This window comes from Silene latifolia, chromosome 10, assembly GCF_048544455.1.
Source record: "Silene latifolia isolate original U9 population chromosome 10, ASM4854445v1, whole genome shotgun sequence".
Lineage (NCBI taxonomy): Eukaryota > Viridiplantae > Streptophyta > Magnoliopsida > Caryophyllales > Caryophyllaceae > Silene > Silene latifolia.
In genome coordinates this window covers 31,575,967-31,648,055 of record NC_133535.1, presented here as the reverse complement: position 1 = coordinate 31,648,055, position 72,089 = coordinate 31,575,967, and the positions used below count along the sequence as shown (strand labels likewise).

The following is a 72,089-nucleotide window of genomic DNA, read 5'->3' as shown; positions in this document are numbered from 1 at the left end:
GAATAATTAAAGAAAATGCCAACGGTTTCATAACCATTTAACCTCTTTTATTTCATTTTCTAAATAGTACGACAAATAATAAAAATAGATAGGCTAGGATTCTAAAAATCCCTCCTTTTTATTACAACAATAATAAATAATAATCAAATAATAATAACTAAGACTTGGGCTATTCCTCCATCTTTCCCTTGCCCTTGTCAATCTTGTCATATTTCTTGTCACGACCTCGAGCCGGGCGCTCTTGCACCACTTCAGACCTAATCACCAACGGTCTTTCTCGAGGCCTGACCCTCCCGTTCTTGTCAACCACCATCTCTCGGGGGGAGTAGTCTTTGATTTCTTCGAAGGATGAATGACTTGAAAGCCGGCTTCTTCTTCTCCTTCGGTCAGATGCTTCTCTTTCTCTTTCTCTCCCTCGCGCACCTTGTAATCAACGGGCTCGCGCTTCCTCGATCTTCGCGCTCTTCCGAAGTTGCAGCCTTCCTCCACCTCGGATAAGAGTCCGACACCCACAAAGCATTGGCGGAGAAACTCGGGAACCACATGTTTCTTTGGGCCCATTTCATAGCCCACTCTCTTCGGCTCTCGGTAGTCAACGCCATGGCGTCTGCGGGGACGGTGTCAAGCCTAGGGATCATCTCGCTTCAACCCAACTTGCCTCATCAACCTCTCAGGGAAGATGCACACCGTAAACTCCAATCCAGGGATGCGCACGGACCTAGTGGGATCTAAAGAAGACACCCCAGTGACAGACTTGAGGTGCCACCACGGTACAACCCACCTGATCAAAGGGCCATCATCAGTCTTTAGCTTGTTCTTCCAATAGTCACAGACCCGAGTGAAATCCACCATGTACAACCTCGTCCTCATCGAAATCATACGAGCATGATAGGAAAGTGCATGAACTGGGGGCTCAAGCAATCGGAGCCGTTCCATGAGCCAAACCTACCAAGACAGGTATTAGACACCAAAGAAAAAAAAAAGGAAAAAAAAAACGAACGAAAAAAAAAAAAAAAAAAAAAAAAAAAAACGAAAAGAAAGAAGAAAGGAAGGTGTCTTTTACCTGTAGGATAACGGGACTTCCCAAGAACGGCAGATCGCGGTTGGATTTCCTATTATCCAAACCCAAAATGATCTCCCCTAAGCACAGACAAGCTGGGCTCCTGCGCAGCTCCATTTGCTCAATAAGGCTCAAAAGGCGAGGATCACCTCTCAAGACCTCACCAACATGTCCCTGAAAGACATACACATGCAACAAACAGAAGCCAAATGCTCTCCTTCTAGCGACATAAGAGACAGTAGGGTCGGCCCTGTTGATGAATCGGTCTATAAAATCCAACATCCGCACGCCTTTCGAAGTAACAAGGCGATCTACCTCGAGTCTAGTAGTCACCCAAGCAAATCTCTCGAACTTGCTTTTATACCCTTGAGCAAAGGTAGAAGGAATGGCAGGTAAGTGTTCGGGATCCCACCCGCCAAACAAAGAAAGCAATTTCCTCCAGGAAAAGGACAAATATCACCTCCTGGAAAGGCGAATACATGATAATTTGGATCCCAATAATCAAGGCAAGCATCCAAGAACGGTTTCACTACCTTGATGAGTTTCAAACTCAATAAAGACCCAAGATTATAAGCACCCATGTCATGCTTCTCAATGTTCGAAAACTCATTAGTCCATTCCTTCAAGCGAACCTCCAAAGTATTCATGATGATAATTTTCTCTTGAAAATTTATTTTAGGAGTTTTAGGAGAAGCGACGAAGAAAAGACGGAAGAATTATATGATTTAAAGCTTCGGCAGCGCTTCTATTTATGCTAATTTGCTGTTTCCAAAATCCGTCAGAACAAACCCATCTGGGAACAGGCGCGGCACCTGCTGCGCCTCTTCAAAGGGACGCAGCTCATGCTGCGCCTCTTCCCCAGGCTCACTCCTGTGATTTCCGCGTTTGGATCTTTCCTAATTCTATAACACGCGTGATTTCCTATTCCTATGGGATTTTATTTTGGTAAACTACGGAAGTTTACCATGTTTCAGGATTTCCTAATTTCGCGGGCACACATTTCGAGGCGACATTGACATTTTCGCCGTTTTATCACATTTGCGTATTTAATTGTCCATTTAATTCTTTTTGTTATTCAAACATTTATATATTTATTTCATTTTTCTTAATTTCTATTTCTACATTTTCTAACTTATAAATTTCTCCTTTTCTTTTTTTTTAGGGGGTAACCCTCCCTACCGTCCGGTCATTGCCGGCAAAATTTTTGCATTTTGGTCCTTTTGAGTCTCATTTTGCACTAGTTAAAGGCCTTATGTGTATATAAAATGTATGAATCGCGTGATTTTCCGTGTAAAACCTGTTCAAGAACTAACCTGCAGGTACAAACAAACAACCCAACATCAAAGGCACTCAGGCCGTCATATATACAACAAAAAGCAAATATACAAGCAAACTGGGGGCTCGCGCCCCGAACAAGTCCAGATGCACAAGCAAACTGGGGGCTTGCGCCCCGACCAAATCCAAAGACCAAGTAAACTGGGGGCTTGCGCCCCAAACCGAGTCCGAAAATGTTTCAAAATCAAAATATACAAATCTACAAAACTACACAAGCTACTGCTGGGCACCCTCCAACTCAGCAACTCTCGCCATCAGAGCGGCGATCTCGGCATCCCGAAACTCGAGCTCCCTCGACAAGCGAGCCGTCTCCTCCCGAGCCTGGGCCAACTCTCGTCCTGACTCGCTGTCACCCTGCAAACAGCAACGAATCGGCTCATGTCGATCAACTCAAGTGGAAAACCAAAAATCAAAAAAAAAGAAGATCGAAAAATGGGTATAAAGGTTCATACCTGACGACCTCGACCGCCGACGAGTGCCTCAATGGCCGTAGCTCGTAGCCGGTTGGCCACCCTCCATAGTGCCACGAACCGAGATGGCGCGACCTGCATTTCAAAAGGAAACTCTCAGCAAATTAAACAAATTCAGTCAAACGTGTTCTTACACGAAAACCATGCAAAATGGGAGCTCACCCTCCGAATCAGATGCTGCCAGTCATCAAGGCCAGCATCCGTCACAGCTACGTCAAAGTCACGCAACTCGGAGATCGTCGTCCTCCCAGTTAGCGTCGGTGTACTCGAGGGTCTCGGGGTACTCTGGGGGCTCGATGCCCGCCGCCTCAACCTCCTGAAAAGACAAATAGCTCTCATCAATCGACGATCTTTCGTCGCAAGTCTCGGAAATCAAATCAACAAGAAAACAAACAATACTCACCACCACCGGCCAATAGGCCAACCTCCCGTAAAGGAACGCCGAGTAGTCCTCGCCAAGCAGAAGAAGGTCGTCGCCACCGACACCGGCCAAGTCCGCCTCCCTCTCGGCCTCGAAGGCTCCTCGAACATCGTCCCAGGAGGATCGACGGGAACCGTCAACGCGCCCAGCACCGACGAGCTAACCGCTCGCCCGGATACCATACGGGACCCATCGACGTCCACAACAAAGCAGCCGACTCGAACTCCTAGGACGAAGGGTCTCAAAGAACAAAGGGAGGCGCTCCGGCGTACTCCGCCCAAGGTCCGGGCACCCCTGCGCGATGAAAGTATGAAGGCAAAGGTCATTCCTATGATCAAATTAAAGCAAAGGATAAAGATGTGAATGAATGCAAATGGGATACTCACGTCGCTCGGTGAAGGGCGTTCACGTCCCGCCGGTAGACGTTGTGAGAAGAACGCTTGCTCTTCGTCCGACACATGACCCAATCCCTCACCACGGGGTAGGCCCTCTCCCGCGGCTCCGTCCTCTTGGGCGCGAGGCTCGGAAAGTAGGAGTACACCCACGCCTATAAAACAGAATAGTCAATGACGATCTTTCGATCTTTGATAAAAGAAAGCGCAATCAAAAAAGAAGGTTCATACCTCCAACAAGTAGTCCAGTCCGACGGCGCCGGGAGAAGTCCCCTTCTCCATCGGCCGGGCGAACCATGGCCCTCATGAAGCGGATGAGGACCGCAAAACCAAGATGACCAGTCCCAACGCCCTAAGGAACTCGGGTCGAAAGAAAGGGGAGAAGCTTCGTCGTGACCTCTCACCCTTGTCTCCGAGGTAAATCGAAGACAAGAACCACAGAGCCACGCACGAGCCCCCGCTCGGCTGCACAGACAGGAGGAGGGTCCGTCTCCCTCCCATCGATCACCACCGATGCGGGGTCTTCCCGCAAAGTAATCTCGAACATAGGTACTGGGTACCAAACCCGGCACCGCAACAGCCTTCGGCGACAGGTTCCAGCCGATCAACCTCCTCGCCTCGGCCGAATCTGCCCTCATGCCAGCCTCCGGCCACACCATCTCCTCAGTCCCGCACGGCAGACCAGAAATCATGCCGTAGTCCTCCAAGGTGACTCCCACCTCACCGAAAGGCAGGTGAAACGTGGAAGTCGTATCCCAGAATCGATCCAAGAAAGCGCGGACCAAGCTAAGGTTGGCCCGCAACTTCCTCTTCACGATATCCCTCCAAACCTGAACCAGAGGACCAAACGCTCCACGCTCGATCATGGCCCTCTCCTCCTCCGACAGCCGCTCGTAATGCTCCATCGCCGTCGTATACCCCGAGAACGACCGGATGTTCCCGGCCTCCTATTATGATTTGAAACAAAGCTATCTTTAGTTTTGGATAAATTTAAAAGGAATTTGAACAGAGATGGAAAAGGATAGGTAATGAGTTAGGGAATTCCTATTTACCAAGCTCTTCACCGTCCTGTAGGACAAGTGACCCTCTGCAGCCCACACAAGGTGCCTACTCTCCCAAGTCTCAGCCCACGCCGGAGCACCTCTCAGCTGACGACCCCCTCGTCCGAGGTGGGCCCGTCTCGGAATCTCCTCCTCGTCAGCAGCCTCCTCCTCGGGGATCTCCTCTGCAGCAGCCATCACCGCGGCGGTGAAGGCCTGCTCTAAAGCTTCCTCAACAACAGCGGCGTTTATATCCATGGGATCTCTCCCGGAAGTAGAAGCATCGTCACCTGCAACGATTAAGGCAAATCCAGGCCGCATCACATGATGACAAGCCCTTGTTAAGTAGTTTTCGAGCCTTCAAGGCCCAGAAATCGCCCCTTTCTGGCCATCCTCGGCCATAGTCTCACCAATTCGATCACTCATGTGATGAATAGGGTCAAGTCAAGTCCAAGTCAAAGCCTAGTTCCGAATTCGAGTCGAAAATTCGGCAGCATTTCGCTATAATGGCGATTATGCCCTAAAAGGTGTCCTGCAAAAGTTGTCACAAACCAAACTTCCGAGATGACAGGAAGTTTACCCATCATCCAAGGGTCCCAAATGTCAAATTTCATCGCAAATGGGCAATCCTAAGGCCATTTTCGAAGCAATTTACGACCTAGCTGTGAAACCGTCTCAAAATTCGCTCAAGGGCTCAAAACTTGATGAAAATTCGAAGTAAATACATGGTTATGTTCCTAACATTGCCTACTACTCGTTTCTAGTATCAATTTGGCATGAAAAATTCATTTGGGGGAAAAGCCCCAAATTTTCGATCAAAAGGGTCGAAAACCCTAATGTTCGCAGCTCAAAATTCGACAAATATAGAAGATTAATGCAAGATTAAAGCACATACCTCGATTAGTCATATTTTAAGCAAGCTTTTGAATCCAACCTTGATAGAAATGGTGAAGATTTGAGAGAGAAATTGAAGGATTTGTGTTTCGAATGAAATGAAATAAAACCTTTCTGATTTCGCGTTTTTACGCGGAATTCCTTGAATTGGGAACAGACGCAGCAGGCGCTGCGCCTCTTCCAAGAGACGCAGCTCTTGCTGCGCCTCTTCCTTTGTTTCCCTCCTGATGGATTTTCAAAAATCCGTTATGAGTTCGTTACTCGTGGGCCCATCTTTGGTGCGCCTCTTCCTCGATGACATTTTATCACTTTGGTCCGTTTCGATGATTTCCCTTCGTTCTGGTCCGCATTTTATCCAAAGGCGACAAGTATTTCGCAAAGATATTGTCCAAATTCATTTTATCCCGCGCAGCAAAGATATTTGCATGATATTGCTCAACCATTCAGCGCAGTAGTATTTTGCAAAGATCTTGCTCACTCGAGACTTTCTTTCGTGACGATTCGAGATGTTCCTAGTCGTCAAATCATTTTATCCAAATAAGAGTAGTATTTTGCAAGATCGCTCGCTCAAGACTTTCCCCCGACGATCAAGATGTTCCTAGTCGTCGACATATTCCCCAACAAGAGTTCGCTTGAGACCGACGCAAGCAGATTCGACTTCCAAATTTCGCCAGAATTCGCTCGAGACCAACGCAAGCGGATTCCCCCAGCAGTTTCTACCAACGTCCTGCTGCTTTCAATGTTTCTTGTTTCCCCGCAGAGTTCGGCAGGGTGTCGTTCTCCAGAAGTTCCTATACCCAAACCTTAGTTACCTTTAGGTCAGAACTCATATTTGGCCTCCTTCCTGTCAATGCTTTAGGGTCCCACACCCTAGCACGTTCATATATTACCTTTAGGTCTTAACCTTAGCTCCTATGCACCTCCGAAAGCATCTCGAGGAAGAAGTCTCAGGTATGGTCCTTTCTTATGGCTGGCGAGCCTCCTTACGTGGTCTAATGGACTTTAAACGACCCTCCCCGATAGTCGACAGACTCTAAAATGTTCCCGACGACAGGTCCTTGGCTCAGACCCCTTGAGCCGCCTCGCGTCGCCATAGTCGTCAGGTTGTAATCTTCGATTGACCTGATGGCTATACTTTGACTTTCGCCTTGTCCAAGCCTCGGTCAAAGTGGGGGCTCAGAGACACCTCGTTTCGCACCCCTCGCAAACCACCCGGTGATGATTGGGCCGCATGTTTGATTCGCGGAACGATTAGTGACAGTTCGTAAGATTATCGTCAAGTGATTGCTCAAATATAAATGTCAACCTCTTAGTTGTCATCTACGTGCCGATACGGTCGTTTTGGCAGTAATTAGAGTACATTTGGAGTCCGGGTCAAAAACCGTCTCCATTTTTCGATATTTGTTAAATCTCGAGTCGGAATGTTCGGAATGTTCCGGATATTTCTATTCCATATTCATCAAATTTTATCTTTTGGCAAATAATATCCCGTAATATTCAAAAGATAATCGAATTAAATCCGTCCTACCATAACTTAAACACGGAAATCTTTCTTAAACGGGAGGAAACCCCCCGGGAACAGCGCGGCACTGCTTGCGCCTCTTCCAAGAGACGATGGCTGCTGCGCCTCTTCCCAGGCCCTTCTTTGCATGATTTACGTATCTTTTTTTATATCTTTCCGAGATTCACTTCCAAAGAGTCTCCGAAACCCTATTCCTTCACGTGATTAGTATAAATAGGAGCTTTCGTTCCTCATATTTCTCACGCGAGTGTCCGCCCTTCTCTTCTCCCTTTGCATTCTAGACTTTGTTCTTACTAATTGGCGCCTACGTGCTTGAACCTTCGACCACGTAAGCTCGGATCTTTCCGGTACCACCTCTCCGTTGCATGACCGACCAATTTGACCACTACACTCAATCAATCCAATTAATCAACTTGTTAAATCGTTTTCCTCTTAAGAGGGCACTCTTTCCTTGCATTCGCGTCGAGCATCACTAATCGATCTTCTTAGTTCTTCTCGTTCCGTCAACATGTAAGTCTGAGGGTGTAATCTCTCCTTTCTTTTATTGTATTTTTAATTATTGTATCACAATTGTAAGGTTTATGTCGAAAACACCGTTAAAACCGATTTCTAAAACCGTCTTTAAAACCTGTTTTGCGGATTTCCAGTAGATAGACAACGATCGAGAAAAGACGCAAAGAATCGCTGCGCCTCTTCGAAGGGCGCGCAAGCACCGCTGCGCCTCTTCATGAGGCGGCCGCAGTTCCTGCTTCTTTTCTTCTTCCTCCGTCCTCTGTAATTCGTATCAAATTTATTTCTTTTGTTTTGTTCGTCTGTTAATTCGTTCACATGATAGTTTAATAATTCATATGTATATTAACCATCATCATTAACATGTTTAAATCGTCATAAATCCGACTCAAATCCCAAATAATCAATATTTGCGGGTTTTTCGTCATTAATATTCAATTCGAGTTTTGGAGATTCAATTCATTCATGTTGAGTTTCTGGGATTCATCGTTGGTATATTTTCACCTGTTTGTTCATTAATCCGTCGTCATTCATCATGTTTAGTCTAATTCGTTTAGTTAGTTAGTTTGATTAATCGTTCATTAACATCGACCCTTCACATGTTTAATCCGTCTTGTTTCCGTCTCATCCATGTTTTACTGTTTTATGACCTCAATCATATGTAAATAATTCATTAATCACTTTCATCCGAGTCTAATATCGAAATCAATCCTTAAAATTAACAAATAACATTAACGGTTTGCAGTTCCGGCTTCACAGCCAGAACTCACCCTTGGAACAGACGCAGCAACTGCTGCGCCTCTTCCAAAGGGCGCAGTGCCTGCTGCGCCTGTTCCAGGGTGAATTCTGTCCCTGAACCCCTTTTTCTGCCTTGACCTAGTTTAATTAGCTACGTATTAATCAACTAATATCTGTATTATCACCTTCTGATCTGTCGTGTTTTGTCCTTTATTCTTTTATTCTTTTTTTTTATCAAATTATCCGTTTTAAAGGTATTTCCGACATAAACCGCCTAATCCAATGTAATTAATGTAATTTCCATTATTGTAATTTATTTCATTTATTTTATTGTTTGTATGCTTCCACATGTAATTGAACATTAAATCCAACTTCGACCCCAATTGTTTGCCTAATTAATTGTTCACCGACTTAGCTAATTTCACATGTTAGGATTAATCTATTGGATGTTGCATTGCATGCATATAGCCGACGATATATCAAGTACGAATAACTTCCCTAATCATTAGTAGAGGCCGCTATCGAGGCGGGCGGGATTAGGTGTTCGATCAAAAGAGCTTCCTAATACGTACCCTCACCCCTTACTCCAGATCTCCGTGAGCACCCGTGTTCATTGGCATCCACGAGAGTCATTCTAGACATAGAATGCTAAGGGTAACGATTGCTTAGTGTTCATGTCACTACTTTGTGTCTTGACATGACACGAGGTATTCGAACGGTTCCAATTTCCCATAAAAATTGGTGGCGACTCCATACAAAATGCAAACGCTTGTTTTCGAGCCCCTTCACTCCCAAGCGCCCCCGTGGGCGGCCCGCTGTCCACAGGTTGAGGCCGCGGAGGCTGATGCCGCTAAGCGGCTGGAGGAGCGTGACCACCTCCAGGCTGTCGTTAACTTCACTGCCAAGAAGAGGGACGAATGGAAGTCTATGTTCAACGCCCAGGGGAAGGTGGTTCGGAATACGAGGGCTATCATCGCCCAGAGGGAGTTGGACATTGAGAAGCTCCAAAGTGTCATTCTTCCTAACATGTGCGCCCAATACCGGGACCTGGCCGAAGAAGCCGCCAGGGAAGTGATAGGGGAGCTCTTTCTTGATGGCTCCTTTCCGTGGCAAAAATTTGACGAGCTGCTTGATGACAAGCTTGATGCTAAGGAGAAGGCCGCGGAGGCAAAGGCCGCTGAGGAGGCAAGGGTGAAGAAGGAGGAAGAGGAGGCCGCGGAGAAGGCGACCCATGCTGAGAAGGCGAAGGCGGCCAAGGAGGAAGCTGAGAGAATGAAGGCAGCTGAGGCTGCTGAGGCTGAAGCTGCCAAGACAGTTTCTGGGTCGCCTACCAAAGATGATGCTGCTGACGTCGCCGATGGCGAGCAGCAGCAGCAACAGGCATAGGGAGACGGGCGGTCGTCACCAGGTTCACCCGGCATCTCGGATAGCTTCAGCTGTTCGGGGGCCAATTATTAAGCCTTTCCTCCCTGCCATCTTTTGGCGCTTAAAATGATATGTCTGTAACCTTTTGTTCTTCTTTTCCTTGTTTTTTGTAAAACTTTGGTAGGTTGTGTTTTGGCTTATCCCTATGGGGACGGCCGTCGTCTGTATTCTCCTTACTTGTAATCATTTTCAATAAAGCTTGTTTATTGGCCCTCGGCTTGGCCGGGGCTTTGATCACAATTCTTCACTTGTCTTTTTACGTTATTAATTGAGCGCTTTTTCGTTTTTACCTTCGGCCTGGCCGAGGCAGTTAGAATGCGTATCTCAACTGTGCTTAACGTTTTTTTTAAACATGTGAACATGTTAGCGTATCGACCGTTGTGTCCCCTGCCAGGCCTTCGGTTGGCCGAGGCGGCTAGAGGTTACGGCTCGACAGCGTTCGTATCTGTAGACATATTGATCGCTTCCTCTGCCAGGCCTTCGGTTGGCCGAGGCGACTAGAATTGCGTCTCAACTGTACTTATACGTTCCTAAGGCATGTTGGTCGCTTTCGCGAGTATCAACTGCGCTGGTAGTGACTGCCGTGGCGTCTACTTCTTGGGGTGACTGCCCGGCTTGCACCGTGGCGTCTACCTCGATATGACTATGGGGGGGAGGGGGAATAAACACTTTGATGGAAAACTTGGATGATTCTTCATTAGATATAAACACGCGTTGGGGTGCCAACAACAGTTTTGGACACCTCCGCCGCTATACAAAGTATTTCCTGAGGTTGTCAGTGTTCCAATGGCTCATCAAAGGCACACCCTCCATGTCTGTCAGCCGGTATGTACCCGGCCTCATTTATTCAACCACTTTGTAAGGACCCTCCCAGTTGGCCGTCAATTTACCATGAATGTTTCCTTTGTTGGTGGCGGCCGACTTTCTTAGGACTAAATCCCCTACTTTTAAGTCCCTTTTTTGGACTCTTCGGTTGTAGGCTCTTCTCATTCGGTTTTGGTATACTGCCAAGTTGAGGCGTGCTGTATCTCGGCTTTCTTCGACCAGGTCTAGGGAGGTTCTCAGGCCTTCCTCATTTTCAACCGGGTTAAAGGTGGCCGTTCTGATTGTCGGCACCGCTGCTTCAATTAGCGGGGATCGTCTTGGACCGTAGACTAAGTGGAATGGACTGTACCCCGTTGCTTCTTTCTCCGTGGTTCGAAGGGACCACAGGACGCCGGGTAGTTCATCGGCCCATCTTCCCTTTAGGTCTTCAACTTTCTTCTTCAAACCGTTGAGGATTGTTTTATTGGTCGCCTCGCCTTTGTCCGTTGCTCGTGGGTGGCAGACGGAGGAGTATGAAAATTTGATACCAAGTTCTTCCAACCAGTTCATTATTGTGTCACTCCAAAACTCTCGGTCGTGGTCAAATACCATGACTTGGGGTAACCCAAAACGAGTTATGACATTTTCCCAGATTACCTTTCTTACGGCCGCCGTGGTCTTGGCAGGTACCGCGACAGCTTCGACCCATTTGGTGAAGTAGTCAACGGCGACAATCAAGTACTTTCTTCCTCCGGATGCCGTTGGAAATGGCCCTAGTAGATCCATCCCCCACTGTGCAAAAGGAAGGGGACTAAGTACCGGCTGCAGGTCTCGCGAAGGTGCATGTATCACCGGAGCATGCATTTGACAGTTGTTGCACTTTTTGGTTTTGGCACTGGAATCCTCAAGCATGGTGGGCCAGAAGTAGCCGGCTCGGAGAGCTTTGTGGGCTAGTGTTCTTGCCCCCATGTGATGACCACAGATGCCTTCGTGAATTTCTGTCAGTATTAGCTCCGCGTCGGCTGGGCCGACGCATTTCAAGAGTGGCCTTATCACGGACCTCCTGTATAATTCTCCTTCAAACACCAAGTACCTTGTTGCGATCCTTTTTATCTTCTGTGAGAGACTGCGGTCCTTCGGTAACTCATTCATCAGTTTGTACTTCATTATCGGAGTCATCCACGTTGTCTCGGCCTCTATGTCGCCCACCATGCCGACGGTCTCAGTAATGCTTTTGGCATTCCTGATGTCCACCAGCACGGTTCGACTGACATTCTTGATGGTTGAACTGGCAAGCTTTGAGAGAGCGTCGGCTCGGTTGTTCTCAGACCTGGGAATGCATTGTATCTGGAAAGATTTCAATTTTGAAGTGTCAGCTCTTACCCTTTCCAGGTATCTTACCATCCCGTCGTCTCGAGTCTCGTACTCTCCTCTGATTTGATTAGCCACTAAAAGTGAATCTGTTTTCAAAATGATGTGTTCCGTCCCGGCAGCTCTAGCTAACTCGACTCCAGTTATCACCGCCTCGTATTCGGATTCGTTGTTTGAGGCCGAGAAGGTAAATTTCAAGGCGTACTCAAACTCGTCCCCGTTTGGGCTGATAATAAGTATGCCGGCTCCTGAGCTGTTCGCCGTGGAGGACCCGTCGGTGTATAATTCCCATACTCCGGGGTTTGGCTCTTCTTGATATGTGCACTCGGCCAGGAAGTCTGCAAGTGCCTGTCCCTTTATCGAGGGCCTCGGCTTGTATTGAATGCCGGCCGGATAGCTCTCTCGCCCATTTGATGAGCCTGCCGGATTGCTCAAATTTTTCCAATGCTTTCTCCAATGGTTGGTCGGTTAAGACCGTCACGGGATGTGCGTCGAAGTAAGGTTTCAGTTTCCTTGCGGCAACGACGACAGCAAAGACTGCTTTTTCAATCAGTGGGTAATTTCTTTCGGCGGGCAACAATGTATGGCTGACAAAGTAGATTGGGTGTTCTTTGTTTGTCTTCTTCTCTCGATGATCACTAAGATCGACCGTGGCCGAGGTGATCGCTATGTATAGATATAGCGTCTCCCCAAAGATCGGCCTGGACGGGGTTGGGAGAGTTTGAAGATGAGCTTTCGGTTACGAAAGCGTGCTCTGTTCCTCCCCCACCAAGTCTTTATTTCCCTTCAACACTTTGAAGAATGGGGTGCTCTTGTCGGCTGACCGAGAGATGAAACAGGCGAGAGCCGCCATCCTCCCGGTCAACATCATAACCTCTTTTCGATTCCTCGGCTCCGGCAGGTCCAGTATTGCTTGGATTTTTTCTGGATTGACATCAATTCCCCTGGCGCTGACAAGCACGTCGAGGAACTTACCTGACCGGACACCGAAGTTTCATTTCATTGGGTTAAGTTTCATCTTGTATTTCCTTAGTGAACAAAATGTCTCGTGTAAATCGGCTAAGTGCTCGCTGTTAGACTTGCTTTTTACAATAGCATCGTCGACGTAAGCCTCAATGTTTCGCCCTTTCTGATTTTGGAACACTTTGTCCACCAGTCTTGTGTAAGTTGCGCCGGCGTTCTTCAAACCGAACGGCATCATTTTATACATGTATGTGCCGTTACCGGTGATGAATGCGCATTTGGGCATGTCTTCTTCGGCCATGAATACCGATGATACCACGAGAAGGCGTCCAACAAAGGCTCTCAAGATAGTGTAGCTGCCGTGGCGTCGATTAAACTATCTATTCGAGGCAAGGGATAGCAATCTTTGGGGCACGCTTTATTAAGATTGGTAAAATCTACACACATCCTCCACGCCCCCGATGATTTCTTCACCATTACAACATTAGCTAACCACTCAGGATAAGTACAAGGCATGATAAAGCCCGCCGCTAGTAATTTATCTACCTCGGCTTTGATGGCCTCGTCCTTCTCGGCTGAGGAGTTCCTCATCTTCTGCTTGACAGGGCGAGCGGTGGAGAGTACGTTCAGTTTGTGAACAATTACCTCCCGGCTCACGCCTGGCATCTCGGCTGCTGAGTAAGCGAAGACGTCTTTGTTCTTCCTCAGCAGGTCTAGGAGAGCAGCCTTGAATTTTGGCTCCAGGTTGACACCGACAGTTACGGTGCGTCCTGGGTTAATTTCCACTTCTTCGGTCTCGGCTCCTTCGACCATGCTGACAGTGGCATCCATGAGGTCGCCCTCCTGTTGTAAGGATGGGCTTTTCCCCTTCTCTGACTTCTTCGCCACTTTGAGGGACTGCATGTTGCACCCTCTGGCAGATATCTGGACGTTGACTACTTCGTCTTTTTCGTATTTTGAGACGAGCTTATGCGCTTCCCCCCGGTCCGAGATATACATTAGTGTCAGGGCCCGGATGGACATTACTGCATCGGCCTCGCTCAGAGTGACTCGGCCTATGAGAACGTTGTAGGCGGACGAGCCGTCAATTACCACGAACTCAGATAGGACATTCTTAGCCGCATTCCCCTCGCCGAACATCACCGGCGGTCGATTGACCCTGGGGGTACCAGGCCGGCCCCTAAAAATCGTACAATGGATTGGTGCGGGGGCTCAAGTCCTCAATCTTCGACCGAGATTGAGAAAGCACTCCCGAACATGATGTTCGTGTAGGCGCTGTGTCAATCGGCACCTCTTGACAGATGGTTGGCTATGTCCAAGTGGACTACAAGTGGGTCATTTGTGGGGCGATGACTCCCTCGTAGTCCTTCTTCCCAATAGTCATATCGGGGATGTTGGAAGCGGGGATCGCTGTTTTGGGCACAAAGTTGATGGCCTGATATAGCTCGTTCAGGTGCCGTTTGTGCCCATGAGCAGACCCACCGTTCTCGTTGCCCCCGATGACAACATGGATTACTCCTATCCGTTCAAAGACAGATTTTTTATTTGAGCCGCCGGTATTAGTCTTTTGGCCTCCGGCAACATATTTGCTGAGGCTCCCCTTCCGGATCAGCTCTTCAATGGCATTCTTCAGATGCCGGCAGTTGTCAGTCAAGTGACCGGTGTGGCCGTGGTACTCACAGTACTGGCTCGTGTCACCGTCCAACCTCACCTTGGGAGGCCTTTCCCACTTCTGACCCTCGTTCTTGCTCGGGGAGAAGACCTCGGCAGCAGATACGACCAGGGGGGTGTGACCATTGTACCGCTTTTGGTAGTACGGCCCCGAACTCCCCCCGGCGCCCGCCGAGTTCTGTTTCCTGGCGGACTTGTCAGACCGTGACCTATTATTGTCACGGCGTCCTTCATCCGGGTTGTCCTCCCAGCGGCTCTTACTCTCTGAGTGCCCGGCCTCGCTGTGGCCTACCCAGGTTTTGTGATAGTCCTCCACCTTTATGGCTTGGTCGGCCATCTTCCTGGCGGAGTCTAGGTTCAGGCCTCCGCACTTGATGAGCTCGTTTTTTAAGTCCCCTCTTGGGAGGCCTTTCATCAGTGCGAAGGCCGCCAGTTCGCTATTCAGCTCACGAATCTGCTGAACCTTGGCGTCGAACCTCTTCACATAACTTCAGAGAGACTCGCCTCCCTCCTGTTTGATAGTCAGGAGATCCGATGTCTCGACGGCCCTTCTCTTATTGCAAGAATACTGGGCCAAGAATATGTCCCTTATGTCGCCATAACAGTATATCGACCCATTGGGTAGCCCCTTGTACCAACTTTGTGCCATCCCGTGCAGGGTCGTTGGGAAGACTCGGCACCAAACCTCATCAGGCTGCTCCCATACCGACATGTAAGACTCGAAAGCCTCGGCATGGTCGGTTGGGTCGCTTTCTCCTTTGTATGATATGGGCGGCAACTTTAGTTTAGTCGGCACCGGGACATCTAGGACATAGGCGTTGTGGGGCTGTCTGACCACGTGTCGAATGACACGCGGCGATCGGCTCCTCGTATCCTTAGTCCGGCTCCTCTCCCCGTAGCAGGAAAGGCTTCTTCTCCGACTCTGGTGAGTCGGACTTCTTCTCCGACTCTGGTGAGTCGGACTTCTTCTCCGACTCTGGTGAGTCGGACTTCTTTCACTCCTCTGGGGCAGGCCTCGTTGGTGCTGCGGCGACACTGTCCTCCCGCGAGTGCGGGAGGGACTCAGGTTTACCACCGGCACTCTGGGCTCCCCCGGCGTCTTGACATGGTCAGCTTCCTCCAATGCTCCGTTCAAGTTTCTCGGAGTCACTTTTTGGACCCTGGTCTCCTGTGGGGGTGCCGCCGCTCTTGTCGTCGTGACAGTGTGAGTCGGCGTGCTACCCATTAGGTCCAGGAGTAGCTTTAGTTTAGCTGCATCAACCACATGTCCCATGACAGTGACTTGGTCGGTGGGCGGTGTGTTTGGTATTATTGGCATCCGTACGCCGGCTGAATTACTCGGCCGGTGGGGGATCGCCCAATCCCAGAATTGTGGATCGTATCATCTGGCAGAATTCGGTTTCGTCAGTCACAACTATTTCTTGTTGCTTTGACATTTTCTTAGCTTGTTGGGTGGGTTTTGTGTTTTTTTTTTGTAAGGGATTTGACTAGCTTCTAGTATCTTTCCCCACAGACGGCGCCAATTGTTTCGGGTGTAATTCCAGAGCAGTATTGTTTACCATGCAAGCTTGGTGAATGGATGTCCTTCCTTGCCTTGACTCTTCCTCTCGGTCTCTCCTGAAACGATGAACAAACTGAGGGCTCGGCTTTGCACCGAGCGTACTCACTCCGACGCTCAAGTCAGTGAACTTAAAGGGATTAAGTTGTATGTTACTTGACAAAGTATATTGTAGAGAGATAAGGAAGTTTATACCAGATGAATAGTGAGTTTTAGGTTAGAATGTGGATCCTTTTCTCGTTGAGAGAAGTGGAGTATTTATAGACTTTCACCTTTTGTCACGTAGTGGCCAAGTGGTTAGCAGGTGGAAAGAATGTTCTACCCTCGGCCGATGGACCCATGGCAGGCCGGTGGGCCCTGTTGACTCCGTGCCGAGGGGTCTTGGATGTGAGTACGCGGATGTGTCTCCCGGCCGACTGATTGCCAGTAGAGACCCAGTGACAGCCGACAGCCGCGTCGGCTAGGTGTCCAAGGTGTTGACTTCTTTGTGGATATCTTTGACCTTGCTCAATATGTTGACTCGGTCCAATGGTGCGAGAATATGCCCCATCAAATAATAATAATAATAATAATAATAATAATAATAATAATAATAATAATAATAATAATAATAATAATAATAATAATAATAATAATAATAATAATAATAATAATAATAATAATAATAATAATAATAATAATAATAATAATAATAATAATAATAATAATAAAATAATAATAATAATAATAATAATAATAATAATTAAGTTAAATAAAATAAAATAAAATAAAATTAAGTTCGGCTCCTATAAGTTCAGTTCAGAAAAGTTCGGATCTTATAAGTTCAGTTCAGTTCAGATCCTATAAGTTCAGTTCAATTCAGTTCAGATCCTATAAGTTCGATTCGATTCGAGATCCTATAAGTTCGAGATCGATTCGAGATCCTATAAGTTCGATTCGATTCGATTCGAGATCCTATAAGTTCAGTTCAGTTCAGATCAGATTCATTTCAGTCCAAAAGAACAGGGCCTTAATCTTGTGTATCGAATGAAGAATATCGTTGAAGCAATTAACACTCACCTTTTGGTTCCTCTATGTTTGAATTTGAAGTACGGGAATATTGCTAATGCAAGATTAAAAACACATCCATGAACCCTAATATTATATTTTCATGCGCGGATGTTACAATTTAGGAGTATGCCGGGATTCAAGAACTCTGAATTCGTTCCAACTTTGAATTGTTCTTTATGATGTTTCTTTCGAATTAATTAATAAAGAAATAAACATGTTAATTTTACTAAATGATAAACCCAAATAATTTTGAAAAAACATATTAATAATTGATAAACAAATAAACTATTTCAATAATTAATTGATCAATTATGATTCATTGTAAGTTTTTAGAGCAAAATTAGATTCGATTTTGGGTAAAAGATACATGTAAGAGTTAATTTGTTTAGATTTATGAAAAGGGTATGATGGAAAGTTAATGGAAAAATGTATGTGAAAGAGTGAAATCCGTATGTGAAAAAGTAATTTCGTTTTTTTTTTACGGGGAAATTCGCAGGCGTTAGTTTCAGTGCGTAATTGGTAAACTCCCGAATATGGGTTATTGTAATACCCGCCCTTTTTAGAGACTAGTTGACCAACGTTGACCGACCTTGGGAGCAGTAATAGTCCTTAGAAGTTCGTACCAAAGTTATCCTGTGTTTTGAGTTAGGGGTGGTACTCGATAGAGTAGAGGCCACTCGATCGAGTAGGGGCCACTCGATCGAGTAGCGTCTTTTCAGCGAGGGTTTATAATTGTGTTTTATTAAATCCGCAAATCATTTCCGCCTATTTCTCCTAAACCTAAATGTCGCCCTTTCCTCTTCCCTTCATCATATGTCCTCCATGGAAGCCCTTGAAGATCCTTATGCCTTAGGAATGCGTAGCTTAAGTCGGGTAGCGATCCTTTGCCAAGCTTTCCTCATGTAGGTATGTCGTCATCATCATCTATGTCTTGTGGTTTCAGTTGGGATTAGAATGGTAGTAATATATGTTTGTATTGTGTGTATAGGTGTTGCTTGTTTGCTGAGTATTGCGTGTGTGGGCATGGAATCGTTGCAGTCGCTTAAAGGTAGGTTCGCCTACTCAGTTTCTGTCGATGGTCTAGTGTGTCGGTTGTTGTGTCGTGGTTGTTGTGTTGTTGTTGTGTTTTTGTGGCAGAGTACATGCGGTAGTCGATTGGTGTATACAGTTTGTTGGTTGTTATTGTATTGCAGCTGTCTGTGATTGATTGTCTTTGGTTCTCGAGGTGCGTCATCGGCTGAGTGGAGTCACTTGCGGGAGTGGCTTCACGCCCTAGTTTCGCCCTCCGTGGAACCCGCCACGGGAGGAGATGTGCACATTAATGGGACAGGGTTATCGCTCGGTATGATGAGCGGGGCTTAGGTGGGAACGGCTGCGGTCTCCCACTGGCAGGGCTGGTCCAGTGGACAGTCGGTGACGGAGATTGATTGTTGTGGGCGTGATTGTGTGTGTGACTGGTTGTGTTTGTATTGTGTTGGTAATTGTTGTTGGTTACGTTATGTCTTGTCTCAGTTACTGACCTTGTGTGGTTGTCTTGTTTTATTATGTGTCTACCGTGATCCCTTATGGTGAGCAATGTAACACCCCCATACTCCAAGTGCCTTACCAGGTCCACTCAGGTATGAAGACATTACCATCTCGGTTACCCGAGGCAATGATAATCAAATAAACAATAAAGAAACAACGTTTAAATATAAATACTTAGTGAAGGGTTACAATTCTCAAAACCAAACCAAAAGTATAATACATGTTCTCAAACCGATCATTTCATCGTTCTAATCGAAATGTAAAGAAACTACTAAGCTACAGCGGAAGACTTCTATCATCATATCGTGGCAATCCCAGCTATCCCAGTACTCATCTCATACCTGCTCAATATCTGCTCACCATCCCCGAATGGATCACCGCAGGTTTACAAAACAACAACCGGGGTCAGTACTAATCACACAACTCAATATATATCAACAATAAGATAAATAGACAGCTTAACTGTCACACACACAACCACACTAATTCCAATCATCTCAATCATCGATCGTCCTTTGGACCAGCCACGCCGATGGGGGACCGCCGTACCCACCAAATCCCCGCTCCACATAGTGAGCGATAACCCTGTCCATTAATGTGCACATCCCTTCTGTGGCGGGTTCCACAGAAGGCGAAACTAGGGCGTGAAGCCACTCCAGCAAGTGACCCCACTCAGCCGAGGACACGCCTCGAGAACCATAGACAACAATCACAATCACAATCACAATCGTCACAATACAATTACTATATCAAACAGTCAATCTCAACACATCAACAATCATCCCATTATGGGACTAATACTGAGTAGGAAATCCTACCTGGAAAGCACACTATCAGACGGTCTCTCTACTCTTTGTATCAAAAAGCTTCCTCTATGAAACCTCCTCCTATCATACAACATACAAATGCTACCAAATCACATACTACTCAAAAACCCCCAAATCCCTATATTAGGGCTTAACCAAATCAAAGGAAAGAGAACAAAAAGGGTACATAGATCTTACCCTCGACGCAAGAATCTCAACGGTATATCAAACGATGAAAACTGACCTTCCAAACTCCGGGAATTGCTAACAATGCGATTAGGATTAAGAACGTACTTGCTTTCTCTCTTAAACAGAAAATTAGGTTTTGCAAAAGTGTTTAGAATAATGACGACGAAGGTTATATATCTTACTCGATCGAGTATCCTAGTTACTCGATCGAGTACCCAACAGGTCAGAAATTTTTCTAAAACGCAACTTACCCTTACTCGACAGAGTAAGGCCTACTCGATAGAGTACCCAAAGACTCATAAATACGGAGTATTACAGTCTTCCCTCCTTAAAAAGAACTTCGTCCCCGAAGTTCAAACCACTACTAAACAAAGGTACTCCCATAACACTCCCGACTCAACAACCAAAACAAAATTCAACATAAAACATGTTACTAACCCAACTCATCCCGACAAACATGCCGACACAACATACAAAGAGGGTGTAAAACTCTTAAAAACTGTTCGCGATCATCTCCTACCCCCCTAAAAGAAACAAGGTTACGTCCCCGTAACCACACATACCTGATCAAAAAGAAAAGGGTAACGCTCTTTCATAGCTTCCTCTGGCTCCCATGTAGCTTCCTCAGTCTCGTGGTTAGACCAAAGGATCTTAAGCAAAACTGTCTCGCCACTCCTAGTCTTCCTAACCTTTCGGTCAAGAATCTGCTTAGGCACCTCAAGATATGATAAGGACTCATCTAGCTCTAAGCTCTCTGCCTCTAACACATGTGACGGGTCACTCACATACTTCCACAAATTGCGATACATGAAACACATTATGCACTCTTTCTAACGCAAATTTGGTAAAGCCGACGATATGCAACTTCCCCAACCCGCTCTAAGATCTCATAAGGCCCAATAAACTTTCGACTTAGCTTGCCTTTCTTCCCAAATCTCATAACCCCACGCATAGGAGACACTTTCAACGGAACCTTGTCCCCAACTTGAAACTCTATGTCCCTGCGATGTAGATCTGCATAACTCTTTTGCCTATCCTGAGCTGCTCTCATCCGTTCCCTGATCATCTTAATCTGTTCCACCATCTCATGCGCCATCTCTGGTCCTAAAACTACTGCCTCAGCACTATCGTCCCAATAGATTGGACTCCTACATCTCCTCCCATACAAAGCCTCAAACGGTGCCATACCAATACTAGTGTGATAGCTGTTATTGTAAGAAAATTCTATCAAGTCCAACCTCTGTTCCCAGCTACCACCGAAATCCATCACACGGGCTCGCAACATATCCTCAAGAGTCTTGATTGTTCTCTCGATCTGTCGTCTGTCGCGCAGGATGAAATGTTGTACTCATCTTCAAAGTTGTTCCCAACGATTCCTGCAACTCTTTCCAAAACCTTGATATAAATCTCGCATCTCTGTCAGACACGATGTCCTTAGGGACTCCATGTAACTTAAGCACGTTCTTTCGATAGGCCATAGTCAATTGTGCCTTAGTCCATGTATCTTTCATTGGAACAAAGTGAGCTGACTTGGTCAGTCGATCCACTATTACCCAAATCATGTTGTTACCTTGTTGACTCTTTGGCAAACCCACAATAAAATCCATGGAAATGGATTCCCACTTCCACTCAGGTACCTCTAAAGACTGAATCTTACCTTGTGGTCGTCGCTGTTCCCCTTTAACTCTTTGGCATGTCAAACAACGAGACACAAACTCAGCTGTCTCTTTCTTCATCCCAGGCCACCAAAACGTTTTCTTCAAATCCTTGTATAGCTTGTCACCACCTGGATGTACTGAATATGGTGTACAATGTGCCTCTGTCATGATAGTCTTTTTCAACTCCTCATCATTAGGGACACACCACCTACCATCGAACCTCAAACTACCATCTCGTATGAATAGAAAATCGGGACCTTTGTCCCTTTCTCTACTCCGACTCTCCACTCAACTATCTTAGGATCCAAAGCCCGCTTACCTCGAATGTCATCATAAAACTCAAGTTGTCTTGTCATATCACCCATGGCATCTCCTTTCGCATCATATGTATCCCAAACCTCGCTACCTCATCTCTCGGCCTCATCAAAGATAGAGCCGTACACGAGAGGAATGTACACTCTTCCTACTCAAAGCATCAAAGAACTACATTGGCCTTCCCTTCATGGTAGATGATTTCCATGTCATCATCGCCAATCAACTCCATCCACCTCCTTTGTCTCATGTTCAACTTCTTTTGAGTGAAGATGTACTTGAGACTCTTGTGATCAGAAAATACCTTAAAGATTGCTCCATAAAGGTAATGTCTCCAAATCTTGAAAGCAAACACCACCGCACCCAACTCCAGATCATGAGTAGGGTAGTTCTCCTCATAAGGCTTCAATTGCCTAGAAGCATAGGCAATCACTTTACCATTCTGCATCAACACACATCCCAACCCATTCTTTGAGGCATCCGTATAAACCTCAAAGTTCTCGCTCCTTCAGCAATGCTAAGACAGAGCGTGGTCAAACGCTCCTTTAATGTTTGGAACGCCGTCTCACAACTCTCATCCCAACGAAACCTGTTCTCTTTCCTCATCAACGCTGTCATAGGTCTAGCTATCTTGGAGAAATCTTTCACGAACCGTCTGTAGTATCCAGCTAAACCCAAGAAACTCCTAATCTCAGCAATATTCTTTGGTGCTTCCCACTTTGTCACTGCCTCAATCTTCGCCGGATCCACAACCACTCCCTCCTTAGAGATCACATGCCCCAGAAAAGCAACTTTCTCTAACCAGAACTTACACTTGGACAGCTTAGCATACAACTCATGCTCCCTCAAAGTTTGCAATATGATCCTCAGATGCTCCTCATGCTCCTCCTTAGTCTTAGAATAGACTAAGATGTCATCGATAAATACCACCACAAACTGGTCCAAGAACTGTCTGAATATTCTGTTCATCAAATCCATAAACACTGCCGGTGCATTAGACAACCCAAACGGCATCACCACATACTCATAATGGCCATACCTCGACGTGAAAGCTGTCTTTGGTATGTCCACCTCTCTAATCTTCACCTGATTGTACCAAGATATCAAATCAATCTTAGAAAAGACTGATGCACCACTCAACTGATCAAACAGGTCATCTATCCTTGGCAAAGGATACTTGTTCTTCACCGTCACTCGGTTCAGCTCTCTATAGTCTATGCACAACCTCAGACTCCCATCTTTCTTCTTTACAAAAAGAACTGGTGCTCCCCACGGCGATACACTAGGTCTAATGTATCCCTTCTCTATCAAATCATCCAACTGCTTCCTAAGCTCCTCCATCTCCTTAGGACCCATACGATACGGTGCCTTAGAGATTGGCCCCGTCCCTGGTTTCAACTCAACGGTGAAATCTATCTCCCTCTTCGGTGGCAACCCCGGAATCTCCTCTGGAAAAACATCAACAAACTCTCCCACCATGGTATCGATCAAGCGTCGGACTCTCTATCCGGTCATCTCTCACATGGCACAAGATCAAAGGACATCCCTTCCTCGGATAAGACTTCAAGGTGACAATCGCAATCAACTTAACTTTGGGTTTGACTAGAAACCCACGATAAGACACACTAACGCCCTTAGGACCTCTTAAAGACACTTTCTTTTGATGACAGTCTATCTTAGCTTTATACTTTCCTAACCAATCCATCCCGACTATCATCTCAAAACCGTCAAAAGGAAACTCTAACAAGTCTACAGGTAGATCAACTTGCCCAACTATCATAGATACATCTCTAAACAACCTCCCACATGATACAGACTCACTCGAAGGTATAAAAACTTGCTCACTAACAGACTCATATACCCGCAAACCCAACCGTTTTACATGACTTGAAGATACAAACGACTGAGAAGCCCCCGAATCAAACAAAACAAAGGTATGAATACCATTAACAAGGAAAGTACCGGTGATAACGTGTGCATCCTCCTCAGCTGCTTTCTTCTCCATCATGAATAACTTTCCATCGGTCTTTGTCCACCTCCCGGACAAGATCTTGGGCGATGTGATGTGGTCGGCTTAGCACCCGACCCTTGATTGTTGTTGTTGTTCGTTGGTGGTTTCTGATAAGAATTACCGCCGTTGCGGTTGCCTCCACTCGGTAACTCGACTTCCCGGTTTGGCCATGACCCGGCCCGGTCTATTGCTCGCATAGCTGCGCGAGTCTCGGAAAGATCCGGTGCACTTGTGCACTCATGTCTCTTGTGGCCTACACCACCACAGCTATAACAGGTCACTCCCCAACTACCACTAACACTTCCACGGCCACGCCCAAAGGAAGCCCCAAAGATCGAACCCCGACCTTAAGAAAACCCCTTAGATCGATTGTGGTTGCCTTTCTTGTGATTAGATTGGCCACCACCCTCGCTCTCAGACTTCCTTTTCTCACAACCTAACCTCTCCTGAGCCATCTCCACCAACCTCTCAGCTCTCCCAGCCCTCTCATAAGCTTCCTTAACATCAGTAAGGATTCCCACGGGTAACTTATCCATAATCTTAGGGGTCAACCCCCTCTCAAACCTCAACGCCAAATTCTTCTCACTCAAACCCATATCCTCAAAGATACCTAGACTTCTCATTGAACCGCTGTAGTACTCAAAGCCCACAGACATCTCAGCGGTCATCTTAAAACTGTCAAACTCTTCTCTCAACTTACTCCTCACATGCTCCGGTACGAACTCCTTTCTCACAGCCCTACAAAACTCCTCCCAAGGTATAGCAGGTAAACCTTGGTTTGTATATATATCTCCTTAGCACTCACCTTCACTGTATCCCACCACTTGCCAGCTGCCTCCCTCAGATAGAACGCAACCTGTTCCACTCTCATCTCATCAGGACAGTGAATCAAATCTAATATGTTCTCCCTCTCTAAGCCAACTATCAAGAAGGTTAGGCTCCCCAACTCCCTTATACTCTTTCGGGTTAAACCTCGCTATATATAGGCTGATTTTAGAATGATCAACCTCCTTCTCCTTATCCTTATCCTTATCTTTCCCCACAGTCTTTAAAGCCTCAGTAAGAGCATCCTGATGCTCCAACATCTTAACGATGTCGTCCATGGTCATAAGCTCAGCTCTCGCATACAAAGCATTCTTCTTGGGCGGCATCTTGAAACTATCATAGAAAAAGGGGTGGATATAAACATACGCGCCAAAACCTCAAAACAAGAAAACACGCTGCCCAGACCCCTACTCGATCGAGTTCCCAAACATACTCGATCGAGTAACGGGCTACTCGATCGAGTGCCCACCATACTCGATCGAGTTCCCCAACATCAGACCCCTAACAGACCTTCTGATCTCTAACATACTCGACCGAGCGATCGAGTGACCCCCTACTCGATCGAGTGCCCGAGGTACTCGATCGAGTGCCCAAAAACACGATTCTGGACTCAAAATCGTCAAAAACCCACCCGATCAAGTCAGTCCCACTCGATCGAGTCATGCTAACTCAGAAACGCTACCCGCATGCTATATCATATGCTAACATGCTAAAACTTTATAAAACCAACATTGTATCATAACTAAGCATATAATGCTACGCATCTTTTCATACGATTCACGAAATCATTATATCATGTTATTAAACGCCACATTGTAAACATCCAACATGTTTTCATTCCAACAACAAGTATACATATATCATCAACCTTCCTTTCATATTCTCAGCTTTCTACTTCTCCAACAGTTACACACACTTCATCACATTCACACACAAGTTAACCAAACAAAACATACAACCTTGACTTACACCCCCCATGTGACCGGTCCAAAATTGTAGGGCAAGTTCGCGACTTTAGGACGTCTCCCAAGCCTTTGCATTAGCTCCAACAACTTTTACCCCGGGTTCATTTTAATTGACTCCCTATGTTCATTAGGTTCATTGGTTACGGGTTTCGGGATCGTCGCTCGATACCATTTGTAACACCCCATACTCCAAGTGCCTTACCAGGACCACTCAGGTATGAAGACATTACCATCTCGGTTACCCGAGGCAATGATAATCAAATAAACAATAAAGAAACAACGTTTAAATATAAATACTTAGTGAAGGGTTACAATTCTCAAAACCAAACCAAAAATATAATACATGTTCTCAAACTGATCATTTCTTCGTTCTAATCGAAATATAAAGAAACTACTAAGCTACAAAGCGGAAGACTTCTATCATCATATCGTGGCAATCCCAGCTATCCCAGTACTCATCTCATACCTGCTCAATATCTGCTTACCATCCCCGAATGGATCACCGCAGGTTTACAAAACAACAACCGGGGTCAGTACTAATCACACAACTCAATATATATCAACAATAAGATAAACAGACAGCTTAACTGTCACACACACAACCACAATAATTCCAATCATCTCAATCACTGACTGTCCATTGGGCCAGCCCTGCCAGTGGGGGACCGCAGCCGTACCCACCAAATCCCCGCTCCACATAGTGAGCGATAACCCTGTCCATTAATGTGCACATCCCTTCTGTGGCGGGTTCCACAGAAGGCAAAACTAGGGCGTGAAGCCACTCCCGCAAGTGACCCCACTCAGCCGAGGACACGCCTCGAGAACCATAGACAACAATCACAATCACAATCACAATCTTCACAATACAATTACTATATCAAACAGTCAATCTCAACACATCAATAATCATCCCATTATGGGACTAATACTGAGTAGGAAATCCTACCTAGAAAGCACACTATAAGACGGTCTCTACTGCTGTATCAAAAAGCTTCCTCTATGAAACCTCCTCCTATCATACAACATACAAATGCTACCAAATCACATACTACTCAAAAACCCCCAAATCCCTATATTAGGGCTTAACCAAATCAAAGGAAAGACAACAAAAAGGGTACATAGATCTTACCCTCGACGCAAGGATCTCAACGGTATATCAAACGATGAAAACCGACCTTCCAAACTCCGGGAATTGCTAACAATGCGATTAGGATTAAGAACGTACTTGCTTTCTCTCTTAAACAGAAAATTAGGTTTTGCAAAAGTGTTTAGAATAATTACGACGAAGGTTATATATCTTACTCGATCGAGTATCCTAGTTACTCGATCGAGTACCCAACAGGTCAGAAACTTTTCTAAAACGCAACTTACCCTTACTCGACAGAGTAAGGCCTACTCGATAGAGTACCCAAAGACTCATAAATACGGAGTATTACAGTCTTCCCTCCTTAAAAAGAACTTCGTCCCCGAAGTTCAAACCACTACTAAACAAAGGTACTCCCATAACACTCCCGACTCAACAACCAAAACAAAATTCAACATAAAACATGTTACTAACCCAACTCATCCCGACAAACATGCCGACACAACATACAAAAAGGGTGTAAAACTCTTAAAAACTGTTCGCGATCATCTCCTACCCCCCTAAAAGAAACAAGGTTACGTCCCCGTAACCACACATACCTGATCAAAAAGAAAAGGGTAACGCTCTTTCATAGCTTCCTCTGGCTCCCATGTAGCTTCCTCAGTCTCGTGGTTAGACCAAAGGATCTTAAGCAAAACTGTCTCGCCACTCCTAGTCTTCCTAACCTTTCGGTCAAGAATCTGCTTAGGCACCTCAAGATATGATAAGGACTCATCTAGCTCTAAGCTCTCTGCCTCTAACACATGTGACGGGTCACTCACATACTTCCGCAGCTGCGATACATGAAACACATTATGCACTCTTTCTAACGCAGCTGGTAAAGCCAGACGATATGCAACTTCCCCAACCCGCTCTAAGATCTCATAAGGCCCAATAAACTTCTGACTTAGCTTGCCTTTCTTCCCAAATCTCATAACCCCACGCATAGGAGACACTTTCAACAGAACCTTGTCCCCAACTTGAAACTCTATGTCCCTGCGATGTAGATCTGCATAACTCTTTTGCCTATCCTGAGCTGCTCTCATCCGTTCCCTGATCATCTTAATCTGTTCCACCATCTCATGCGCCATCTCTGGTCCTAAAACCACTGCCTCAGCACTATCGTCCCAACAGATTGGACTCCTACATCTCCTCCCATACAAAGCCTCAAACGGTGCCATACCAATACTAGTGTGATAGCTGTTATTGTAAGAAAATTCTATCAAGTCCAACCTCTGTTCCCAGCTACCACCGAAATCCATCACACAGGCTCGCAACATATCCTCAAGAGTCTTGATTGTTCTCTCAGTCTGTCCGTCTGTCGCAGGATGAAATGTTGTACTCATCTTCAAAGTTGTTCCCAACGATTCCTGCAACTCTTTCCAAAACCTTGATATAAATCTCGCATCTCTGTCAGACACGATGTCCTTAGGGACTCCATGTAACTTAAGCACGTTCTTTCGATAGGCCATAGTTAATTGTGCCTTAGTCCATGTATCTTTCATTGGAACAAAGTGAGCTGACTTGGTCAGTCGATCCACTATTACCCAAATCATGTTGTTACCTTGTTGACTCTTTGGCAAACCCACAATAAAATCCATGGAAATGGATTCCCACTTCCACTCAGGTACCTCTAAAGACTGAATCTTACCTTGTGGTCGTCGCTGTTCCCCTTTAACTCTTTGGCATGTCAAACAACGAGACACAAACTCAACTGTCTCTTTCTTCATCCCAGGCCACCAAAACGTTTTCTTCAAATCCTTGTATAGCTTGTCACCACCTGGATGTACTGAATATGGTGTACAATGTGCCTCTGTCATGATAGTCTTTTTCAACTCCTCATCATTAGGGACACACCACCTACCATCGAACCTCAAACTACCATCTGTATGAATAGAAAATCGGGACACTGTCCCTTTCTCTACTCCAGCTCTCCACTCAACTATCTTAGGATCCAAAGCCTGCTTACCTCGAATGTCATCATAAAACTCAAGTTGTACTGTCATATCACCCATGGCATCTCCTTTCTGCATCATATGTATCCCAAACCTCGCTACCTCATCTCTCAGCCTCATCAAAGATAGAGCTGTACACAGAGAATGTACACTCTTCCTACTCAAAGCATCAGCAACTACATTGGCCTTCCCTTCATGGTAGATGATTTCCATGTCATCATCGCCAATCAACTCCATCCACCTCCTCTGTCTCATGTTCAACTCCTTTTGAGTGAAGATGTACTTGAGACTCTTGTGATCAGAAAATACCTTAAAGATTGCTCCATAAAGGTAATGTCTCCAAATATTGAGAGCAAACACCACCGCACCCAACTCCAGATCATGAGTAGGGTAGTTCTCCTCATAAGGCTTTAATTGCCTAGAAGCATAGGCAATCACTTTACCATTCTGCATCAACACACATCCCAACCCATTCTTTGAGGCATCTGTATAAACCTCAAAGTTCTCGCTCCCTTTAGGCAATGCTAAGACAGGAGCTGTGGTCAAACGCTCCTTTAATGTTTGGAACGCCGTCTCACAACTCTCATCCCAACGAAACCTGTTCTCTTTCCTCATCAACGCTGTCATAGGTCTAGCTATCTTGGAGAAATCTTTCACGAACCGTCTGTAGTATCCAGCTAAACCCAATAAACTCCTAATCTCGGCAACATTCTTTGGTGCTTCCCACTTTGTCACTGCCTCAATCTTCGCCAGATCCACAGCCACTCCCTCCTTAGAGATCACATGCCCCAGAAAAGCAACTTTCTCTAACCAGAACTCACACTTGGACAGCTTAACATACAACTCATGCTCCCTCAAAGTTTGCAATACGATCCTCAGATGCTCCTCATGCTCCTCCTTAGTCTTAGAATAGACTAAGATGTCATCGATAAATACCACCACAAATTGGTCCAAGAACTGTCTGAAGATTCTGTTCATCAAATCCATAAACACTGCCGGTGCATTAGACAACCCAAACGGCATCACCACATACTCATAATGGCCATACCTCGACGTGAAAGCTGTCTTTGGTATGTCCACCTTTCTAATCTTCACCTGATGGTACCCTGACCTCAAATCAATCTTAGAAAAGACTGATGCACCACTCAAATGATCAAACAGGTCATCTATCCTTGGCAAAGGATACTTGTTCTTCACCGTCACTCGGTTCAGCTCTCTATAGTCTATGCACAACCTCAGACTCCCATCTTTCTTCTTTACAAAAAGAACTGGTGCTCCCCACGGCGATACACTAGGTCTAATGTATCCCTTCTCTATCAAATCATCCAACTGCTTCCTAAGCTCCTCCATCTCCTTAGGACCCATACGATACGGTGCCTTAGAGATTGGCCCCGTCCCTGGTTTCAACTCAACGGTGAAATCTATCTCCCTCTTCGGTGGCAACCCCGGAATCTCCTCTGGAAAAACATCTACAAACTCTTCCACCACTGGTATCTGATCAACTGTTGGACTCTCTATCTGGTCATCTCTCACATGGCACAAGATCAAAGGACATCCCTTCCTCAGATAAGACTTCAAGGTGACAACTGCAATCAACTTAACTTTGGGTTTGACTAGAAACCCACGATAAGACACACTAACGCCCTTAGGACCTCTTAAAGACACTTTCTTTTGATGACAGTCTATCTTAGCTTTATACTTTCCTAACCAATCCATCCCGACTATCATCTCAAAACCGTCAAAAGGAAACTCTAACAAGTCTACAGGTTGATCAACTTGCCCAACTATCATAGATACATCTCTAAACAACCTCCCACATGATACAGACTCACCCGAAGGTATAAAAACTTGCTCACTAACAGACTCATATACCCTCAAACCCAACCGTTTTACATGACTTGAAGATACAAACGACTGAGAAGCCCCCGAATCAAACAAAACAAAGGTATGAATACCATTAACAAGGAAAGTACCGGTGATAACGTGTGCATCCTCCTCAGCTGCTTTCTTCTCCATCATGAATAACTTTCCATCGGTCTTTCGTCCACCTCCCCGGACAAGATCTTGGTGATATGGTCGGCTTAGCACCCGACCCTTGATTGTTGTTGTTGTTCGTTGGTGGTTTCTGATAAGAATTACCGCCGTTGCGGTTGCCTCCACTCTGGTAACTCTGACTTCCCCGGTTTGGCCATGACCCAGCCGGTCTATTGCTCGCATAGCTCTGCGCAGGTCTCTGGAAAGATCCCGGTGCACTTGTGCACTCATGTCTCTTGTGGCCTACACCACCACAGCTATAACAGGTCACTCCCCAACTACCACTAACACTTCCACGGCCACGCCCAAAGGAAGCCTCAACACTGAACCCTGACCCAGAAGAAAACCCCTTAGACTGATTGTGGTTGCCTTTCTTGTGATTAGATTGGCCACCACCCTCGCTCTCAGACTTCCTTTTCTCACCACCTGACCTCTCCTGAGCCATCTCCACCAACCTCTCAGCTCTCCCAGCCCTCTTATAAGCTTCCTTAACATCAGTAAGGATTCCCACGGGTAACTTATCCATAATCTTAGGGGTGAACCCTCTCTCGAACCTCAACGCCAAATTCTCCTCACTCAAACCCATATCCTCAGCATACCTAGACTTCTCATTGAACTGCCTGTAGTACTCAGCCACAGACATCTCAGCGGTCATCTTAAAACTGTCAAACTCTTCTCTCAACTTACTCCTCACATGCTCCAAGTCACGAACTCCTTTCACATGCCCTACGAAACTCCTCCCAAGGTATAGTAGGTAAACCTTGGTTTGTATATATCTCCTTAGCACTCACCTTCACTGTATCCCACCACTTGCCAGCTGCCTCCCTCAGATAGAACGCAGCCTGTTCCACTCTCATCTCATCAGGACAGTGAACCAAATCTAATATGTTCTCCCTCTCTAAGCCAACTATCAAGAAGGTTAGGCTCCCCAACTCCCTTATACTCTTTCGGGTTAAACCTCGCTATATATAGGCTGATTTTAGAATGATCAACCTCCTTCTCCTTATCCTTATCCTTATCTTTCCCCACAGTCTTTAAAGCCTCAGTAAGAGCATCCTGATGCTCCAACATCCTGATACAACGCCCTTATACGCTAAGGAAGGCCTGGTTAAGGCTCCTCGGAATATGGGGGTGTTATAGTTATAATGAGACAAGACAGCTCGCGAACAACTTGAGCTCGACTCGGGCAAGGCTCGACTCGTTCAAACTTGACTCGAGCTTGGGCTCAGCTCAATAACTTAACGAGTCAAGCTGAACTAAGGTTGACTCGACTTGAAAAGCTCGCGAGCGGCTCGAACATGTGTGATAGGATAATATCTTGCTCTTGTTTTATAAAAATATTAGCCATGATTATATCTTTGTATAATAATATGTTTTCATTGATTTGCCTAATAATTTTATATATAACCTCAGAATCATGTTTCTAAAAAAATAGAAAGGAAAAAGAACAATAACTTAACAATTAGTCAATTATATATGGGCTTGGATTGAGCTCGAACTCGGCTCGAGCTCGGTTTAAAGCTTACGAGCATTGTAATGAGTTCAATTTTTTCAAACTCGGGTGAGCTCGAGTTTTGTTTCATGACGTGGACATGCCACTCGCGCGCGCACCGTGCTTGACTGTCTTAGCCACATCTAAAAACGTGTGTGTTTGGGATGGTCGGATCGTCTTAGCTCGGTCAGTTTCGTTTTAATTAAGGTCTCGAAACAAGCAATTTGTAATTGGTGGAATCACTACCAAGCAATTATGGAGTGCTTGGACACTGTTCGAATCAACTTTATACCTTGGTCAAACAAAGTACAAAGCAGAATTTGACATAGACACTAAAGATAAATTCTTGTTCCATTTTAGCTTTCCATCTAAAATGACTCTCATATGCCATGAATACGAACTGTGGCTCCATACTGATATAAAGTGAGCGATTGGACTTCCTAAAGTGCCTAAAAGGGGTTAATGTAGAAATTAAGTCCTCTCCGGGTAGTAGGGTGATAAACAGAGGGAGAGGCAGCCTCATTAGACGAGAAGTTACGCATTGGATGAAATCTTAGAGGGTTCTCCCTTTCTCGAGTTTCGGCTTTAACATGTTTTCGAACACTAAAGAAATCGAGTTTTAAGCCTCGTTAAGAAACCTCAGGTACAATTGTTCCTCTAATCCAAAGCCTAATAGAATACCATTACTAGGGTCTACTCTCCCACTTAGACTTCGGATACATCTTTTGGCCATTTTTCTAACAGATTCTCTAACCGTGATATTCAGTTAGATTAATTTATACATTGGATTTGGATATGAAGGTACATATTCAACTTTTGTAAATGTTAATTTGTTATTTTATGTGGAGTTTTAGTCAGTTTACTGTTTTACTTTATTACTCCGTGTTTTTTATTGATTATGTAGATTTGGACAAAGATGAACTGGATATTGATGAACCTAAATCAGATGATGAAGATTGATGGTGGTATTATTGATTCACTACTATGGCGTTGCCCTTTTTGCTGGAAAGCATAGTGTCTATTCTTACACTTCTACTTGTGACTGCCCTTTTACGTTGTTAGAATGTATAAGTTGACTTTTCTTAGTGTTGGAAAATGTTAAAGCAAGTGTTGTTGGTATATTGTGACTAGTTACTTTGTTTGATTTTATGACTATTCCAATAAGGTAGTCTTCAATTGTAATCAACATTATTGGTCATGATTTATCGGACTAGTATTTCTTTCTTCACAATAATTATCCTCTGTTATATTTTTTTTTCATGAATGGAGTTTTTGATTCATATGATATTTTTATGGCTGGATCATGTTTTTGCTCTTTGCCGAGTCACAAGAAATTGGACCATATGCATTCATGATATTAATCATTTTGCAATTACATAAAAACTAGTATTGGTTCCCGGCTATGCCGGGCTTCCTCTATTTATCATTAAAATTTACTTTCAATTAAATAAGACAACTTTAAAGTTGCATATCTTAAATTTATCTTTAATATATTTGTCTATGTCATATCTTAAAGTTACGATGAAATAAATTATGAGACAAATTCACTACTCCCGTTATTATGTTCATATATGCTTTCTTTTGTTGTTAGTATTGTTACTTTTATTACATTCGCTAGTATTACGGTTACTTTCACTACTCTCGCCGTAATTATTGTTACTTTCACTACTGTCGCATGAATATTGATAATTTCACTACCCCCGTTGTTGATTATATTACTTTAACTATTCCCCTTGTTAATATAGTTAGTTTGACTATTCAAATGACTGATTACTAACATAATATTATATCCAATGTTAGTACAATTATTTTCACTACTAACATAATTACTTTTACTATTTAGCCATACAATTTCAAGAGGTTATATATTTATATATTTATATAAAGGGTTTTTTGTCAACTACTACCTACTATAACTCATTTTTTACCAACTGCTACCTAACTAAATTTTTTTTTTAAACTACTACCTAATTACTTGGTTCGGGATTATTTTAGCACCAATTACACTCAAACCTCCAATTAGTCCATTTTATGTCTAAAATACCCTCATTTTCAAGTCTTAATACTCAGTTTAAAAAAAAACCCCAAAATTACACTCTCACAATCTCTATCTTGAAAATCGATTAATCTTAAAACCCTAATTTTCTTCCCATTTAATTGGTACTGCTATTCGCATAGATTCAACATCATTCCCAAATTTCAAGCTTTCAATCGCCAAAAAACCCCCAAATTTCACTTGTATTGCTGTATCTCTCTCCCTAAAACTTGTAATTTTTTGTTAATTATTTAGAACATTCGTCTGTCTTATTCCCTTTAATGATTGTTTTATTGCCTTTATTTAATGGATTCGTCCTATTTTTTGTAGTATTGTGTTATTCTTAAAGTAGTATTGTTAGTGTAAGTAGATTAATTTATTCTTCTTACTTGGTATTTGTCCTCTTTTGCTCCTTTATTTATTCCATAATTTGTCCTCTTTTGCTTCTTTGGTTTTGGTTTTTCCCATTTTAATATTGTCTACTTTTTAGGATGGTGACACCATTAACTATAGATGTCAGTCTTCATGTGGGTGGGCATTTTCAGTCACTTTCTGGAAAAAGTGTGTATGTTGGTGGAGTACATGTACTGCTGACTGGTATTAGTAGTAATAGCCTCAGTTATTGCTTGTTAGTGAATGAAGCCAAAAAAGTGGTTGGGCAAAATGTGAGTGTTTTTATTTGGTATAAAAAACCTGGGTTAGCAATGAATGTTGGTAGAACCATTATATTAGGGGATAGAGATATGCCTGCTGTGTTAAAAACAAGAGATAAGGACAACAAGCTGGACTTGTATGTCACTACTAGGGTTATCCCTTTTTCAAGTCCAGGTAAAAGTAATCCTAATCTTGGACACAAAAAGCCCACTTCTTCACCAAAAAAACCCAACTACACAAAGCCCACTTCTTCTCGAGGTCTTGAAAAGGACATTCCCCTTGACATACCAGCACTGCAGGTTATTCATCCAACCCCTGAAAAACTACCATTTAGGAGACAACAAAGAGTTGGTGGATTTTTTGGTCTTTCAGATAATTTGGGTGGATCTGTAGGTGGTGAACAACAGAGTGTTGGATCTGTTGGTGGTGAACAGCAGGGAGGTAGTTCTGTATTTGTTGAAGATCTGGTGGGTGGATCTGTATTTGGTAAAGATCAGGTGGATGGTTCAGCTACTGTTGGTGGTGGGTTTGTGGTTGAGAAAGGCAAGAAGAATGTGAGTGAGAAGGTTAAGGGAAAATCAAAAGTTGTTGGTAAAAGGAACTTAGTAGGGAACAGGAAAGAAGTAAGTAAAGACAAGGGTAGAAAAACAAAGAGTGGTAAAAGAAAACAGTTGGTAGAGGAAGAAGGTGAAGAAGATTCTGACCTACTTGATTCTGATATAGAGGTTGTAGAGGAGGACCTTGTGGCTGATGATCTATTTCAAAGAAATGAGGAGGGAGGAAAAAAGAAAGTTTCATTTTTAGAGGATTTAGAAGAGGAACATAACTTATCTGATGATCTCAGAAGTCTTGAAGGTTCAGAGGATGAAGGAGTTGACAACAAAGTCTTCAACCCTAACACAGACTTTAAGAAGAAGTTGCACTTGGAGGTTGGTTTGAAGTTCTGTTCTGTTGAAGTACTAAGGGTTGCCCTTAGAGCACATGCTATTGAGAACAGGTATGAGTACTACTTTTTACATAATGGTAAGAACATTGTGAGAGCTTATTGCAAACAAAAATGCAAGTGTCCATGGGACAAGGTCAGAAGTAAAATAAGGTGTGTTTGTCAACAATTTTTGTGTCCATTTACATTATATGCCACAACAACAACAACTACAAAAGAGTATATGGAGATTAGGACACTGAATTTGACACACACATGCTCCTTTAAAGGAGTCAATTCAAAAGTTTCTTCTGAGTATTTAGCTGAAAAGTATCTTGAGGATTGGAGGGAAAACCCTAATTGGGAGTTGAGTTCATTTGTGAGAGATGTATACAGAACATTGGGGGTAAAAATAAGTTATCACCAAGCTTGGTTAACTAGGGCTAGAGCAAGACTTATTATAAATGGTGATGGGGCTGATGAATATGGTAGGGTTTGGGAGTATGCCCATGCTTTGAGGAAGTATAACCCAGGTTCTACTGTCATTGTTCTTGTGGATAATGTTGAAAACCCACCCCCTCAGTTTCAAAGAATGTATGTGTGTTTGAAAGCATGCAAAGTTGGTTTCCTGGCTGGTTGTAGGCCTCTAATAGGGGTAGATGGTTGCCATCTTAAAGGCCCATACCCAGGAATGTGTTTAGTGGCTGTTAGTATGGATGCTAACAACAACATATATCCTGTGGCCTGGGCTGCGGTAGAGGTAGAAAATAACCAAACTTGAACATGGTTTTTGACCTTACTTATGGAAGATCTGGAAAAGGAAGATGGACAAGGATTGACTATAATGTCAGACAGACAAAAGGTATGTTCAATGTACAATTCATTGTTCAATTCAATGTTCAATGATAATCTTTATTGTTACTGTTCAATCTTCTTACTTTGCATTACTCATTGTACTGATAGGGTTTATTGGAGGCTTTCAATGGAGTCACTCCAAAGGCAGAAATCAGATTTTGTGCAAGACATATATGGGCTAATTTCAAGCTACAATGGCCAGGGGGACTGTTTAAAGAAGCATTTTGGAAGGCTGCAAGAAGTACATCTCAAGCTGAATTCATAAGTGAAATGAAGGGTATTCAATTCTTGAACCAAGCAGCATATGAATACCTAGCTGCCATACCCCCAAAGCACTGGTCAAGGCATGCTTTCTCAACAACCAGCAAGTCTAACATGTTATTGAATAACATGTGTGAGTCATTCAATGCAGTATTAAAGCCAGCAAGGGATAAGCCTATCATTAGTTTAATGGAGTGGATAAGAAGGTATGTCATGAAAAGACACTATGATAAAAGAATGGGAGGTGAAGGTTATAAGAGTAAAGTAATGCCCTTTGTGAATGAGTATTTAAAATGGGTGGAGAATGAAGCAAGGTTTTGCTGCTTAATTCCTTCTTTCAGTGGTGAGTTTGAGGTTGACCATAGGGGAAAACAGAAGGCTGTTAATTTGACAAGAAGGACTTGTTCTTGTAAGAGTTGGGATCTCACAGGTATTCCTTGTCCACATGCAATGTTTTGCATTAGGGACCAAAGACAAGAAGTCATTGATTATGTTGATGAATGTTACAGCAAAACCACCTATATCAAAGCCTTTCAACACCCTATTGTAGCAATGCCTGGCCATGAAGACTGGGAGAAGGTTGACATGGCAGCCCCTACTCCACCACCATTTAAGAAGCTTCCTGGGAGGCCTAAGCTAAAGAAGAGGAGAAGAGAAGTAGGGGAAGGAAGCAATGGACAGACCAAAAAGCTTAGGCAGACAAGAACTTGTGGTAGGTGTGGAGGGAATGGACATAACAAGAAAACTTGTAAAAACCCACCAAAGACTCAAGCTAAGGAGAAAGTAGCTGCAACAAGAGGTATGAGTACATCAGCTTGGAGCAAGAAGGTTAGAGAGGGAGCTGCTAAAAGGAAAGCGAAAAAGGCACAAGATGCTGCTATGGTGGAACAGATATCAGGTCAGCATCAAAGTGTTCAAGAAACTCATTATGCTAGTGTCAACAATGCCTCACCTGCAACTGTTTCAAGGAGAAGGGCTTGGTTTTGAATATTGATGATTGTGTTATAATTCTCAACCCTTATGGTTCCATATTTTGCTGTACTATTTATTTAGAAGTATTATTCTGTTTGTAAGACAATTTATCAGTTTTTAAGGATATGCTCAGTTTGTAAGACAATTTATGAGTTTTCAAAAGTAATTTGAGTGCCCCATGTTCAATTAAATCTTTCAATAGTTGCATTATGGGATCTGGTTATTGAAGTACAATGAGTAAAAAGCATTGCCATAATAAAGATGAACAACAATTGCATGATCCTTTCATTAAAAGCTTTAAAATCGTACATCATAAAATTGCCCAATTTTTGAGCTTTAACTACCACAACATCCTTACATTTTCATTATAATGCTAAAGAGGACCACTAAAATGCAAACAACAACAAAGCATTTATACATTGCTCTACAACCATTCATACTGCTTTCTCCATTGTCCATATTGACATTCTCATTGATTTGCTTAAGTAGGACATTAGCTTCCTTAAGCTTGTTGTTTTGTTCCTTCAAATGAGCAACTTCAGATTTATTCATCACAAGGTCACCATGGAGAACTTTTTTCTCCAATATCAACTGATTTATTGTGTTCTTCTGCCATTTCTGCTGCACTTCCTCGTACCAGCTAAAATAGCCGCAACCACGACTTGAATCTGGGTTTGAAAACTTGCATCTAAGGAACCTACGACCCGGATTGTCATGTGTCCATGACCTCAACAGAACAACTGGAACCCCACACGCACATTTGATGGCCTTGAAATTTCTTTCAGGAAAAACCCCCTTTGTCATTGTTATAGAACTCTAAATAAAAAAACCCAGATTTATTGAAAAAAAAAAAAAAAATTGAGCAGAATCCCTAATTCAAAACAAGAAAGGAGATCAGAGACGAGCAATTGAAGCAAGAGTAATGGTTTAGATTTACCATAGACGATTTATTGATTGAGAGAGAAAATTAGGGTTGCACAAATTGATTTCAGTAAATAGAGTAATGAAGTATGAGTGTCCAAATTAAATGATATAAGGTTGATGATAAGGGCAAAATAGAAATAGAAATATGAACTTAAGATTAAGTGTTGAAATCAAGGGCTCAGATTAAAGTAATTGGAGGTTTGAGTGTAATTGGTGCTAAAATAATCCCGAACCAAGTAATTAGGTAGTAGTTTAAAAAAAAAATTTAGTTAGGTAGCAGTTGGTAAAAAATGAGTTATAGTAGGTAGTAGTTGACAAAAAACCCTTATATAAATAATATTACATATATGAATTAAATCAAATCGAAATAATTATAAAATATTATATCTTTTGGAAATCTAGCTTGATTTATTTAGCTTTTAATAGTTTCCAAAATCTATATGGTTCAACACTGGAACATACTGATATCACATCGCCCATTACAATACTTAGCACGTACGACTCGCGTTCATAATCTGGTTGGCTCCGTAAGAACTCTACAACCAAAGTTTAGTTAAAAAAGTAGCGTTAGCTTGGCGAGTAGAACAAAAACCGAGACCCCCCATCGACTTGGGTTTCTGCAAAGTTTCCCAAGATATACGATGATCCTTCTTCTTTTTGTCATTACCTCCCAAAGGAAACGCCTGGTATTTCGGTCAATGTTATCACAAAGAGACCGCGGTAACTTAGCGGTTTGCATACTATAGTTCGCCATGGTTGATAGTGTAGATTGGACGAGAGTGTTCCTCCCAGCTAACGATAAATGCGTATAAATGCTTTGTTTGCCAGCTCGCTACCTCTTATTGAATTTTCTTCAAGATGAGCAAAGGTTGCTTTAGTCAGTCGACCATTAATAGTCGGCGTACCTAAATAAGTGTCAACGTCTTGAGTAGATTCAAATCCTAGGATATTTGAAATTTCTTCTCAATTTATCAAAGGAGTATTAGCTCAGAAGAAAATTCTCGATTTAGTTATGCTCACTTTTTAGCCCGAAGCACGACAAAAATTGTCAAGAACATATTTAATAACAATGGCTTGATCGACTCTTGCTTCCGTAAATAAAATCATATCATCAGCGAAGAAAAGGTTGGATATCTTCGGGCCATTTTTACAAATCGAAATTGGCAACCAATCGGTATGTCTAACCAAAATGCTACAAATAATTGAACTAATCTCTTTGGATAATCACATAACCATAATGCTACAAAGAATTTGCCTCATAATTCATAACATTGTAAATTAATATTAGACATTTAAATTTTTTTACTAAAATAAGCGAGACTGTTAATTAGATAGTGCAAATTGAGCTGATAACACATTGTTTCAATTAATTTTCCAAGACATTTGATATAGGTAGCGCATAGGGTGATATTTATACTACTATACATCGTCTGCATCAGCGAGTGATCTGACTGCGTGCTTAAATCCGTAGGGTACTTTTCTACACGCTGAGGTGTAGCTAAAGTTATTGTGAATCGAGTTTAGAAGCAACCCAGAGATATGGTCCTTGTTCTAGTTTGTATGTAGCAAACTATTCAGCACGGCTACGACCAAATGCTTTGAATTTTTCCTGTAATTTAAAGACTGCTTTGCAGGCGGCATCGTCTGAACTAAATTCAATGTGAACCACTCCAAGGAAATGAGAAGTTTGCTTACACGCAGGGGTCCCCATGGCTTTCATAGGATAGCCTTGGTTATTAAGAGTGTCCACCAGTTTGGACATATCTCGGCAAACGTACTCGGGTACATTCGTGGTGATACATGTATAAGGGTATACAAATAGATGCGCCATGGGACAATTGTATTTATTTTTTCTTTTCTGTGAAGGTGCACTAGAATGGTTTATGTTGTATGTATTTATAGGGCTGAATATCTGACCTTCACTGAATGAGAACCAATGGAATATGCTAACATGTGAAGGCCATCCGTTCACATTTGGCCAATTAACTACATTGATGGGCATTAATGAGTATTTGGCAATGCATGGTTTTTCGCTAACATTATTTATACTGGGTAGCGATTATTCAATGTTCTGGCCATTAATAGATCTTTGGAAATGAAAGGTTTATGTTGCTTTTCAATGTTTAATCTAGTTGTGCGCAGTTACAAATAATGTCCGGATTTTTTTTTTTTTTTTGCAGTTTAATAGTAACATAAACACAATCCAAAGATTAATCATATAAGAAGATAAATCATCTGAAACCCAGATTGGACTATGCAAGAAAGATAGAGAAAGTTGCAACTGATACCCTTCCGATTTTAAGGTTGCTTCGGAAGGCTTGATCACAAAGTAGGCAAATAAACTCAGAATCATGTTAAAATAAAAACCCAGATCACAAAGTGCGTTAAAAAAAAAAAAAAACAAAGTTAGGGTTAGGAAATTTAATTACCTCAGACAAATGAATGATTATGACTAACAAGGAAAGGTGTTCAATCAATGCAGTCTGAGAATCAAAGTTGAACATAATAGGAAAAACATGAAGTTTTAAATGACCGGGCGTTTTATTGTGAATAGCCTGAATTATGATTGAGCAGCTAACATAGTTAACATGAACTTCCATTGTGAAGCATCATGATCAAATCGATGTTTTCTTTCATTTTTTATGGGCTTTTTTAATTAACTAGTTGGTTGCACCGTGCATGTTTTGCACAACCCCCCAAAGATATTTTAAACCATGACGTTTCATGTGCACATTAGCGTATTTTTATTTGACTCAGTCTTCGCCGACCTTATATTTCATGTGTATATTAGCTTATATTGATGTTTCATGTGTATATTAGCTTATAATTTGTTTCACGTGTATATTAGCTTATATTTGTTTGGCTTGGTTGTTATGGAATTCAAATGTCTATCTCGTTTTATTTGGAGAGCCAGTAATTGAACTAATCTCTTTGGATAGTCACATAACCAAAATGCTACAAATAAATTGCCTGATAATTTATAACCTTGTAAATTAATATCGGACATTTAAAAAAAATTACTGAAATATGTGGACACGGGGGGCCCACGGGGGCGTTTGGGAAAACAAGCGTTTGCATTTGTGGAGTCGCCACCAATTTATTGTGGAAAATTGGGAACCGTTCAAATACTTCGCGTCATGTCAAGACACAAAGTAATGACATAGACACTAAGAACTCATTACCCTTAGCATTCTATGTCTAGAATGACTCTCGTGGATGCCAATGAACACGGATGTTCACAGAGATCTGGAGTAAGGAGTGAGGGTACGTATTAGGAAGCTCTTTTGATCGAACACCTAATCCCGCCCGCCTCGATAACGGCCTCTACTAATGATTAGGGAAATTATTAATACTCGATATATTGTCGATCATATGCATGCAATGCAACATCCAACGTTTTAATCCTAGTATGTGAGAATTAACTAGGTCGGTGAACATGTAATTTAGCATACAATTAAGTCGAAGTAAGGATTTATGGTTGATTACATGTGAAAACAAACAAACGAGAATGAAGAGCACAATAAATAAAGTACAATAATTTAAATTACAATGGTTTAACGATTTACGTCGAAAGTACGTTTAAAACGGATAATTTGAGAAAAGAAAAGGAAAATAATTAAGGGTTAGAAAACGGACTGATTAGAGGTGATGTTACGATTAATAGTCGATTAATACATAAACTAACAAACTAGGTCAAAGCAAGAATGGAAGTTCAGAGACAGAATTCACCCCGGAAGAGGCGCGACAATGCTGTGTCCCTTGGAAGAGGCGCGTAGTCACTACGTCTGTTCCTTGGCTATGAAGCCGGAACTTCATATTGTTAATAATCGTCGGTGAATTTAATGATCGATTATTGATATTCGACTCAAGTAGAAGTGATTTAACAGATTATTTACACGTGAATTGGTCATAAAAGCGATAAAGAAACTAACTAAGGTTAATTAGAACGAATTAAAGTGAATTATAGACTAATTACAAATTAGGTTTATTAATGCAAATTAATTAGGTTTGCTATGTTAAACTATTAAGAAAGATGGTGAAAAACAGACGGAAAAATATACAAAAGGGAATTCCAGAGACTTGATATGAACAAATCGAATCTCTAAAACCCGGGTTTGATTTTAATGACGAAAACCCGCAAATATTGATTACTTGGGATTTAAGTCGGAGTTAAAGGATGATAAATTATTATAGACAATGTGTTATAGCTATTCGAGTGGAAATATGAAGAAAATAAGAAAAACGGAATAAAAGAGACGAATCAATGAAGAACAAAGGAAGATGAAGAAAGGCAGAAACCGCGGCAGCCTCAGGAAGAGGCGCAGCAGATGCTGCGACTCTTCGAAGGGGAGCAGCAGTTGCTGCGTTTCTTCTCGACATCTGCCCTCTGTTAATCCGTGAAAATAGATTTGATAAAAGGTTTTATAAATCGGTTTTAAACATGTTTTCGACGTGAACCTTACATTAATTCATACAAAAATAAAATACAATAATAAAATATGGGATTTACACCCTCACACTTACATATTTGACGAAACGAGATTAACTAAGTTAATGATTAGTGATTGCTCGACTCGAATGTATGATGAAAGTGCTCTCGTAAGAGGAATTAAATTAAATTGGTTAGATTGATTGAGGTGGAGTTGGTCAAATTGGTCGGTCATGCAAAACGAGACTGGTACTCAGAAGGATCCGAGCTTACGTGGTCGAAAGTTCAAGCACGTAGAAGTCAATAAGCAAAGAGCGCGGTCTTATAATGCAAAGGGAGAAGAGAAGGGCGAACACTCGCGCGAGAAATATGAGGAACGAAAGTCTCTATTTATACTAATCACATGGAGGAATTAGGGTTACGGTAAAACTTTGGAAACAAATCTCGAAAAGATCTTAAAATACGCAGAAAAGGGCTGGGGAAGAGGCGCAGCAGCCACTGCGGCCCTTAGAAGAGGCGCAGCAGGTGCTGCGTCCTTTCCCTAGAAGTTTCCTCCTGTGGAAGAAAGATTTTCCGCGTTTCTGTTATGGAATTGCGGTAGATCTCAACTTCCTTATTATTCAAAATATGATTTCGGGATATATTTTGCCAAAAGATGAAAAGATTAAATTATGGAATAGAAATATCCGGAATATTCCAGAACATTCTGACTCGGCATTTTAAACGGTTTATTAGAAAATGAAGCGGTTGTTGATCCAGACTCCAAATGTACTCTAATTACTGTCAAAACGACCGTAATGGCGCGTAGATGACGACCAAGGGGTAGACACAAGTATTTGAGCTATCACTTGACGATAAAGTTACGAAATGTCATAAATTGTTCCGTGTACCAAACATGCGGCCCAATCATCACCGGGTGGCTTGCGGGAGGTGCAGAAATGAGGTATCTACAAAATAAGCGAGACTGTTAATTCGATAGTGCAAATTGAAATGGTAACACAGTGTTTCGATTAATTTGCTGACCCATTTCATGTAGTTAGTGCGCATAGAGCGATATTTATACGGCTGTAGGCGCATACACTACAAGAAATAGCTCCTTTACCGTCCGTTTTGAACGGTCGGAAAAGCTCTAAGTCGGTCGGTAAATAATATTATTAACCGACTAATGGGTATTTACGACCGACAAATATCGGTCGGTAAATATGGGTAGTGCGCATAGAGCGATATTTATACTGCTAATTAGATAGTGCGCATAGGGCGATATTTATACTGCTAATTTACTAAAATAAGCGAGACTGTTAATTAGATAGTGCAAATTGAACTGATAACACATTGTTTCAATTAATTTTCCAAGACATTTGATATATGTAGTGCGCATAGGGTGATATTTATACTGCTATACATCGTCTGTATCAGCGAGTGCTCTGGCTGTATGCTTCAATGTGTAGGGTACTTTTCTACACGCTGGGGTGTAGCTGAAGTATTGTGAATCGAGTTTAGAAGCAACCTAGAAATATGGTCCTTGTTCTGGTTTGTATTTGGCAAACCATTCAGCATGGCTATGACCAAATGCTTCGATTTTTTCATGTAATTTAAAGGCTGCTTTGCAAGTGGTATCGTCTGAACCAAATTTAATGTGAACCACTCCAAGGAAATGAGAAGTTTGCTTACATGTAGCAGTGCACATGGCTTTTATAGGATAACCTTGGTTGTTAAGAGCGTCGACCAGTTTGGACATATCTCGGCAAACGTAGCAATCTTGCTCATTATCGCCTGGTACATTCGCGAGGATACATGTATAGGGGTATACAAATAGATGCGCCATGGGACGATTGTTTTTTTTTTCTTTTTCTTTTCTGTGAGGGTGCGCGAGGATGATTTCTGTTGTATGTATTTATAAGGGTGAATATCCGACCTTCATTGAATGAGAACCAATGGAATATGTTAACATGTGATGGCCATTCATTCACATTTGGCCAATTATTAACTACATTGATGGGCATTAATGGGTATTTGGCAATGAATGGTTTTTCGTTACCATTGTTTTTTTATTAAATTTAAACAACGTGTCTCGTGTCCTAAATTTCATTGTATGTGTCACGTCTCCCTGTTGGGGCTACCTAGTGTATAATCGAAAACGAATATATTAGAAACAAAAGGAAAAAGAATTTCTTATAAACTAGGGATCTCAAACCACGATCTTACAATTCGGTTCGTTTTTCGCTATCTTCATGCAGCTTGAGAGGATCCTTCGTATGATTCTTTGTAAGAGGAAAGTTACCTCTTATTGGTTCTAAAGATGGATACAAATAACTTGTATCCATTGAAGTAAGATGCGACGAACCGGGGGCTACGGTTTTTAGAGAGGAAAAGGAGAGAGATCTTGACTTATTAATATAGAGTGTTTGATTAATTATTTTTGAGTTTGTAATTTAGAAAAGTTTTTGAATTAAATATGATTATAACTTATATCAAACTAGTATTGGTGCCCGACTTCGCCTGGACTACCTCTACTTAAAATTAATTTTTTTTTCATTAAATAAAATTACTTAAAGTTGCATAACCCATAAATTTATCATTAATATATTTTTCTATGATATATCCTAAAATTACGCTGAAATAAATTTTGAGACAAATTCACTACTCCCGCTATTAACATTTTACTCTTATTAATGAAATAATAGTAATAACAGTTCACTACTTGCCCGTAATCATTATTATTTTCACTACTCCCGCCGTAATTATTGTTATTGCCACTACTGCCGCATTAATATTGATAATTTCACTACTCTCGCCGTAATTATTGTTACTTTCACTATTGCCGCATTAATATTGATTATTTCACTACTCCCGTTGTTGTTTCCACCACTTTCACTAATCTCACTGATAATATTGTTACTTTTCAAATGAGTGATCACTATCATAAAACTATATCCAATGTTACTACAATTCTTTTTTTTACTGACGAATTTACTTTTACTATTATGCAATATTATATATTATGGAATCTAACTTGAATGATTTATAACCTACTTATATTATATTTTTGTATGTTAAATAATTAACATCTCTATCCATCTAATAAACTATAAAGTTTAATAAAATTGCATATATTTTAAATTTAATATATAATTTTATGATGATAATAATTAATACCATAAGTGTGCATGTTTATACTAATTAATTATTTTATTTTAAGGAAATTGACCATCCCCTAGTCTTCTATAATATTTAAAAAAATTACCAAACATCTGCTTTCTGTTAGTCTCTTTGAAATTGACCATCTAAATTAATTAATTATTTTATTCTAAGGAAATTGACCATCTCAATTAATTATTTTATTTTAAGGAAATTGACCATGTTCTAGTATGTTACAAATGTTTAGGAAAATTACCACTCTTCTATATAATTTAATTTTAACCCAAACTATATAATATTTGCATTGAGATCCCTTAATCGGGTCCATCACACGGTGCTAGTGATTTAAAACTATATAGTATAATTAATTTGTATAACTTTCTTTAATTATATTAAAGTTCATTGTTTTTGGATTTAATATATAGTATTGATCAGGTTTAGTTTACAATGGATTAGGATCAAGTCGGATTGAGCCACGGTTCGATTTGGTTCATACAAAATCTGTTGTATCGGTTGTCGGTTTTGTTTCACCTTACATTCGGGCTCTATCAAGTTGGTTTCAGGCTATGCGGGTTGGATTCCTTTCGAGTCAACTTTGCTAGCCGTTAAAATTGTCTACGTTAACCAAATCCGGTGGTTCCGTCGATTTAGTGCGTGTATAAAACGTACGTAATACCGTTGACAGGTGACAGATAGATAGTGTGTAGTAGTGTCATAAAAATATCAAGGCCACGTATACCTAACTCACAGCCCTTGAAAAGATCTCCTCTCTCCATTTCTTCAAACAAAATCATAATCTCACTCTACAAACTCATTTCCCCAATCATATTAACATTTCCTCCATTAAAATCACTCACTCTGCCTAACTCGTCTCATGACACTTATCCAAATATTTTATTTCCTTCTTCATCAGGTACTTTCTTTTTTCTTTACCAAAATAATACGGACTATGTTACGGTTGTCAACGTAAAAAATCAAGTGTACAAGTTTTAGGCACGGACAATGGTCGAATAACCAAGTGAAGTGTCGGATTAGGTTTGATATAAAATACTAATTTCTTCATATGTCGGACTTATGCAGAATTTTAGACAGTAACTAATGATTGCTGATTCTTGAAGAAATCAAGCACATCAATTCATATTTTTGAGATAATTTTCAAGTTTAGAGTATTGGATTTCTCAGACTGAATTAGGAGAATTGATTACATTGCCTGTTGTTCCGAAACGCCGAATTATGAGGTTTGATCCTTGATTAGTAGCTTCGATTCAACACGATTCTTGTTGTATCCGTTTTTCTTCATTGGATTGAACATAATTCTTTTGTTTTATTTGTAGTATGTAGGAAATTCCAAGGCATTTGATTAATATGGCGCGTATATCGGAAAAATGGATTGACGGGCTTCAGTTCTCGTCGTTGTTCTGGCCGCCTCCTCCAGAAGCTCAGCAGAGGAAGGTGAGATCATTCTTTCATCATAGGTTTATAGATATTATCGTTTGTTTGTCGATTTAGGTGTGTGATTGTTTACATCTGTAGCTTGTGTTGAAGATAATTCTTGGGGTTTCATGGTTGAGTGTAAAAAAAAATAGATTAGTTGGGTAACCTTTGGGCTTTGGCTAATACAAGCAATCGTATGATTAATTGCTTAGGATGCTAGAGAATATACTTGATAGTGAATGAAATTTTTTCGCAATAATGATATAGTGACAATGTTTTGTTTCCTTTTCCAATGAATCGAAAGGTTCACTTTTCATCCGTTCTGGATTAGGATGGTATATAGAAAAATAACTCACTGAATTAACCTTTTGCCAGTTCCATAAGCATACGGATTATCAAATACTTCCTCTGTTGTACTATATAGTGACGGTTTTGTTGTAGGAATTGAGTCAAGTGACGGTCTGACTTTCAATTTGACAAAATAGTACAAAAAAAAAATGAAACTTGTAAAAATATTTGTGTGTTGAAATTCTTGAAAATTACCCTAATAAGAGCACACAGTTGATAGTTTTTATGTATTTTTTTTAAGAGAGATTTAATGTTGAAGTGTGTCTCTTAAATCTTAGAACTGCTTATTAGTAGCCGGGTTCAAGATCAGATATTTGATTAGTAATACTACTGGTGAGACGTCCCTAACTGAGGCAGGTGACTGTACCTCTAAGAGAAGCTAAAATGCTATTATCAAAACTAGACTGTTATTAATAGATCCCTGCACTGTGTCCTCAGAGTTCTATGCAAGTGCAAAATTTGAGGAAGTTTGGTTGTAGTTCACTCACTGGTATTATAGTGTCATTTTATGAATACATATCAAATCTTACTTGGATAGATTGAGAGGAATTTTCTTCTCCTTGCATTATGGCATCCAATGGCCAGGTTGGTCCATCGTATGAACACAGGGTTTAATGCAATGTGCTGGAAAATGAATCATCATCATCATTGGTAACAGAAGCCAAAGAACAGGATGTATACAAAGTCAACTGTTTAATGTGTTGCATTAGTAGTGGGTACGACTTGACTATGGTCCTTCTTAATAGTTCAGACCTGCTGAATGTTTTTTTCAGTTCCAAGGCTTCTATTCTAACATCACTCTGTCCCATCAATTGCCAGTCGATTTTATGAACATACTTCGCCAAAGAGGACTATGTTTTATGTTGAAAATCAAGACGAGGTAGTGATTCAACCCTGAATCAACTCTTTGACCTTCTTGTCTACTTGAGGCACCCACCCATAAGCCGGTCACCCTTAGGAGGCTGCTTGTTGGCTTCTTAAAACACCCTACAGTCCCTACAGGCCATGAAGCAAAGCATTTTTCTTGTGCAGCTTTATAACAGCTGAGACTTCAAGAAATATACTGTCATATCTTAGCTGCCTAAAAAACCATATTAACAAAAATCCTATCGTTGAACCAGAGTTACCAGACACCCGTAGGACGCTGCATGTTGTAATCATAGCTGTTTTAAAACCCATTAGGCATTAATCGAAGTATTGTTTTTATTAACATCTGAGAGTGCAAGGACTCTTATATGTCAAATTTTAGCTGTCAGAGAAGTCTTTTATACAAGTTCTAGCAACTATAATAGTGTAATTGACTTTGTTCAACCATATAGGCTAAAACTTCACTTGAATAATATGAGGATGCCATTTTATCAATACTCCCAACTCATTATGTGTTGGCACGGATCTTTAACTAGAACTTCTAATTTAGCTAGCTAAAGTCACTGTGAGTCTATGGCAGTAAATTGGATTTTGCATTAGATAGAAATCTCCTTTATTTCACCTCAGTATAAAGATACCCCAGACTCCAAGCTGTGTTTGAAAAATATGGCACTTCATTAAAATTATAAAGATAAGGAGCACATTTTTGTGTTTTTAACTCTGGTCAACACTTCTACTTAGAACACTTGACTCTATAAGTCGGACCCAAGACATGAAATTAGAATTGATCCCACTTAACCGGAACCGAACTTTAATAGACCCGGAAGCACCCAACTGATTATGACCTGACACAAAGTGACCCGGACACACTTAAGATTATCTACATTAAAAATAACAAAAAACATCAAAGTCATAACCTATAATGACTACAGTCAAACTCGATTACTGGTTAAGTTGAACACGAAGGACAATTTTGACTAGAAATTGACCTAATTACCAGTTCTACTTGTGCTATTTCCTAGGATCAAATGAGATGCATGCTCGGCGAGTAAACTAAATAACTAACATAATTTTTGATCTTCGAAAGATTACAAGCAACCAAACATGCTACTCCCTCTATTTCATGGCATTCTTCCCATTTTCTAACATTCTGCTCACATTTTTGAACAGTGGAAAGATCACAGTAAAAAGGGGGTTATTTTATTTTAGTGTAGTCATACCTGACTAATATGTTTCATGTTTTGTATTTTGTCTCCATGTTCCTAGTTTCTATGTTTCAGTTCCTCATAATTACTCTATCTGTTCGTTGATACTACATTCATTGTATATTCTTTAATTTTTTGCTTTCTTTATCAGGTGCAAATTACTGCCTATGTTGACTATTTTGGACAATTCATATCAGAGCGATTTTCTGAAGAAATTGCTGAGGTACTTATCCTGCAATTAATGTGAAGCTTAGTCTACTATTGATATATGAGAAGCTAGCATTTATACTCTATTAATTCATCTTTAAGTAAAATGGTTCTTCGGTTTCTTCTTAAATTTGATTGTTGATGACATAGCAACTGACCACTTGTTTTTCCCTCCATGCTGAGTCTCTGGCAGCTAATTCGGAACCGTTATCCATCAAATGAAAAGCATCTATTTGATGATGTTTTAGGTATTATATTATTTATCTATTTTTTTTAAGTTATTATTTAAAGTCCAGTTGTGGTGATTATTCTTTAGTTTTTTTTTGTTATTTTTTTCTCTCTTCATTTTTGTTGTCTCCTACTCTCTCTTCCTCCTCTCTTTTTTACCTCCTACACTCCTAGTAAGAATTCTTTACGAAAGTTCACATTAGGAGGCCCGAGCTTTGTTGGTTTAATGAAGTCTGATAACTTGCTATTGGATATTCCAGCTACATTTGTTCTCCACCACCCAGAGCATTGCGATGCTGTTGTTCTTCCAATTATTTCTCTCATTATTGATGGCACGCTGGTGTATGACAAGGACAAATCTCCATTTGCGTCTTTTATTTCCTTGTTCTGTCCAGATGATGAGGTATGTATACAGCTCATTCCTTTTTTTACATAATATTAATTTCCATGTAGCTGTATCATTTTCCTGCCTGGAGTACGTCCTCTATCCCATATTCCCATTTGTATCATAACATATTTTTACTTGTCTCATTTGTATTGTCAAATTTTAGTTTTCAATATAGTTAATATAGTTTGTGATAGTAAGCTGTTATCTTTCCTCATAGTAAGTTTTCACACATTTAAAACTTAGCATCTCAATTCCCTGTCCCTTTGTTTGGAGATACTAATAAGAGGTAAAGAGAGGGAGAGGAATGGAAGGGAGGGAAGAGGAGGTGCAGTAATTCAATGACAATTTCCTTCAAAGCCTTCCTAATAAGTTTGAAAGATTTTAATTTGGCTTGTAGGCCTCCATTTCCGTCCAACCCAACTTGCTATCCAAACATAAGGATCTTGCCCCCATCCCACTATCCCACTCCCTCAAAATCCTTGTCCAAACCAGTGTAAATTTGAGAATACTATAGAGACAAGGCAAGCAGTTAAATTTTCATTTTTTTTTGATGATCATCACCCATGGTTTTAGACTTTTAGTGCTTCATTTGTAAACATGTTGGTGGATATTTCTTGGCTAACGTTTTTGTGCAATGAATACCATATTTGTAGAATGAGTATTCTGAGCAGTGGGCATTGGCTTGTGGAGAAATACTACGGATCTTAACTCATTATAACCGCCCGGTGTACAAGGTTGAGCGACAGAAAACTGCTGATACTACTAGGTCTAAGGAGGAAGCAACAACCAGCAGCTCTGCGATAGCTGATTCGTCAAATTCCTTTTCCTTACAAACTGAAAGAAGACCTTCAAGGCCTTTGTCCCCCTGGATCACTGATACTTTACTTGTATCCCCTCTTGGTATCAAAAGTGATTATTTTCGATGGTATGTTCTTTTAGAAGTTTGACCCTGAATGAGATTAATCTACTAGTGTATTGTAATTCCAGATTTGTAGGATATGCTGATATGGTACTTCTGGCACTACCTTGAGAGGAATCTGTTGTTCGAAAGGGAGTGTAGATTCATACAGGTCATTATATCAACATTTTTTTTTACTGATCAAATGGAATTATCTTCCTAAGATAAGAGCCAAGTAAAGCTTATTTTTGTAAGTAAAATTTTGAGATTTCGGCCAAGTACGAAAAAAAATCTTATCACCAAATCTCTCTGCTGATTATGTGATGAGCAAATAGAGTTGATTGTTAATAATTCGCACTCTGTCCCATTTGTTTGGACATTAGGAGTCAGTCCGGGTTTTATTATTATTACAGGTAGGCGAAGCGGTGTTAACCTATCCTTTCAACTCTTAGTTTCATGTTTCATTTGTGACTTAGCAGGTTGGGAGGGAAGGGGGAGAGGTTGAGATCACCTATTAGTGCTTGCATGTTGCTTTAAATTTGCTAGATTCCTATATACGAAGTATATTACTGTTAGTTTCCTTACATAATTTAATCCATGTACATTTTTTAATTAACGATGTCCTTCAGCCATGTCGTGATGGACTTATAATATTATTACTTCATTCTCACGGGTATTGATGCAAGTTCTCGAATAATGCTAGGTGTGGTGGTGTTATGGGACGATATGCCTCTGGAGAACTCAAGCCACCGATGATTTGTAAGTCAACATACACTCCCTGAGACTGATTCGTTTTGGGTATCTTCTGGTGTGTGAAGCTGACTTTAAATGAGCTTTAAGTTGTTTTGCTCGACAAACAGTTGTCAAATTTCTACCTGTTCGATTTGTGCCAGATCCCAAAAAGTGTATAAACCCATGTTTCTTCATAGTGGTCATTATCTCTTTTGGTACTTAAGATTTGTTACATTTATTATCAATGGCATTTACAGAGGGAGTGCAGACGTGCATTGGGTGCAACTGCACCCCCTTAATTCTGAAATAGATATAGTGTACTAAGGAATCACTCTAACTCTACTGCTTCAGTAGTTGTGCACTTATTCTTTTAGCAAAATGATCCGTGTTCGAATCTCCTTGGCACGTTGAGTTATGTGTTTTTCATAAGTTAGACCTGACCACATTTATTATGTTCTCACGAATTATGAGTTGCCTTGCTCTTGTCGTCATAGTGGTGGTGTGGTATAGTTCAAGACTTCAAGCTCACAGAATGAAATTTTATATACTTGGTTTATATTTTGCATTTTTCAAACATTTTTGTATTTGGAGTAAACTGTATTTTGGGTAAATAAGTACTCCCTCTTATTCGCTATAATGTTCCCTCTTTCCCGAAACGGATTATTCAAGGAATGTTCCCCCTTATTTTATTCATCCCTCTCTCCTATCACCAAACCCCACACAACTCTTTTACTCCTATTTTATTACTTTTTTTAATGTTTTGGCCCCACAACTCCTTATTTAACTCCTAATAATTCATCTCTCTCTCCTAACACCAACCCCACCAATGTCCTTTATTCATTTTTAATAGTATTCCTTAAGTATCGTGCCAAAGACAAAGGGGAACATTATAACGAATTGGAGGGAGTATTATTCTTTTGGGTTCATATCTATTTTTGAGTCAGTCTAATGGTCTCATATCAGTAGTATTTTTTTTTTGAAGTTAATTGTAACTACACTTTCTACTTTTAAAGAAAAATATATTAAACTCGAACTCACATTGGCGTAATGCTATATTCACCAGAATCACCACTGACCTAATGACTCTTGATGTGTTGATTTTTGCACTCCCGTGATTCAAATCCTAGAATCGTCTCTGTTTCTTATCCATGAAGTCCAGCCAAGTAATAGATGCAGGATTTCTAAAACTTTGAGAGGATTGGGGTGGCCTGGTGGGTCATTGTTTATGGGAGTTATATTCCAGTTTCGTTTCAGAAGGTTGTCAGGGCTGGAACTTAATAATTCAATTAGTACCTCGAGGCGCTTCTTTGGGGCTGAAACTTGATGATTCAATAAATTTTATCCCCCGTATCTATTTCTAGAACACCCCCCTCCTCCCCCCCTCTCTCTTTATTTTGTCATCATTCTGTAATATTTCTCCACTGTAGGCGCTGGTGAATGGTGCAGACTGTAGTTATTGTGTGAAACTCAGTTTTTACTTGAACAAAGGACTATTCTTTTTTGTAAGAGGATGATGGGGTCCACAAAGCTTTCTGAAGTGTGGGCTGACTCTAGGAAACGGGGTCACTTGAGCCATTTGAAACTTTATAAGTGGTAGGTAAATTAAGGTGAAAGACATAAATACATATGGTTTGGTGGTAAATTGATTAGAATTTCTGCTTGAAACAATGAGTTCAAACTTCAAACCTTGGAAGTGTTGGAATTCACAATCTTTTAACCCCATGGTTTTTGTCCCCACGTGATATTTTACCTATCTTATTAGCTCATATCTTGTGATGGCCATCGGCTTGAAATGTGAAATGGTTTTGTACATTGTGGAATGTGAACGGATGATAAAGAAGGTGAAAGGGGGAGCCAACCAAGATCAGATCCGGAAGAAAAAGAGAAGAGATGGTGATCTACAAGATAGATAGTCAGGTGCATAAGCAAGTTTTTATAAATGATGTTACCTCTGCCATGCGAAAGTAGTAAAACCTGACTTTTCTGACTTAACTTGCTCCCCATGTTGAGTTAATACTTGTTACTTGATGATTTAGTGTTCTAGTGTACCGTAATTCAATTGCGATAATACCGAACAGTATTATAAGGAAGTGGCATGCTAGGTCACTGCGGTAAATAAGCTGGTAATACCATTTATCTAGAAAATAACTAGGCAAAGCGTGGGATAGGTAAGGCATATAGGACTAACTGAATAGGATGTTTGCTCTAATAAATAAGAGGATGGTTGGATTGTTTCCCTTGGTCAACAATTTGGGATGACTGAGATTTTATATCAAGGAAAGAAGTGAAGTTAGATGTCAAGTTCGAAGCTCGTTAACTTATATGGGGTAACTTGTGCATAGTTGTTGTAGCAAAGGTACATGGATGCATTATCTCAGTGAAATTGCCAAGTCTGTTACTTTTTTTTGAGGAAAAGTCTCGGTTATTTTTGTTCGGTGTCAGTTAAACTACATTAAAACAGGAAACAATTTTTTCCTTCCCAAATGTCTTTATATTCTCTATCTTCTCCATTTGACCGACAATTTGTCTGTGTAACCATGCCCACATCAAATCCGTAGATGTGTTATCTAATTTGAAATTATACACATCATTGGAAAACTCTCTCCGCCTATAATGTAATTAGGATATTGATTTTTGCTATTGGTCACAGATAACAAATTTTAACCTTGCGGCATAATGTCATTAATTGCGTGTAAAATGCAGCTTCAATGCCCTCAATATACATTCTCGGTAACCCTTACTTTATACACGGTCTCCTAGACGACACTTTGACCGTCATTTACCCACTTATATATTATAATTGCCGGTTGAAAATAATTTTTTATGAAAGATTTTTTTTATAACAAATGTAACCATGTAAAAATCATATAATAAAATTATATAATCTATACTTTATACATGGTCAAAGTTTTAAAATGTTGACCTCCAAAAGGTAAATGGGACTATGGGAGTTAAACTTTTTCAAATGTAAATTTACTTGAACTTGAACCTCCAAGTGTGTGTGTGTTAGTCTTTTTAGAAGTGATAGATTGACCAAGATATGGTTTTTAGAGACCTAAAGTACATTGGGCACGGATATTTCATCTTTCTATTGAGGTGGTTGTGCGTAGGGATATCATATGTACCCAATGATTTATTGTCTGTAGGATGCAATCTGTTATATCCAGGTTTGCTAACCTAATGCAGAATGTCCATGGTAGGAAGTTACAAAATCTTCATTCTGCTGATTCTTCTGTTGCACTTCAATCTTCATGACGTTTCAATACGGAAATACTAACTAGTATGGGATATGGGATTTGAGGTATCTGCATCTCGGAGAAATTTCTTTTGTGTGTGTGTGTTTCACCATGACACAATGTTGGACCTGTACTTGGATGCTGCTTTGAAACAATGCTGTTATTTTACACTTTTACCTACTTGGATGTTTTGTTATGCATCTTCATGATGGTTAGAATTGACAAATTACTTGAAAAAATTGCTTTCTTTCTCAACGTCTTACTGGGTATCATGTAAAAAAGTAATACGCTAATGTGTAGCGATGGTTGTTACGGAACATTCTTCTATACGTAGGTTCTCCTGCATGCAGTCATTTAGGGTGTGGTACTTTCAAGCATATTACTTTATAAATTTTGTTATATTGTAAGAATCTTACTAAGTTTTATTGCTCTAGAATTAGGCGCTTACTAATATACCCTTTGTACATTTTGTAATCGCTTTCAAGCTTCAGAAATGTTTATTTAATTGGGCAGCAGAAAATATGGCAAGTTCTCAAATATCTTAGTAAGGCAAATAGCCAAATACTTGAGAGCTGCACACAATTACTAACCAAGAGTCGTCATTTTCTTCATTCTCCAGCTACCTCTCAAGGGAATGGGAAACATCCTAAGTTAATGCCATCAACACCACGCTGGGCTGTTGCTAATGGTGCTGGTGTTATAGTCAGTGTTTGTGACGAGGAAGTCACCCGTTATGAGACCGTTACTTTGACAGCAGTAGCAGTTCCTGCTCTTCTGCTTCCTCCTCCCACTACATCTTTTGATGAGCATCTTATTGCTGGCCTACCTGCACTCGAACCATATGCACGTCTATTTCATCGGTATGTAGTTGTAGCATGATCAATTGATATATTTTTTCTGAAAAGCAATTTTGTTTCAGTAATATCTAAAAACTATGTCCATTTCCTATGAAGCTGAAGATATACTCTTCTTTCGACTTTGAGATATGATGGTCAGGTCCTTCCTACCCTGCTTTGAGCAGGAGTCCCTGTATAAACGCTGGGGTTATGATAATGATAATTTATCTAATAATTAAGCCTACTCTTGTTGGCTTCAGAGCTCAGAGTACTGTGGAATTACGCAAAATTACTTACTAAGGATGTGTGGATACAAAAAGAGCGGAAAAGGGAAGGGAGGGGGATGGAAGGAAGGAGGAATGGAAGGAGGAGTTTTCCCTGCAAATCCTTCCCTTGTTGAAGGGCTTTTAAGTTGCCATGTAGGAGGGAAATGGAGGGATCCATTTTTCCTCCTCTCTCTAAGTCCTTCCAACTCCATTTTGCTTATCAAACAAAAAAAAAATTGTCCCCTCCCTTTCCCTCCAAATCCCTCAATTCAAACAAAGGGTAGATGCCCTCGCTTAACTGTCTGCGCTCTTATATTACGAAGTAGTTGTTGCTCGACACAATTTCCATTCCTAACTTCCTGATCATTGAAGAACAGACGCTTTGTGTTATGGGAAAGGTCGCGTACATTTTACTTCCCTGCCCTGCAATAAGAGTGGGCCTTTTGAGGCATTTGGTATTTATCTTAGGTATATCATTTGGTGGATATAGGTATTATGCAATCGCCACGCCAAGTGCCACCCAGAGATTATTGCTTGGACTTCTTGAAGCACCCCCCTCTTGGGCTCCCGATGCACTTGATGCTGCCGTACAACTTGTGGAGCTTCTTCGTGCAGCTGAAGATTATACATCTGGCATGAGAGTAAGATAACATTTCATGTGAACACTACCTACAAGTTTAATGTACTCATTATATTCAAAGTGTCCCTTTTCCATGTTATTTTTCTGATTTGAAAGGTAAGGCACTAAAGCAGTCTGAAATTATAGCATGTGAGCTAGGCTATCATAAAAAATCTCATGTGATTATAGCATGTGAGCTAGGCTATCATAAAAAATCTCATGTTAATGCAAAACCATTGTGGCTCCTCTGATTTTCAACTTGTTCATGTTTCAGTAGTCTGGCAGCTTGTGAATGGCTAGTTATGAGTGGAGGGATCTTGAGTCTCAACCGGTTGTAGTGTAGAGACTGTAGTCAGTAAATAATCGTCATTTCTGCTTATGTAATTTCTTAGATATTTATCGTGTAACTGTTAAGTCTTATTTTATGCAGTTGCCAAAAAACTGGATGCATCTGCATTTTCTGAGAGCCATTGGCATTGCCATGTCTATGAGAGAAGGCATTGCTGCAGATGCAGCAGCGGCATTGTTATTCCGCATACTTTCTCAACCTGCGCTGCTGTTTCCTCCATTGAGACAAGTCGAGGGATTTGATGTCCAACATGAACCTTCAGGTGGCTATATATCATGTTACAGAAAGCAGGTACTTATTTATGCTTATGGTAGAGGTAGAATTAGGTAGAGGACGGACAACCACAAAAGTGTGCAACCTTACCTCCGTGTTACAACATTATCCAGTGCCTAAATGGCTACTACAAATTGGAGGCGAAGAGGGTTGGAAGTGTGCAACCTTACCTCGCAGCACTAAGAGGTTGTATCTAGATGACCCAAAAAATTAATGCAAATATTAATTGTAATACAAGGCAAGATCGGTTAAGGAATGAGGTGATTAGGGAAAAGGTAAAAGTGGCGCCAATACAGGACAAGATGATGGAAAACAGACTAAGATGGTTTGGCCATGTGAGAAGGAGACCTATGGACGCACTTTTGATTAGGAGGTCGGAGACTTGGAGAACAGAAAAAGGTCCCTAGAGGCAGAGGAAGACCGAGACAGACATGGTTGAGAGTGATAGAGCACGATATGAGAGTTCTGGGGCTTGAGGAGAGTATGGTGACGGAGAGGGCACAATGGAGGGAAAGGATACATGTGGATTTTTAGTATTTGATGTTTTTTTGACAGATTTAATGTTTTTTATTTAATTTAAAAATTAAATTATTTATTTTTCTCTCCTTTATTACACTTTTTCACCAACCACTTTCTTATAGATTTTACCTGGTTCATTCCGGAGCCTTAACTATATTTCGGTTTTTAAAAATCGTTTTAATCTTTTCTCTCGATTTAAATTTTAAGTTTTTATAAAAGAAAGACGGAATTCGATTTTAAAACCCGTAAGTTTACCTTGACTTTCCATTACATTTTCGTTCTTCCTTTTTGTTTTTCATCTTCCCTTTTTTTATTCGCATTTTGAGGTGTGCGTTCACCCATGGACGGTTCGAAAGGATGATTCATGTCAGCCGACCCCAAATCATTTTGGGATTAAGGCTCTGATGTTGTTGTTGTTGTATTAATTGTAATACATAAATGTTGTATGGGGAAAATTAGGAAAAGCCTTAGTATTTCAGCATTGGGATAATTTTTATGTTTAAAAAGTTCAGTTATTAAAATTAATGACATGATGAGAAATTTACAGGCTTACAGCATAGTCATCAGAAAAAAATATTAGTGTACACAAATTGTTGTCTAAAATTTGGAAAATTTACTGCAATCTCCCCTTGGGCAATCATGATATTTAGTAGATTGTTGTATAACTTGTATTCAATGCTGTTTTTTCAGCTGAATATATCTTTATTTCTATTTCGTATTTTCGTGGTATGTGTTATTTTCCTATTTCCGTTGGAGCCAAATACTCCCTATTAGGTGGCTCTCGAATATGATGGAACATAGCAAGGTGTTTCACTAAACTGTGTGCTCTTCTTATATTGTGCATGACCTGTAGGCCAATGCAATTTCCAACACCCTTCTCTATAGGTCATTCATAAACATTTTTTTTTGGCGATTTCAAAATAGAGATAAGGCTGTGTACATCGACCATTTGGCCCCTCTTATCACGTGGGAGCCTTTGAGGCATTTGTCTATTTCTGCTATTCGTAGTAGTAAGCCTTTTAACATATCAAAGATTTAGATATTAGATCATAAACTAAATACAGTATTGTCTTAGTTACCATGTGGGCTCAGAAGTCAGAACTAGTGCTTTTCAAAACTAGAGCAATTTTTATTCTCGTTTGCATTTGAACTGATTTGTTTAGATTATTGATTATCAGATAGAACTGCCTGCCGCAGCAGCAACTATAGAAGCCACTGCACAAGGCGTTGCTTCCATGCTTTGTGCCCATGGTCCGGAGGTGGAATGGAGAATCTGCACCATTTGGGAAGCTGCCTATGGTTTGATACCACTTAATTCTTCAGCTGTTGATCTTCCTGAACTAATAGTTGCTACCCCATTGCAGCCGCCTCTTTTATCTTGGAACTTGTACATACCACTTCTTAAGGTTTTAGAGTATCTCCCTCGTGGAAGTCCATCAGAAGCATGTCTTATGAAAATATTTGTGGCAACTGTAGAAGCAATCTTACATAGGACGTTTCCTATCGAGGCTTGTTCCGTAGAAAATCGACGATTACGATCAAGTGCGGGTCCAGGATCAGTATCCAAAAACCTTGCTGTGGCCGAGCTCCGTACTATGGTACATTCACTGTTCCTAGAACCAGGTGCCACTGAAGAGCTTGCTTCTCGACTGCTCTTTGTTGTGCTGACTGCATGTGTCAGTCATGAAGCTCATACAAAAGGTCAAAAAAGGGTTGATGATAGAGACTCAGCAAGTCTATCTAATCCTTCAAAATCCAAAGATTCAAAGAAACATAGAGACCCAACAAGTAGGAAGTCAAAGAAGCAAGGCCCTATAGCTGCATTTGATTCCTATGTTTTGGCAGCTGTTTGTGCTCTGGCCTGTGAACTTCAGCTGTATCCGTTGATTTATGGAGTATCCAATTCCTCTAGCTTCAAAGACCCAAAGGACACTTCGAAGCCCGTTAAACTAAATGGGTCGTCTTGTGAGTTTCAAGGTGGTATGGAGTCTGCCATGTGTCATACTCGTAGGATTTTGTCCATTTTGGAAGCGTTGTTTTTACTAAGACCATCAACCATTGGCTTATCATGGGAATACAGTTCAAATGAAATAGTTGCTGCAGCCATGGTTGCAGCTCATGTTTCTGAATTATTTAGGCGGTCCAAGGCCTGCATGAACGCTCTTTCTGTTTTAATGCGGTGTAAATGGGATAATGAAATACACAACAGGGCGTCTTCACTGTATAACCTTATCGATGTCCACAGTAAAGCAGTTGCTTCAATTGTTAACAAGGCAGAACCTTTGGAAGCACAATTATCAACTTCACAGGTGTCTAGAGATTCGCCAGGTATTTTAAGGGGGAAAAAAACTCACGAATGCACAGGGCCTACAAGCACAGTTTGTTTTCAGTCAGAGGTTCCTTCAACTCTTGCATCTGAAGAATCATCGCATTCGAAGAAATTGCTGGACAGTGGAAAGGTGTACACAACTGAGGATGTTGAAAGTTCTCCGTGTAGAAGCATTGCGAGCTTTCAAATGAATGCATCAGATTTGGCCAATTTTCTGACAATGGACAGGCATATAGGATTTAATTGCAGTGTACAAAATTTCATTCAGTCAGTTCTTGTTGTGAAACAAGAGCTTTGCTTCTCCGTGGTTTCACTCCTTTGGCACAAGTTGCTTGCATCACCTGAAACCCAACCAAGTGCGGAAAGTACTTCAGCACAACAAGGATGGAGACAGGTGTGCACCTAGAACTTCCGTTTTATGTTTCTTCATTGTTATAAATAATACTTTGCGTACCTCACCAAAATCTATTTTATGTTGTGTCGTTCAACTATCAAGCTTCCATTTCCAATGAAGCCAAAGATATGGTTCGTACTATTCTTTGGTTCTGGATGACGATGGAATGAAGGAAATGACTGATTATACTGGTTGCGGTTTTTTTTTAAAGCAATTTGCGGGAGCCATTGAGGCACTGGGGTAATGTTGTTGTTGTTGTTGTTGTTGTTGTAATGGTGATTCTATGTAATTGCACGTAAAATTCTCATTACGTGTTATGTGGAAATTCTGATTATACTGGTTGCGGTTTTTTTTTTCTTAAAGCTTCTTCATGTTCTTCAAAGTGTAACCGATAATGTCCATGGTATCAGCCTCTTGATTATTGTTGGCTCTCAGATTTTCTCCTTACGATGTAATGTTTTGTTTGTGCAGGTGGTTGATGCTCTATGCAATGTTGTGTCTGTATCACCAGCTAAAGCAGCAACAGCAGTTATTCTTCAGGTCCAGTTTTCTTTTAACTTACCATTTGATCTGACCATTACCATTTTTGGTTTCCATTTTCAGTTTTCATTTTTATTGGACAGTGGTAGTTTTAAAGGAATTGATGCTCTATATTAACTGATTTGAGCACAGTGATTGTGCCCAAGGTGACAAGTTGTTTAAAAAAAATCAAATTTGTTGATGCTAAACATTTTGTCGTGGTATGCTATGTTAATCTGGCTCAATTAAAGGTGTCTGATCCAAGTTTAAGTCCTAGTGTTGGACTTGGGTATAAAAATCTCGTATGTTTGGTTTCAAGTAAGTTTCCTAAAGTGTAATACCCATGTCATAGTGTCGCGTGTAGCACAAGAGAGAATATAAAACATCTGAGCAATGAAAACGGTAAGCTCTAATTACTTGGCGAAATTAAGTCATTTTTCATTTGTTGTTCAATTAGGCTGAAAGGGATTTACAGCCTTGGATTGCCAAGGATGATGACCAGGGCCAGAAAATGTGGATGGCTAACCAGCGAATTGTGAAACTGTTAGTTGAGTTGATGAGAAATTATGAGACCCCAGAATCATTGGTCATTCTAGCAAGTGCTTCAGATCTTCTATTACGTGCGACAGATGGAATGCTTGTTGATGGAGAAGCTTGTACACTTCCTCAGTTAGAGGTAATATGTTTGATGCACAGGTTTATTAGCTTCAGTTTTCGCCTGTCTCAACTTCTTTAATCAATTGTTTTTTGTACATCTAAGTGGAGTCCATTATTGGCTTAATTCTGTAATTCTATTCGCCTTAATTCGTCTAATTTTATAGATAATGCAGTTACAAGGCAGTGAATGCTATAAAAACATTTAAGCTTAATACTATGTGATTTGTGATTTTAAAAACATGATTACATGAAATTTGAAATTGTGCATCAACTCTGTGACAGCTTCTGGAAGCAACTGCCAGAGCAGTGCAACAAGTTTCAAAATGGGGGGAATCAGGATTAGCAATTGCAGATGGCCTCTCCAACCTTTTAAAGGTAGTGTAGTTTTGGCTATCTCCTCACAATTATTTACTGTAGATGGGTTGTTGCGCGACATCAATAACAATATTAGGACCGCCTACCGCCAGTGTCTCAGGGGCTTGTACAGTTGTATCTGTGGTGGAATGCGAGATTCAGATGTATAAAGCCTTTCTTGGGTGTTAATGTGTTAGTATATACTACAAAGAATCTGATTCTGGATGACCCGTAATAAAAATGGCCTTGATGGGTTAGTACTTGCTACTTCCTAATATAAGAAGTGCGATACTTCAGTGGGAAATATTGTGTTATTCCATCATACTCGTTAGCCAAAGAAAAAGTTTGGTTATGGAGATGGAAAAGAAATATAGATGTGTATTGTACAACTTGAAAATTAGAGGCATCCCAATATAGCAATAATAACTTTCATTGAGTAGTAGATACTCCTATCTAACAAGTAACATGGATCTCATAGCTTTCATTAGTCCAACATTTTTTTTTGGAATGCCATATTAAAAGTTCGTCCTACTAATGTGAATTAGCTTGGTTTCTTCCTTGCAAACGTCCACTCAATGGGTTTGGATCAGGTAAATGTGGCCACATGGGTGTGCTATTTTAGTATGGGTCAAATTTAAGGTTAATGGTTATTATCAGCTGATGCTCTTAAGATTTTTGTTTAATACAGTCATTTAAGGTCACTTTGGGTCATTTTGGATTAGACCCAAAATGGGTGGTTCTTGATCCAATTCGGGTGAAGTCTAGTTTTGGGTTGTTCCTTTTGATGGTCATTCTAGTCAGGTTTGTCAGTCTATTCTAGAGTGACTATAAGAAGAGCTAATTAAACTGCTGCATTCATCTGCTCCTTTTATGCAGTGCCGTGTACCAGCGACTATTGCATGCCTCTCTCATCCAAGTGCACATGTTCGTGCTCGCAGCATTTCAGTTCTCCGAGACATACTTCAAAATGGATCAATAACACCCGGCCTAAAACAGGAAAACAGTAGTAGTATCCATGGACCCTTGCAGCTGTTGCATTTAGGAATCACGGAGTGGCAAGCTGATATTGAAAAGTGTTTGACATGGGAAGCTCACTCTCGACTTGCAAGAGGGGATGTCATGCTCTATCTTGACATAGCAGCTAAGGAATTAGGTTGTAAATTAACTATCTGACTTCTTTCTAATGACTAGTACTAATTTTGTTAAACCGGAGCGAGGCAAATTAATGTTGCCTTGACTGACATTAGGCAATGGCGAGTCATCTTTAGGTGGGCTCAGTCTCTATCCCAGTTATGTAAACCTCATTTCTTTCTTTTGTGAACTAAACTGACAGCTAGTGCTTTTCCACGAGTACTTAACCGGCAGTAGTGTTGTTAGGACACTTGGTTGATGATGCCAATGTTTCATTGTTATTTAATTGTTTGCTTCTTAGTTATAATGTTTAGCATCTGAAGCACTCAATGAATTTCCAAAGCTGGTTCAAAAATGATCAAGATGAAGTTATGACAAGAAATCCCTTAGCATTAGTCAAATGTTGTAAATGATTACAAATGCTTAGTAATTGAAGCAATCAAATGGACTCTCAAGAAGCCTTAGCATGAACAAGATGAAGTCAACAAGAAGTCAACACAATGATATGTTCTTAGCTTTAGTCGAAAGATGTAAGAGTAAGTGTAACATTCTCATTTACGTCAAGGGGCTGCAAAACCATGCAACAGTGCACTGCACTTTGGTTTCTGATATTACCGTGTATGGAGGAACGTTTTATGCGAATATTTTAAGCGTCAAAATCTTTACAAATTTCATATTTTCAAAGATTTTACATTTGAATTATCCCAGTTTGAAAACAAATTTGAAAATTCAATTTGCAAATCTCACATGTTGACTCCTCTAAAGTTGTGCATCTACTTTTACATAAATGGAAAGTTGATTTAGTCAAGTACTAAAACACTCTTCCATTTGTGGTAAGTTGTCACATGTTGAGTGTTTGGGGTTTAATTTTCTGAAAAAGACTAAAGTTGTGTGTGTTCAAGCAACCCCTAACACTTACCATCACCCAAAGGCTACTTATTTTATTAATGGATTAAATTACTTTAAAGTGTACTCTTTAGGTGATTGTTTTCACTATAAATAATAGCCTTTGCATCCTTTATTACCAAAAGACTTTTCTGAGCATTAATTGTTAAAACACTTTGCAAAACATCTGCTCTTGTTCTTCAACTTATTTGCAAAACTGTTTTCTATTTTAAAAGTCTTCAATCGTTTTTCAAAAGAGCTGTAAATCTCCATGTATTAGTTCGCTGCACTGTGGCATCTGAGCTTGTTCCATGATTCTCGTGTTTAGGTCTTAATTGTGATCTCCATATTCATTAAGTGAACGATTGAGATTCAAAGATTTTGTAAACCTGTGAGATAGAACTTAAGTCTTGAAGCAGAGTAGCTTTGAGCAAGTGAAAGTCTTGAAGCGGAGTAGTTTCAAGCAAGTGCAACCGGAGTAGGTTGGCGAGTTATTTTCATTGTAAGGGGTTTAATAAGTTTGAGTAAATTTCTAAACAAGCATTAAAATAACCGTTGGACGTAGGCCTCGGAGTAAAGGTTGAACCAATTTTTAAAAACATCGTCTTGTTTGTTCATTTACTTTTACGTTTGTTCTCCTTATTTATATCTCGTTTATCTCGCAATCTGCCTGTGTCACAGTGTTCAATACTGTGTGTTAGACCAGCTAATTGATTCAATCTTGTGAACTTAAAACGATTAAGTATCTCAAGTATTCTACTTAAAAAGGATTCACTTAAGATCTTCATTGCTAAGAGTATTCAACTTAAAAAGTATTCACTTTATATTTTCATTGGTAAGTTGAAGAAAAATACTCTTTCATTCATACTTTTCTCGATCGTGCAACTTGATCGACTTTCTTGTGACATATCTTGAAATTTGAATTCGTGTGTATATACTTCTAACTCAAATAGTTCTAAGTATAAACACCTTTATCATTCAAAGTAGTGACCATATAAGTTTAGTCTATTGTCCTAGATTTCAAAGAAGCTTAATTCAAGCTTAAAATTTTTAATTGGACACCTAATTCACCCCCGCCCCCTCTTAGGTGTTCTAGTCCTTGACTCTTCAATTGGTATCAGAGCCTCGTGCTCTGGTTATTGGTTAATTACCAAATAGTTGATCCTATAGTCATGGACGAGAGACATACTAAGCATCATATCTTCATTGGAGATAACTATTCATGGTGGAAAAATCGAATGAGACACTATGTTAAAAGTACGGATTATGAGTGTTGGTTGATAATCCAAAAAGGGCCCCTTGCTATCACGGTTACTAGTGCTAATGGTACTAGTGCCCTAAAAAGTGAGGATAAGTATGTCGAGCCTGATTATAGAAAGGTCGAGAAAAACTCAAAAGCCATGTTCAGTCTTCAATATGACATTGCTGAGCAAGAAGTAAACCGGATTTCCGGATGTACCTCGGCCAAAGAAATTTGGGACATCTTAAGCCTTGCTTGAGGGGACGTCTCAAGTGAAAAAACATCGTATTGAGCTTCCCATACAACAATATGAGATGTTCAATATGATGAAAGACGAGTCAACTAATAGTCTTTCCTCTCGCTTTTCTAGTATTGTTAATGACCTTAAGAGTCTTGATAGAAATTTTGAATCCGAGGATATAGTCCGTAAAATCCTTCGAAGTTTAACCGAAACATGGCAACCGAAAGTTACGGCTATTGAGGAGGCTAAAGACTTATCCACTTTAACCCTCATTGAACTAATGAGATCACTTATGGCTCATGAGTTAATTCTCATGAAATGTTTTAGTGAAAGCTCTAAAGTAAGAGGTTGCTCTCAAATCAACCTCAAGTAATTAGGAAGATGATGGAGACGATGAGTTTGCAATGTTCACAAGAAATATTACGGATATTGTTAATGGTCATAATCCTAAGAGGTTTAACAACACTTCTAGTAAGAAATATTTTTCAAAGAAGAGATCTACTTCCATTATTGGTTGCATTAAATGTGACGAAAAAGGTCACAAAATGAATGAATGTCCAAAGTGGAGTAACATCAAATCTAAAGAAAAATGTGACTTGGCTAAAAAGGAATTCAAGAATAAAGTAATGCATGCTATTTGGGGAATGTCCGATTTCGATGAGGACGAGATCCTTGAGGAAGAACTGGATGCAAGTTGTGTCTTACTACTCGTCTTAATAATGGTGCCCTTAGATCTTCAAAAAGATAAACATTCAAATGTCTTATGGCTCCTCCCGATGATTCTGATTCTAACTCCGAAGATGAGGTAAATCTTCTCAAGACAAAGGTTCGATCCTTCTCCAAAAACAAATTATGTTTAATCTTAGATAAATTCATTGATAAATGTCGTGTTCAATACAATAAACTTGACACTATGCAAATTGAAATTGAAAACATAGCCAAGGAAAATGTTGGTCTAAGAGAGCGTCTAAATGAGTTTGAACAAAATAACATTTCACCTTGTCTTGCGAAAGAAGTAAGAAAATTGAAAAAGCAAAATCTAATTCTTGTAGATGAGGTCAAACTGTTGAATGTCACAGAGACACCCACTGTGACATATGATGCTGAAAATAAAAATGAGTCTTTAACCAAACATGTTTCTATGTTAACACAAGAACGAGACTCACTTTTAATTGACCTAACCTCTTGTAAAAGTCGTCTTAAAGAACTTGAAAAATTAGCAGAAATGCTAAACAATGAAACAAGTCATGCTAAGAGTGCCTTTGAAAATGTGCAAACATTAAATCTTGACTATCTTGCCAAAATTGATATTTTAAATAAAGGGTTAAATGATGCAAATGAGTTGTACAAGAAAAAGGAACAAAGTCAAACTGTTTTAAGCTTTTTTACAAGTCAATTGCAACAAATTGAAAAGAATGCTGGACTCGGTTTCAAATGCAACAGTAACGTGCACTGTTGCACTCGAAACCAAGAACCAAGCAACACAAATTTCCGAAGAATAAAACATGTCAGACTTCATGAATATGTCATTTGAAATTGTTGTGGCAAGACTGGTCATGTATTTAATGGTTGTACAAAAAGAATAAATGGCATTGAAAGAAACATTAAGGCTGTCAAGCAAGTGTGGATCCAAAAAGACTTAGTAAAAGACATGATTCACAAGAAGGGACCCAAATTCATTTGGGTTCCTAAACTAAATGTTTGATTTGTGAAAGTCATTAGTGAGAGGCGGCAACAATTGGTACTTTGATTGTGGACGAAATTGAAAGCCAATCTCTCTCACTAGAAGCCTACAAAGGTGGCACCATGACGTTTGACCATAACAAAAGAGGTGGAATTGTTGGTATTGAAAAGTTGGTAAGTCATCGTCACAACGTGTCGACAAAGTGTTGCTTGTCAAAGGTTTGAAGCAGAATCTTCTTAGTGTCTCTTATTTGTGTGATCATGATAATGTTGAATTTCTTGTTACTGAATGTAGAAGTCTTGATGCAAAAACAAGGGAACTTGTTCTTGAAGGAAATTTACTTGACTAATTTTTGTTCATTGTCCGGTTCAATCCTGTTTTGTATGTGTGTCTTAAAGAATGACTCATGGCTTTGGCATAAACAATTAGGTCATGTAAATATTAGAACATTGAACACCCTTAAAAAGCTTGACCTTATCGATGACATTCCTAACATTAAAATTCAATTTTAAAAAGATGTATGATGATTGTGTTAGAGTAAAACAAGTAAGTTGCTCCTTAAATCCAAAAATTATTTTTTTTGTACTTCTAAACCTCTAAAACTCTTTTGTATAGACTTGTGTGGAGCAATGTATATTAAAAGTAGAGGTAGAATTTGGTTCTTGTGTATGTGTGTTGATGAAATTTTATGATATGTTTGGCTACTTTACTTGATCTTTAAAGATGAAACATTTTTTGATGAATTTCTTATTTGGTTGAAAAGTGTGTAAAGTAAATTTGATTTTTTTTTACCCGACCATGGAACGAAGTTTAAGAATTCATCATTTGAAACCCATTTTGATTAACATGGTGTTAGCCATAACTTTTTCAATGTAAAACACCTCAACAAAATGAGGTTGTTAAACCTATGAACCATAACTTGAAAATATGGTTAGGACCATGTTTCTAAGTAGTAAGTTGCCGAAGAAGTTATTTTTTAGCCATCAACACTTTTATGCTTAATTTATAACCATGTTATGATACGTAAAATTCTTAATAAAACTCCTTACGATTTGTTGAAAAGAAAAAATCTCAATTGCATTGATAGGCCGGCACGTTGGTTGCATTGATAGGCTTTGTGACCAGGTTTGCCACAGATGTAGCATGCCCAATTGCTTTTCTTAGATTTGTTATCTTTTGATTTCTTAAAGTTGACATTCATATTTGGTGCATTCGGCTTCTTCTGGAATTTCTTAGCACCCCCACCATGTCCTTTAGACATGTCAAATTTAGGCACAAAAGATTCAACAAGATTAGATTTGATGAACCATCATTAGACAATTTTACCTTTTCCTGCAATTTGTTAGCCTCCTCAATTTTGAGATGACCAACGTGCTCCTCAAGAGTCAAATCTTTCTTCTTATGTTTGAGATTGTTGCGGTAGCCATCCCAAGATTTGGGCTTTCCTTTCGATTAACACATTAGCCTGCAACACTTCACACATCTTCATTCCTTCGGACAGAATATCAGCTACCAAGTTTTCATACTCATGGACCCGGTCCATAATTGGACGATTCTCCGCCATTTGGAAATTAATCCATTTTCCAACCACATACTTTTTCTTTCCAGCTTCTAAATTGTTGGAAATAAAAGTTATTGCAAGGGCAAAACAACGAACTATGCTTTAATGTGGAACAAATAAACTCTAATATTTCCAACAGTCCAAATTGTATTTTAGGCATAACCAATCAATACCAATTAATTTTCTATTGGACATTCATGCCCAACTCTTTCGAGATGGTTTTATAGCCGGTGGCTTCAACTTACCTCCCTCATTCAAAAGGATGAGATAGGTTGGTCCTACCCTAGAGGATCAACCTAGTTTTCTTACCTAATAAAAAAAAAAAATTAATTAATTAACTAATCTAATAAGTGACCTTTTTTTGTGCAAATGACATGTGGCAGATGACACGTGGAACCATAGGTAGCTATCGATTTATGCTTTAATATAATATATGATTATGGTCGTAATTAGTAAGTGTGTATAAGAAGGCTATGTTAATTACTAATGGTAAATTTAGAAAGGTGAATTTAAACTGAATATGGAAGGTGTTCTTGTAGTATGTGTATTTCGCTATTTGTGTGTTTGGTATGAAGTAAACGAAACTATAAAAACCTCAAATTTCATAAAAGTAGCTATGAGGAACCAAATTATTAAAGCAAGGCTTTTAGGAATTAGGAACCCATTTCCTAATTCCGTTAGGTTTAATTTGTATGTTTAATTAAGTTATTATTGTGTTGATTAAAAAAAAAAAAGTTCTTACTATGCTACATAGCAACACTTAACATGACTATAATTCTACGTTGTATCTAGTTTAGTATTGTTTAAGACGGAAATAATATTCGTTTTAATATTAAAACGGGTTTAATATCATCCTATATGGCCGATATGAGCATATGAGACTGTAGATACCCGTATCCGTCGATATTGAAATTTACAGAAATCCCGACAAAATACCCAATGATGATAGGACACATGTTTACTTGCACCGCTCTTTAATGGACTCCGTACTGACGTACTATGATGTGACACAGGTGTTATTTGACGGTTTTATAATTTAAATTTTGTTTTAGTCATTTATTTCATCGGTTTCGTATTTTCTAGTTTATTTAAAATTTAAAGCTTTCCTAATTTATTTTAAAAAATAAATTATTTTGAAGTTTTCATTTTTTTGAATTTGTTTGAAAATGAAATGTGTTATGGTTTCTAAGACAGGGAATATAAAGAATTGAAGGAGGCTTGTGCTCAGTTTTTAAGACAGAAAGCCAAAGCTAGCTGGATAAAGGATGTAGATTGTAATCCAAAGTACTTCAATGGAGTTATTAAGAGTCATTTTTTGAGGAATCAAGTGCTTGCTATCAAGGATGTGAATGGAGTGGAGCATGATGACCCTCAGCATATTCAAGAGGCATTCTTACAATACTATAAAAGCTTGTTGGGTGATTCTGTGCCTACTACTAAGGTGAATGTCAAAATCATATGGAAAGGAGCTGTTTGTACTAATGCTCATTGTTCTTTGCTTCTCAAGCCTATCACTGATGCTGAAATCAAGGCAGCCATCTTTTCTATTCCTGAGCATAAAGTTCCTGGACCTGATGGCTACTCAAGTGCTTTTTATAAAGATTCTTGGAACATTATTGGTGATGAGGTATGTCATGCTGTTAAGGATGTGTTCAGATCTGGAAAGCCACAATGGAAGAAATGTAACATTATATTATTTCCTATTCAAAAATCGATTTTTCTTTTGCAAGTTAATTTTATTTGTTGACTTAAATTTGTACAAAATTAAAAGTAGATTTTTTGTTGGGTATTGTAAAATAATTTCTTAAAATTTAAAGTGCGGGGGCGCATAAAGTAGATTTGATATGACAATTTTATTAATATAATAATGCAACCTTGATATATTGTCTTGTAAAACTTAGTGAATAGACATATAAATTTGTAAAAATAAACGTGTAAAAGAAAAGAACTAGAATTAATTAATTTATTTATTTTTTCAAATGTGGTCCTCCACTAACAAAACAAATGCATGTTTTCCTTAAATCTCTCGACCAATCAAAAAGCTTTAAAAAACTCAGCTTTTATACTATGTAGATTTTTATAGTAAATAAATATTAAATTTAATAAATTATAAAATTATAAAAAATATATTATTATTCATAATTTTTATTTCTCTACAAATAGAGATTATATTTGATATATTTCATTATTTATTTTAAGTTTTCTCATATATTCACAATAAGTAATTGACATATTCATATCATATCACATAATTATTTTTATTCCTTTAAATTATTTTGTATTATGTAATTTTGATATGGAATAAAACGTTTAAGATGTCATTGTTCAATATATTAGAAAAAATTGAGTCATATTCACTAAACTATAATTTCATATTC

The 72,089-nt window shown here is 40.3% G+C and overlaps 4 protein-coding genes across 7 annotated transcripts; 3 read left to right on the top strand and 1 right to left on the bottom strand.

Annotated features, from left to right (window-relative positions):
* The first annotated feature begins 34,647 nt into the window (after nucleotides 1–34,647).
* On the top strand, nucleotides 34,648–38,028 carry LOC141607385 (uncharacterized). Its single transcript, XM_074426736.1, has 2 exons — nucleotides 34,648–36,594; nucleotides 36,696–38,028. Exon 1 carries the CDS (start codon nucleotides 34,648–34,650, stop codon nucleotides 36,511–36,513), a length of 1,866 nt encoding a protein of 621 aa, XP_074282837.1. The 3' UTR covers nucleotides 36,514–36,594; nucleotides 36,696–38,028.
* Nucleotides 36,535–37,835, top strand: LOC141607383 (uncharacterized). Its single transcript, XM_074426734.1, has 2 exons — nucleotides 36,535–36,594; nucleotides 36,696–37,835. Exons 1-2 carry the CDS (start codon nucleotides 36,535–36,537, stop codon nucleotides 37,833–37,835), a joined length of 1,200 nt encoding a protein of 399 aa, XP_074282835.1.
* Nucleotides 38,029–38,174: 146 nt separating the features above from the next.
* LOC141607382 (uncharacterized) lies at nucleotides 38,175–38,624 on the bottom strand. Its single transcript, XM_074426733.1, has one exon. It carries the CDS (start codon nucleotides 38,622–38,624, stop codon nucleotides 38,175–38,177), a length of 450 nt encoding a protein of 149 aa, XP_074282834.1.
* An 8,381-nt stretch (nucleotides 38,625–47,005) lies between these two features.
* On the top strand, nucleotides 47,006–64,348 carry LOC141605445 (protein GIGANTEA). 4 transcript variants are annotated; one of them, XM_074424214.1, is made up of 16 exons: nucleotides 47,006–47,224; nucleotides 47,392–47,549; nucleotides 47,646–47,763; nucleotides 50,317–50,388; nucleotides 50,566–50,620; nucleotides 50,861–51,003; nucleotides 51,642–51,913; nucleotides 52,590–52,645; nucleotides 56,474–56,714; nucleotides 57,447–57,597; nucleotides 58,006–58,215; nucleotides 59,895–61,439; nucleotides 61,911–61,979; nucleotides 62,416–62,634; nucleotides 62,898–62,990; nucleotides 63,846–64,348. In XM_074424214.1, the coding sequence occupies exons 3-16, from the start codon at nucleotides 47,677–47,679 to the stop codon at nucleotides 64,140–64,142; spliced, it is 3,510 nt and encodes a 1,169-aa protein (XP_074280315.1). In that variant the 5' UTR covers nucleotides 47,006–47,224; nucleotides 47,392–47,549; nucleotides 47,646–47,676; the 3' UTR covers nucleotides 64,143–64,348. The 4 variants fall into 4 exon arrangements, with proteins under 4 accessions (XP_074280315.1, XP_074280314.1, XP_074280317.1 ...); XM_074424213.1 differs by having other exon boundaries at nucleotides 47,058–47,224; nucleotides 59,880–61,439; XM_074424216.1 differs by having other exon boundaries at nucleotides 47,058–47,224; nucleotides 51,642–52,058.
* The last annotated feature ends 7,741 nt before the right edge of the window (nucleotides 64,349–72,089 follow it).

Coding starts and splice junctions, on each gene's coding strand:
- LOC141607383 (XM_074426734.1), top strand. CDS start 36,535: ATGGAAGATCTGGAAAAGGAAGATGGACAAGGATTGACTATAATGTCA. Junction 36,595..36,695: donor TAATGTCAGACAGACAAAAG/GTATGTTCAATG, acceptor TTGTACTGATAG/GGTTTATTGGAGGCTTTCAA.
- LOC141607385 (XM_074426736.1), top strand. CDS start 34,648: ATGGTGACACCATTAACTATAGATGTCAGTCTTCATGTGGGTGGGCAT.
- LOC141607382 (XM_074426733.1), bottom strand. CDS start 38,624: ATGACAAAGGGGGTTTTTCCTGAAAGAAATTTCAAGGCCATCAAATGT.
- LOC141605445 (XM_074424213.1), top strand. CDS start 47,677: ATGGCGCGTATATCGGAAAAATGGATTGACGGGCTTCAGTTCTCGTCG. Junction 50,389..50,565: donor TTTCTGAAGAAATTGCTGAG/GTACTTATCCTG, acceptor AGTCTCTGGCAG/CTAATTCGGAACCGTTATCC. Junction 62,991..63,845: donor GCCTCTCCAACCTTTTAAAG/GTAGTGTAGTTT, acceptor CCTTTTATGCAG/TGCCGTGTACCAGCGACTAT.